Source organism: Sorex fumeus, unplaced genomic scaffold (assembly GCF_029834395.1).
Source record: "Sorex fumeus unplaced genomic scaffold, SorFum_2.1 ptg000044l, whole genome shotgun sequence".
Taxonomy (NCBI): domain Eukaryota; kingdom Metazoa; phylum Chordata; class Mammalia; order Eulipotyphla; family Soricidae; genus Sorex; species Sorex fumeus.
In genome coordinates, this window is record NW_026606101.1 from 13,765,403 (window position 1) to 13,835,271 (window position 69,869).

General features: G+C 53.2%; 2 protein-coding genes across 2 annotated transcripts in view; both read right to left on the reverse strand.

The window, feature by feature from the left end:
• The window catches only part of CCM2L (CCM2 like scaffold protein), a 19,616-nt gene extending 885 nt beyond the window's left edge, over positions 1-18,731 (reverse strand). Inside the window, exons 1-9 of the mRNA XM_056121881.1 lie at positions 18,674-18,731; positions 13,495-13,662; positions 10,542-10,625; positions 10,252-10,435; positions 8,711-9,174; positions 4,669-4,804; positions 3,008-3,071; positions 1,422-1,551; positions 810-948 (exon numbers count right to left, since the gene is read on the reverse strand). Of these exons, the coding sequence (XP_055977856.1) occupies positions 810-948; positions 1,422-1,551; positions 3,008-3,071; positions 4,669-4,804; positions 8,711-9,174; positions 10,252-10,435; positions 10,542-10,625; positions 13,495-13,662; positions 18,674-18,703 (1,399 nt within the window). The 5' untranslated portion in view covers positions 18,704-18,731. The remainder of the gene's footprint in view (positions 1-809; positions 949-1,421; positions 1,552-3,007; positions 3,072-4,668; positions 4,805-8,710; positions 9,175-10,251; positions 10,436-10,541; positions 10,626-13,494; positions 13,663-18,673) is intronic.
• Positions 18,732-29,857: 11,126 nt separating this feature from the next.
• On the reverse strand, positions 29,858-57,089 carry XKR7 (XK related 7). The gene is made up of 3 exons (XM_056121872.1): positions 56,482-57,089; positions 31,910-32,112; positions 29,858-30,921 (listed from the first exon to the last, which is right to left on the reverse strand). The coding sequence occupies exons 1-3, from the start codon at positions 57,087-57,089 to the stop codon at positions 29,966-29,968; spliced, it is 1,767 nt and encodes a 588-aa protein (XP_055977847.1). The 3' UTR covers positions 29,858-29,965.
• Between the last annotated feature and the right edge of the window lie 12,780 nt (positions 57,090-69,869).

A 69,869-nucleotide genomic window follows, 5' to 3' on the forward strand; every position in this document is an offset into this window, starting at 1 on the left:
AATCATACTTTCTACTTCCCAGAAAGGAGGGCTTTCAATGAGATGGTGCTTGGCACACGGTACTTGCCACATGCCCTGTTGGCTTATTAATATTAGCCCCCCTGTAGCTGTTGCTGTTCACCCTTCTTACTCGTTGTGTGACCTGAAACTACTTCCTGAACCCCCTTGAGCTGGATGGAGCTCCGTCTTGGGTTCAGAAGGGAAGAAACATTCCCAGACTTGCTGTGAAGAGGAAGTGGGTGTATACCAGTGCCCTGTTCTTCTTTATGGGAACTGGACCACACATTGTGGTGCTTGGGGGCTAGTCCAAAGGCTCGCACCCCAGCTTCCAACATGTGAAGTGAATTGAGCACTCTCTGTCTATCTCTGTCAGTCTGTCTGTACGTCTGTCTGTCTCTCTCTCTGGTCCAGCAATGCTGATCTTTCCAGCTCCATGGTTCTAGGCAAGTCCATTACCCCCCCTTTTTTTTTGTTTTTTGGGTCACACCCGGCAATGCACAGGGCTTCCTCCTGGCTCATGCACTCAGGAATCACTCCTGGCAGTGCTCAGGGGACCTTATGGGATACTGGAAATTGAACCCGGGTCGGCCGTGTGCAAGGCAAATGCCCTACCTGCTATGCTATAGAGTCCATCCCCCTTTTGCTCCTCTCCTCTTAAGCCCCTGGAATCTCAATGCCTCACCTTACGGAGGGACAGGGAATAAATCACCACACTCATCCCAGAGTCCAATTCAGACTTTCAGAACCCTTAAGAGGCTTGGGCTTGACCTGGGAGAGGCGCTAGGGTACAGGGGGATGCAGAGGCTCACCGAGGAGGAGGAACTTCCGCCGGTCCCCGTAGAGCTTCAGCAGGCCTGCGCAGTAGTCCTGGATGGGCAGTCCCAGCCGGTATTCCCGCAGCAGCAGCGCAAACTGCTGGATCTCAGGGGGCCCCAGCTTACTCCTCAGCTGGGGGGACATACTGGACATCAGCGGCAGGGAACAACCCCTGGCCCCAAGTGCTGTGGAAGAAAAGTCCCCCAGCCCTCTCCGAGGGCCTGTTTGGCCAGGGGTCCACTCCAAACATTGCCCTGGCCTACTAGAGCGCGTGCAGACCACTGGAGATGCATCTAATAATACTGGAAGACCCTAATCCTGGAACACCAGAGCGGGTTCTCTGGTTCAGACATTAAAGAGGCAGGAATCTCTTAACAGGTACCAGCCTCTGGGGCGTTCCCTGCAGCAGTGTTATAAGGCAGTTCCAAACGGAAAGACACAATGAAGTAAAAGGGGTTTTTTTGTTGTTGATGTTGAAGTTTTTGGATAGATCCTTGAGTTGGATAGGCCTTGTGCATCACAGATGGACAGGGCCATCATGAGTTCAGGACCCCTTCCTGTCACTCCAGCCTCTCAGCCCCAGGGCCTGCACCCTCCCAGCTTACCGTGACCATGTAATCCTGCAGCTGCTCAAGGCTCAGGCCGCTGTGGTCGCTGCCGCTGCAGTGGGAACCGTGGAACGAGGGCGTGGACGTGCCACTGTAACAGGCTTCGAATGTGTCCTGGGAGCCATTGCTGGAGGCACAATGGGGGTAAGGGGGCCTTTAGATCCTCTCCTAGTGGTGGGCTACAGGGGGAGGCTCGGTCATGCCTCCCAGGACTGTGGGCTCTGGGTCCCGACAGCCCTGAAGCTGGTCTCCCTCTGCGCTCAGGCCGGGTCGCTCGGCCTTCTCTCTGCCCTCACGCTTCACCTCTGGCCTTTGCACATGCTTTGCCTCTGCCTGGACTAGTCCCCACTTCCACCTTTCACTCAGATCCTGGTTACTCATCATCAGATCCTGACTGTCACTTCCCCAGTGAACTTCCCCTGACCCTCCAAGACGGGAGTCACAAACGAGCCAGAGATAACTCAAAGGGCTGGCGTGCAGGCTGGGTAGGAGGCAGGCCCGGGTTCCATCTCTGGCACCGCACGGCTCCCCAAGCACCACCAGGAGTGACCCCAAGCAAGATGGGAGTAGCCCTGGATGGACTAGATGTTGCCCTCCAAATCAAAATGGGGTCCGCAGAGATAGTGCAGTGGGTAGAGCACTTGCCTTGCATGTGGTCAACCTGGGTTCAATCCCCAGCACCACATAGGGTCCCCCAAGTCCCTCCAGGAGTGATCTCTGAGTGCTGAGCCAGGAGTAAGCCCTGAGCACAGACAGGTGTGATCCCAAAACCAAAACCCAAACAAAATAAAACCAGAACACGTGGTCACCGGGTCTGCAGAGTTCACCCGGTCTACACCAGGGCTTCTGTGTCCCTCCATGTCCCCTCCCCACTTCCTTCCACCCTCTCCAAGGGCCCCTGGCTACTGCTCAGACCCGGAACGCCGCCACCCTTATGCTCCCGCCGCTCAGTGTCCTCCCCTTCAGTCTCCACGTCCCTGTTCAAGGGTCACTACTTCCAAGGAGCCCTCCTGTCTCCCCAGAAGGGCTCAGATGTCCCTCTCTCGGCTGCCAGCTGTTCTGCTTAGTGCTTCTCAGCCCTGCTACTCGTGCCCATGGAATAATGGCTCCACTCTGCCCTGCACTGGACTATCGGCCAGCCCGAGCAAGAACCAGGTCTCTCTGCCCAGTGCCCATTTACCCGAGTCCTTGACTTCCTGCCCACGCATCCCTAGCACATGCGCAGTGCGGGCCCAGGGGAGGCTCTGGACAAACAGCGCTTCAGTCCAACATCAACCTCAGGCTTCTGTTTCCCGGGGTGAATGTCCCAACACCATCTTCCATTCTTACTAACAGGGCAGCAGTATCGCTGGATGGCGAGGACAGTGGACTCCAGAGCCGGCCTGCTCGGGTCCTTCCCAGGTGTGGGACTTTCTAGCAGCCTGACCTCGCGCCCACAGTGGGTCCCCACAACCCCACATGAAGGTAGGATCACTTTCCCACTCTGCTTCTCAGGGGTCTTGGGAACGCTGTGTGTGCACGCTTGCACGCGGGGTGGGGGACGGGTGGGCAAGGACGGCGTTCCCAGCACGAGCAGTACCCACAAGGAGCTGCAGCAGCTGAAGTCGGCGTCGTAAGCGTAGGTCCCGTCTGTGCGGCAGCTCTCACCTGGGGCCGGCAGACAGAGGGATAGATGTCAAGGCAGGGACCAGCGCCCCAGCTGTGCTCCTGGAGGCCCCAACCTCCAGGCCCTGGGCTCTGCTCCCTTGGGACTGGGGTGGAGACTGGGGCATGGTAGGGGAAGAGAGGAATGAGGGAGGATGCAATTCTGAGGGTCTCAGCTTTCACTGTGAGCTAAAGGGGCAGCCAGGGGCTGCAGCGATAGTACAGCGGGTGGGCATTTGCCTTGCATGTGGCCGATCCAAGTTCGATTCCCAGCATCCCCTATGTTCCCCTGAGCACCACCAGGAATAATTCTTGAGTGAAAATTCAGGAATAACATCTGAGCATTGCTGGGGTTATCCGCAATAAATAAACAAACAAATAAATAAATAAATAAATAGGCAATCACAGAAGTTACTGACCTGCCCCCACCCCCACCAAAATATTGATTCCTACTTCCCCCCAATATCCAGGAATATCTGTTGAAGACATGAACAGCTTGAAATACGTATTGAGTGGGCATCTTTGTTTGACCATTATCCCCATGGGCTGGATTATTCGTTTTCCCAGTTCCCAGGACGGGTGAGCCTCCAAAAGACTGTCAGCTCCCCAAGGCTGGCGACCTTGAAGAGGAAGGCTCCCTCGGGGGCCCTGCAGGTGCCGTAGGGAATGAGGCTGTTTTGGAGCAAAGCTACACAATCAGGTACACCACGTCTGAATGCTCAGTCTGCCCTTGACCAGCTGTATGACCTTAAGCAATTACTGGTCACACTGAGCCATAGTGTTCTCAACTGTAAAATTAGACTCAGACGGTCTAACAGCATTCTTTCATCCATAAAAAAAAAAAGAAAGAAAAAAGAAACAACAACAATAACTACAAAAACACCTTACTGGGGGCTGGAGCAATAGCACAGCAGGTAGGGCGTTTGCCTTGCACGCGGCCATCCTGGGTTCGATTCCCAGCATCCCATATGGTCCCCTGAGCACCGCCAGGAGTGATTCCTGAGTGCAGAGCCAGGAGTAACCCCTGAGCATGGGCTGGGTGTCGCCCAAAAAGCAAAAAAAAAAAAAAAACTAAACTAAACAAACAAACAAAAAACCACCTTACTACTTGAGTATCTGCACTGCTCCTGGTCTCCAGAAGGAACAGCAGATACAGTAGGAAGCAGGACAGACACTGGTGCAGGGAGGATAAAGGAAGACTTGGCACATCATAGTTGATGCTGAATAATAACTCCTACCGACTCATCTCAGCCCTTGACTGCATACAGGGACCAAAACCTCTGGTTTTGATCTAGTGGGGTAAAATAGATCAGTGAGCAGACAGGGCATGTGGTTAGGACCCTCCACAGGGCACCAAACACAGAAGAAGGAGACAAAGTTCCACTCCCAGGACCTTTGTCTGAATCTGGGCATGGGGACATCTAATGAAGAAGCTGTTTGAAGCCATCATGAAAACTGACACTTGATTGGAACTCCAGAAGAGACTGTAATTGCCATGAAGATCAAAACCCCTAAGAAGTTTTCTTGGACTCTGGTTCTTGGGGCACTCCCTTGCCCTTCCAGGCAATCTCATAGGGCAGGGGGGAGATAGATCACTCACTGCGGCTGCAGAGCCACGGTCGCTCGGGAGTGGACGTGTAGTGGTAGCCAGCCCGGTCCACGCACTCGATGCTCTGGTCCCCATAGATGATCTGGAAGACCTGACAGATGAGGGCACAGGACTCCTCGGCAGCATCCTGATTCAGGTGGGGACAGTGAGCTCAGGTCCTCCCCGGTGACCAGACAACCCATTTTCTAAAACATCTTGGGAGGCAGTTCACGGGGTACACACACACACACACACACACACACACACACACACACACACACACCTTTAAGTTCAATCTGAGACCATCAAAATTATTTCCCATCCCAGGCAACTTGTTGGATCTTCAGTGCATTTATAGAAGCCAGTGACAATTCTAACTCTTCTGCTTTGAAAATATATAAATACCCCAAATTCCGGGAAATTCTTGGACTCTTCTGATACTCATTCTAAAATAAGCCCTCATTTAGTCTAGTTTTCAGGGAGGACACTAAGGCCTGGAGAAATAAAGTAATTAGCCAAGGCTAGAGCCCAAATCTCCATGTCTAAGAAGTAGAGGAATAATTAAACGTGTGAACATTTTAGCTTTAATACAGTTCCTATTACTGAATGCCATATTTAGATCTGAGCTTCCTGGTAGCCACAGAGAAACTGTAAGCAGAAAAAAACCCACAAATTTCAGCCTCTGATAGGAGAAAGGAATTGGTGGGGGAAGGGAGATGGGTTAGGAGCTCAGGGATCACTCTTGGTGGTGCTCAGAAGACCATAAACAGTACTAGGGATCAAACTTCAGTCAGCCGCCTGCAGACAGTGTCTTTTTTTTTTCTTTTTGGGTCATGCCTGGAAATGCTCAGGGGTTACTCCTGTCTCTGCATTCAGGAATTACTCCTGGTGGTGCTCAGGGGACCATATGGGATGCTGGAAATCGAACCCGGGTTAGCCATGTGCAAGGCAAACGCCCTACCTGCTGTACTATCACTCCAGCCCCATGTGCCTTAACCCCTTTACTATCCCTCTGACCCAGATGAAAGAAATTTTTTAAGTTCTTGAGCGAAACTTTCTTGAAAGAAAAAAAAAGGTCCTGGGTATAAATGAAAAGGTAACTGAGGGCTAGCATTTTAGGACGGAGAAGTGGATTGTCATCAGACAGAGGTTGATCCTTGCAAAGCACCTAAAAACAGGGAAGGGTACATACTTCCTGCAGATAGACTCTGGAACTCACGGTGGGGGTGGGGGAAGAGGGAAGTTGTGACAGTGCTGTCCTCACAGAAGGTTTCATGCCACTGGTGAATCCTGGGCTTGCTATTGCTACGAAATCATTTTTTTTTAGGGGGGGATGCCGGAATAATAGTACAGCAGGTAGGGCATTGACGGGATACGGCCCCAGATGAGATAGTGAAAGTGTGGAGAAGTAGATGCATTTTCATTGTTTCCAAAATACAGTCCCCTGATTTGTAGACAGAGTGGCTGTGGGGCATAAGGATGAGGAGCCAAGAGTCCCTGCAGGGTCTGGAACTGAGTAGCAACAGGCCATGAGAGGGGTCAGCAGCTAATGTGCGGGCCCTGCAAGTGTGAGGTGATGAGTGCCAGCCCTGATGCCAATGCCTGTGCCAAGCCTGATCCTGGCAGCTCTGCTATCTATGATCCTTGGCACTATAGTCATTTCTTTTCTTCTTTTTATTTATTTTTGTTTTGTTTTGGGGTCACACCCATCCTTGCTCAGGGCTTACTCCTGGCTCTGCACTCAGGATCATTCCTAGTGCACCTGAGGAACCATATCTGTCAGGTGCTGGGGGAACACACCCAAGTCGGCGGCATGCCGGGCAAATGCCCTACCAGCTGGCTGGCCCTTGCAGTCATGTCTGCCAGCACCTTAGCCAGGTGTGTGGAAGCACTGCAATCAGAATGTGAACCCCCATGAGTACTGTGGTCGAGCATGGGAGCACCACCACCAAGTATGGAGAAGGAGTCCTAGTCATTACAACCTCAACAGAGGGAAGGAAGGTATTAAAACAAAACAAAACAAAACAAAAAATAGAAGATTGGTCCCCTGAGCATGCCAGGAGTGATCCCTGAGCACAGAGCCAGGAGTGAGCCCGGGCGTGACTTAAACCTACTTCCAAAAATTAGAAGGCCAGGCGGCTGGAGCGATAGCACAGCGGGTAGGGAGTTTGCCTTGCACGTGGCCGACCCAGGTTTGATTCCCAGCATCCCATATGGTCCCCTGAGCACCACCAGGGGTAATTCCTGAGTGCAGAGCCAGGAATAACCCCTGTGCATGGCCAGGTGTGACCCAAAAAGCAAAAAAAAAAAAAAAATTAGAAGGCCAGAGAGAGAGTACAGTATGTATCCAGTACTGGCCTTGCATATGACTGACCCCAGCACCATAGATGATTCTCTAAGCACTTCTAGGAGTGATTCCTGAACACAGAGCGAGAAGCTGAGCACTGCCAGTTGAGGCCCAAAACTAAAACCAAAAAAGACTGACCAAAGGAAGAAGAGAGTGGCCATTCATCAAGACAATTCCCTGCGCCCAGGGAAGAGCAGGTTTGAGGGAGAAAACTGGGAGCTCAGCTTTGGGCTGGCTAGTCTAGAGGCTCATCTGGAGATTGGACGGGAAGAGATCAGACCTGGGGAGTTCTGTGTTTTAAACTAGGTACAGTACAGGACACTTGCCTTGCATGTGGCCCTACTGGTTGGAATCCCTGGCACTACATAGAGTCCCCGAAGCACCACCAGGGGTCATTCCTGAGCACAGAGACTAAAAAAAAAAAAAAAAAAAAAAAAAAAAAGCCCCGAGCACCACTGGGTGTGGCCTGAAAAACAAAACCCAAACAATCAAAAGTCACTGGACCAGGGATCACAGAGGATGGGTGTTTGGAGGAAAGCGGCTCCAGCCCCACCCCGCCATGTCTATCTTGTTTCCACGGTTCACAGACAGAGGAGACGACTGGGAGGCCCTGCTCAGAGGAAATGCTCAAAGCGCTCAGGCCTTGAAACTGTTTGCTAGACCCTGGGCTCCCTAAGGGAAGGTTCCAAATACGTTTCATGTTTCATCCCTGAATCCAGAGCACTGAGCTCCATGCCTGCCTTGAAGCTGGCAATAAGTGAAGAGAGCCAAATAAAAAGCAAGGCAGGTGGGCTTGCTCTACAAGCCCGTGTTCTCCCATGACACGCATCTCACTTGCTTTTCTCTACGTTTGCTTGCTTGTGTGCCTATTTGTGCTTTCAAACTCCTGTTCTCTCTTGAGCCCATATTTCTTTCCTTTTCCTCTGCCCCTCGCCCCTTTCATCCAATAAAAACTGTCCTGCTTTACTGAAAAAAAGCAAAGTAAAGCAAAGCAAAGGAGAGAGGGCCAGCACCCAGAGTACAGGCGCCGAGTTTCTGGTTTCCAATGTTGAAACCATCCCCTGTGCTTCCTGTGTGACTTTGCACAAACCCTTGAGTCCCTGAGCCAGCGTCTTCTCCATAGAGGGGACAGAGGCATTGTCTGCTCTAGGAGACAACGTGGCAATGAACTGAGTTAGTGCTGGTTCTGTGTCTGGTATTGGGGGTGCACTGGTTAGCATCTTTATGATTTCTTATTGTGAGCAGGACAATGGCATCATTGGAGAAGGAGCACAGCTAGACTGGAGGAGAGGGTTGGATTAAATCTGTTTTGATTTGTTTTTATCCTCCTGAGACAGCAGGGGGAGGTGTCTTTTTTTTTTCTTTTTGGGTCACACCTGGCGATGCACAGGGCTTACTCTTGGCTCTGCACTCAGGAATTACTCCTGGCGGTCCTCAGGGGACCATAAGGGATGCTGGGATTCGAACCCGGGTTGGCCGCGTGCAAGGCAAACGCCCTACCAGCTCCAGCCCCAGGGGGAGGTGTCCTGAGGGTGCCCGGGGCTTAAAGGCCTCTTGGAGTCTGGCACCGAAGTCCTTGTAGGGTCAAAAGCGGCGTGGTCCCCAGAGCCTCGCGAATGGGACTGCGTGGAGGGTTGGGGCAGAGTCCTCCCAGCCCGAGGCGCCGGCCAGGCGGGGCGCACTGGCGCAAGGTGTCCTGGGGCTCACCCTGTTGGCCACGGCCAGGATGACCAGGTTGCAGTAGGCGTCAGGGCTGGGGTCCTGCGGGTCGAGCGGGTTGGAGCCCGGGTGCCGCCGCTCCCAGCTGCCGCCGCCGCCCGCCTGCCTCCGCTCCCAGCTGCCGCCCGGCTTGCCCGCGCCGCCGCCGCCGCCGCCGTGTCGCCGCTCCCAGCTGCCGCTGAACGTCTGTCGCCGCTCCCAGCTCCCGGACGCCCGCGCCCCCGCGCGCTGCCGCTCCAGGCTGCCGCCGCCGCCGCCGCCGCCCGCCGCCCGGCTCTCGGAGCCCGCGCCCCCGCCCCACGCCATCCTCCAGTCCAGGCTGCAGATGGTGTGGCGCCGCTCCGTGGTGCCCACCCGCCGCTTCTCGGGCGCCGCGCCCGGCGGGCCGGGGTCGCGCGCCGAGCCGCCGGGGCTGGCGTCCACACCCGCCGGCACCGGGTCCACGCCCAGACCTAGGAGCGGCGGGGTGGCCGTCAGCCTCTGGCGATCGGGGCTCAGCGGCCCCTCCAGACGCTGGGGGCACCTCCCCCGCCGCTCGGGGTCCTGCGGCGTCTGTCCACGCCCCTGACTGCTGGTCCCACCCTTGCCCAGCCCCTGGACGCAGGCCCCACCTCCGTCCTCGTCCCTGACCTCAGACCCCCACTCTTTCCCTGCCACTGACCTCAGGCCTCACCCCCTGGCCCCTGCCCTGACCTCAGATCCCCCTCGGTCCCTGCCCCTGGCCGCAGGTCCACCTTTTTCCTGCCCCTGACCCCAGAACCCCACTGTCCCCGCCCCTGATCTCAGGCCCCACCACTTTCCCCGCCCCTGACCTCAGACCCTCCCCCCCATGCCCTCGTTCCATCCCTAACTTCAAAGAGTTGGAGCAGGACCCACCGCACTCCAGTTTTTTCGGGTCCTGCCATCAGCCTCAGGCTTTGCCCTGGCTTTATCCCATATCCCTCCCGCTCTACCCCACCTCGGAGCCCCAGAACTGAAGGCAACCGCCTGCTTCCACCCTCTAGTCTCAGGACTGGATGCCAGTCCTGGGTTCCAGGATTTCGGGACCTACTCCTTGCTTTCGGCTTCCCCCGCCCCGCCCCCAGACTCAGTCCCTCCCCTTTGGGCGTGGTCTGATGCCTCTCCCCAATCACGAGCTCCTCCCCTGGCGCATGGCCCGCCCCCAGGACCGACTTCTTCCCCTCGCCTGGGCCGTCCTAGCCTCACAGTACGCTGGCCACGCCCCCCTCGCCACGCCCTTTAACTTCGCGCCCTGTCCTAGCAGGATTTTACTTCTCTTATCAGGTTTGGCCAGCATCTCCCTCCTGATAGTGTCAGGCCACTTCGTCCTCCTCCGGGTTCCGTCTTTTTACATAACCATATGCAAGCAGGTTATGCAAACGACCTACTCTAGCCTCGTGGTAACCGGGCTTAGTCCTTTTTCATCACCCCATCATCATCCAGCCTCAGGTCCTGCCCACGGTCACTACCCTCGCGAAGGCAAGACCCACCTCCTGGCCCTGCCCCAGCTCTCGCCCCACCCTTTGTACCGGTTTTAAGCACTAGCAGGTGCAGTGCGTCGTCCTGCAGGTAGGAGGCGGCGGCGATCTCGTGCGTGGGGATGCGTAGGATCAGCTCCTCGTTGTCCCGCCAGGTGAGCAGCAGGCAGCGGGCGGACAGGCTCAGGATGCTGTCCTGCTCCGCCGTGGTCTTCAACGGTAGCTCTTTCAGCTGCTGCATGGATAGGCCGGGGAATCTTTTGAGTTCTCGGGGAGGGAGCCATGGGGAAGAGGAAAGGGAGCAAGACCCTGCTCCTCCCCTAGAATCCCCCAAGCCTCACCCTGGCTGTGTCCAGCAGTTGCAGGAGCTCGTCCCGGCTGGAGGGATTCAGTGAAGATGTCACCCAGGTGAGGTGGCCCAGGAACTGGATGGAAATGGAGGAGATTGGTGGGCGATGGGCAGATAAAAATTACTCTGAAACCTTAGAAGTCCTGACACTGTGCCTCTAGACTGAGATTAGAACTAATGAATTATTAATAGCCTGGTAATTGCTATCATTAAAGGGGTTGTAAGAAGGCAGACAGTCCTGAGAGTCGTGTGTACGCTCATTCATATTCTCTTTAAAGATGAGAAGCAAAGACACAACGAAGCTAAATCATATGCTGGATATTTTATAGCTAGAAGAGACAAAACTGACCTCCACCCCCACCCCTACCCCCACCCCCGCCCCATCGCACTGCTAGCTTAGATTGCTCAAACACAAACTTCTGTAGCTAGGAGAGAAGCACAAGTCATTCTAGTGGCCTAAAGGAACCACCCATGAATTCCTGCTTGGCTGGAGGGCCCTGCCACCCCAACACACTGCTGTCAGCTGATTGTACAAAGTCCCTTGGCCCCTGAGATCCTGTCACCGAAGTCAGAGGGAAAGGAAAGATTTGCTGTATTAAGTCAGTATGGAAAGTTGTCAAGAAAAGGAGGCCCCCCAACTAACAACCCAATTCTTCATCCTCAGGTTTAGTTTAATGTTGTCACCTAAATGTTATTCAATCTGAGACTTTTATTTTCAGTTTTAGTTTTCTAGGTGAATTCCACCACTTTATCTTTATTTCCTAGGAAGTGTCTCCTAGAAAATATAAGATACTAAATTTAAAGTCCATGTGAACAACTACTTTCAAAAAAAAGTTTTAGAAAAAGTATTTTTAGTTCCATGCAATTTTTTTTTGTGGGGAGGTTTTGGCCATACCTGGCAGTGCCCAGGGCATACTCCTGGCTCTGTGCTCAGAGATCACTCCTGGCAGTCACCAAGACAAGTGCCCTGCCTGCCCCCTCCCCCCTTTCCTGGCCCCTCTATGCAATATTTGCAACATATAAATACTAAAAAAAAAAAAAAGTAAATCATGGAGCGATAGCACAGCGGTAGGGCGTTCGCCTTACAAGCGGCCAGCATGGGTGACCTGAGTTCGATTCCTCTGCCCCTCTCGGAGAGCCCGGCAAGCTACCGAGAGTATTTGATATGCCAAACACAGTAACAACAAAGTCTCCAATGGAGACGTTACTGGGCCCGCTCGAGCAAATCGACGATCAACGGGAGGGCCTTTACCTTTACCTTTACCTTACATTGCTCATCAGAAATTCAAATGTAGGGGTCATAAAGATAATACAGTGGGTAAGGCACTTGCCTTGTATGTGCCTGACCCGGGTTTGATCCCTGGATACCTTATAGTCCCTTGAGCACTGCCAGAAATGATTCCTGAGTGCAGAGCCAAGAGTAAATACTGGGTACTGCTAGATGTGCCTCCTCAAAAAAAAAAAAAAAATCAAATGTAAATGAACTCCTGTCTTTCCTAAATCTGCCATACCTACCCCACTCCTTCATGGCGTCCCTAAGCTAGGAGCACCCTGGCATGACCTGAACTGTTAGGGGTTGCAGCCCTGGATTCCTATAACCTGGACACTGTGTGGGTTGCAACAACATACAGGCCCCCAAACCCCCCAGGAAGGTGTGGCGGTTCCATGCGCAGAGCACTTTCCGGTCTGTGCTCCCCAGAAGAATCCCCCAACCTCTGCAGAGATGGGAACGCTGAGACCAGGGAGTGGAGGGCCTGGCAGAAGGGTTATGCCAGGGTTCACAGCAGAAGGCAGAGGCGCACCCAGCCCGGGCTGCCCTGTGCCCCACAGGGATTGAGGCTGGTGTGGGGGAGAGCAGAGGCTGGCCCCGTCACATTCCCGACACACCATCCTGCTTAGTGATGCCTGCCGCTGAAGGAGCCTGCCAGCAGGGCGGAAGCGGGAAGGTCACTCCGACCTCCCCCCTCCCTTTGCCTTTCTTCACTGAAAGCAGGGATAAATCTTCTCCCGGGGGACTGAAGACCTCCCTATCACCAATACAGGGAATTTAGGGCTGAGATAAATCTTCTTTCACTGGGTGTTACCCTCCCAGCTCAAATCCTTCTGCCTTGACAAAGCTTCCTGAATATTTCTTTGTTTAAAAGGAATAAAGACTTCCTTCTCCTGGTCACTTCTTGGGGGTTTTGTGAAGGATCTCAAATTGTAGGTGTAAACATTTTTGAGACACACAAAAGAATTTCGGAACCAAGCAGCTCGCTGCAGAGATGCCTCTGGGCCCTGTGCCAGGCCGATTTCACCGGGTGTCTCAGAGGGGAGCAGGTGTTGTCCCTCCACCTGTTCCCTTGGAATCTCAGTGGCTGCCAACTTCCAGAACTCAGTCAAAAGCCCAAGGACGCGGGACCAGTGACTGCAAACTCCAGGTCTCAAGGGACAGGGGATGGGCCAGTCCTTCCCATCTCCCCACCCCTATGGGACCCTGAAGGTCACGCCCACGAACTGCCTTTGGCTGCTACTTAAGCTTATTAACAGCCGTGATCCAGAGACACACAAAAGAATCTCAGAACCGAGCAGCTCGCTGTAGAGATTTCTCCAGACCCTAACGATCTAAAATTTTAGAATTCAAGGAGGCTGCGCAACATCTTATGCTGTTCATAACAAGCAATACAAAATAAATTATCTAGCATCTGACTGTTCAGCAGGTTTGAGTGGTGGTGGGAAAATTCAAAATAATGGTGGTGGGAAGGTATAATGGTGGTGGGACTGGTGTCAAAATATTGAATGTAATCCATTATTGTGAACAACTTTATGAAAATAAAATTTAAAAATATTTTAATGTGTCCTCTCCCAGGCCTGTCTTTGTCAGTTTCACTCACAGCCCCTCCCCGCTGCACTCCTCACCTAAATGTCTTCTCCCCACCACCCCCGGGTCCTCACCCTGCACATACCTTAACCTCTTTCTCCAGGTAGTCGCACAGCAGAATCTGGGGGTCGATGAGGTAGTCGGGGGGGTAGAGGGGCATCGAGTGCAGAGGCCTGCGGCTCACATTGCTCCGACAGGCTGCCCGGCGTGCTGCCTTGGGGAACACCAGTCGACGGATGGGTGATACAAAGCCCTGGGGGAGGAGGAAAGTGGGGCAAACATAATAAAGTCGGCAATGAGCCCTGATTTGTGTGAATGGGGGCACACCAGCAGGTGCTCAGGGCTTACTCCTGGCCCTGTGCTCAGGAATCACTCCGGTGGTGCTCAGAGAACCATCTACAGTGCCGGGAATCACAGTGAGCTTGGCTACATGACAAAGCAAGTGACTTAAACCCTGTTCTATCTCTCTGGCCACACCTTCCCTGGTTTAATTCTCACAAAATTTTTGTGAACAGGAATACCTCTGTAATCCCCATTTTAGAGAAGAGAAATGAAGCCTCAGAGAGGGAACAAGCTGACCTCAGTAGTTAGTTAGTGCTGAATAGTCTGGTTCTAGGGTCTCCCCCCCTTTTTTTTTGCTCTTTGGGATCACACCCGGCGATACTCAGGGGGTCCTCCTGGCTCTGCACTCAGGAGTTACTCCTGGCGGTGCTCGGGGTACTATATGGGATGCTGAGGATCGAACCCAGGTTAGCCACGTGCTAGACAAGTGCCCTCCCCACTTCACTATTCCTCCAGCCCCATAGGGCCTCCCTTCTAAACTCCCAGCTGAGTGGGGAGGTCCCGCTCGGGCGCAGGATCATACTGAAGGAATGAACCCAGGCTTCAGCAAGACAGGAAAAGGTTGAAATTTTACTTGTATAGGGTCCACAAGCATTTGTTAAGCTGTTTTCTTGCTTTGCCAATTATTAGACATAATAAATATATTAGTGGACTAGAGATATAATATACGGTTTATGGCACTTGCCTGGCTTGTGGCTAAAGCTATTATCCTGGTTAGAGTCCCAATATTACATATAGTTTGGTTCTCCAAGCACCATTACCAGGCATAACCGGAACCAGGAATAGCTCCCAAGCACCACTGGGTGTAGCCCATTTACACTAGCAAATTAATAAGTTCGCAGTGGGAACTTGCATAAAGTGAGCTGGAGAAAACTGCACTGCACTGTAGCACTGTACTGTCCTCCCGTTTATCGATTTGCTCGAGCGGGCAAACGCCTTGCCAGCTGTGCTGAAACTAATAGTGCAAATTCCAGGCCCTTTGTCCGGACTTTGACATCAAGATCTCAAAAGGAAGTTGGAGGGTTGGGAGTGTGAGCAAGTGCAGTGTCACACGTTATGTGTGTGAGGTCCTGGTTTCAGTCCCTGGAACTATGTGACTTCCAATCACTTTAGCAACAGCGAAGGAAATTGGAGCTCTACTCTAGCGCAGGGCTTCTTAACACCCAACCCCCTTTCACCCAAGAAATGCAACACGGGCCCACATTGCCAGAAACAACTGATTCCTGTAAAATGAATTACATTTTAGTTGTTGCACACTCAGAAACCTTTTAAGGGACAATTTCTCCCCGCCTTGCAACCCCCGCATTCAATTATGCAATCCCCTATTCGGTCATTACCTACAGTTTAAGAAGTTAGGCTGGGTCCAGAGGGTTGGGGCAAAGTTTTGCATGCGGGAGGCCTGGGTTCAATCCCCAGCATCACCTGGAACACTGAGCACCACTGCAAGCAACCCCAGAGCTCTGTGCGAGCAGCCCCTGTACACTGTTGGGTGCGGCCCCCAAACTGGCTAACAAAGACCGAAAACACTCGCCTGGAAGCAGAGGGGTGCTAAAGCGGCAGCTCTCCTGAGGGGCTCTTGGATCCACAGCGGCAGGGCCCCTGGGATTTTGAGAGGCAGGCTCCTCTCTGTAGAGGCATGCACGTTCCCTGCAGATGTATTCAATCAGAACTTGGGGGGAAAAAAACGAACTTGGGTCTGAAACCCTGTGATCTGTATTTTCTTGATCACAGCAGGTGATTTTGATGCATGCCCAGCTCAAACTGTGAACCTCCTCCAATGGTGTCCAAATGAAGTGCCTGAGAGCTCTGAGAACAAAGCATCTGGGGTACAGCTTCCCAAGCAGAGGGCACAGCATATGCACAGGCCCGGGGCCTCCAAAGCTGATGAACACCAGCATGAAGCTGAGCTGGAGGAGGTGATGTAGTCGGCTGGAGACGAGGCCTCTCCACAACTTTATCACTTGGGCGTGTGGATAATTTTCAGCTAAGATCAGCCAAGGCTCTGGCAGGCTCAAGAGACTTTTTTTAAGTACTCCTGTAACTGCCTAGAAGCTTCCACTTTGTGGATATTCCCCAGATTTAATTTAGCCCCAGAAATAATCTATCTAAGCAAACTTTTTATTTATTTGTTTGCTTGGGGGCCACACTGGGCATGCTCACAACTTACTCCTGGCTCTGTGCCCAGGTGTCATTCCTGGTAGGGCTCTGGAAACAATTTGGGGTGCCAGGGATCAAACCAGGTCAGTCATGTGCAAGTGCCCTACTCTGGCCCTGGAAAAGATGAAAAACTATCTTGGCCAGGAAAAAGGTAGTCTGGGGTCCTTTCTTCATGCAAGTCCTCGTCCTCTCTCCTTGAAACCCAAGCCCCTAATTTTATTCCTTACCTCTGGTTTTAAAAAACAAAAGCAAAGCTTGTTTTGAGCTCCTTTATATTAGAATTTACATTCAGATAGCTTCTCCAGATTTACCTCATTCAAAAAAGTGTTGCCTCCCACTAAGTGGCCTGCTGTTAGTTTGCTAGCTCAACAACCCTCGAGCCCAGATGGGTAGGGGAGATTTTCTCTCTGCCTCTCCACTGACGTTGGGGTTGACTGCAGAAAAAGTCATATGCAGAACTCTTGAATGCCAGAATGGGACTGGGACTATTCTGCTTGTGTGAGCATGTGCGCATGCGTGAGTGGCATGCAGAGGTACCTATTTTGTCTGTAGCCCCAAGTATTCCAGCTCTACCCAATACTCTGCAGGTCAATCTCTTTGACCCCCCCCCCCCCACAATGCCTGCACCTCATTCCAAATACAAGAAAGGCCCTTTACAATTATCATTCGCTACATCCTTTATTACCACCACAGGGCATTGGCACATGCTGTTTCTCTACCTGAAATATGTTTCCTGTCTCCCTTTCTTTCCAGCGTCAGAGCTGAGGCTCAAGTTGACCTACCTGGGGATAGATCTCCTGCTATTTCATCTCCCAGATTTTTAGGCAACTTTATATTTACTGACATTGGGCAAGGTTTGGGACCATATCTGGCAGTGCTCAAGAACCATTCACAGCTTTTTCTCCAGGGGTCAAACCTGGGGACAAGGCATAAAACCTGGGCTTCCTAAATGCAAACCCTGGGCTTAGTCCGCTGCCCTACCTCTTCTGTCTCACCTTGATAATCCTTGTTGGGTTTTTTTGGCCACTCCTGGTGGGGCTCAGGGGTCACACTAGACAGTGCTAGGGAACCTTATGGGGTGCCAGGATTCCAACCAGGTCACGGCTGCAGCTGCAGGCTAGTTCAAGAACCTTAACCTTTGTACTATCTTATGTTCATTTTGATTTTTTTTTCTTTTTTGGGCCACAGCCAGCGATGTTCAGGGGTTACTCCGGATTCTGCTCTCAGGAATTACTCCTGGAGGTGCTTGGGGATTCCGGAGGTCAAACCCGAGTCGGCCATGTGGAAGGCATGTGTGAAAGGCAAACACCCTTTCTGCTGTACTGTCTCTCTGGCCCCTGGTCCATTTTGATTAAAAAGAAGAATTGTTTTGATCATTGTATAATCGAAACCCAAGCACAAAAATGTGTAAGTCTACAACTGTACCTCATGGCGTCTCACTAATAAAAATTAAAAGAAGAAGAAGAAGAAGAAGAAGAAGAAGAAGAAGAAGAAGAAGAAGAAGAAGAAGAAGAAGAAGAAGAAGAAAAAGAAGAGGAAGAGGAAGAGGAAGAGGAAGAAGAAGAAGAAGAAGAAGAAGAAGAAGAAGAAGAAGAAGAAGAAGAAGAAGGAGAAGAATTGTTGCCTTCTTGCTAGACAAAGGGTAAAGGGTCCCTGGGGGTGGGCAGGGAGCTCATCTGAGTTTGCTCACCCTGTGCTCACTCCAGGCGTAGTGCTGGCCCTCAGTTGGTGCCCCACAGGTGTCTACAGAAAGAATAACTCAAGAGAGAACCATAGCCACTATGATTCCAGCCCCTCAGAGCCCTCTGGATTTCCCTGGGAGCCTGGCCAGGCTTCCTTAGGGGAGCTGGGGGAGAAAACTCCATGGGCGTGGGAAGGGGGACCTTAAGGGCTAGCTGAGAACAAAGACAACCAAGGGAGATACACAGAGAAACAGACTAGAAAGCTTGGGGTGGGTCATACCCTTTGGTACTCAGGGCCTACTCCTGGCTCCTGACATGGAGGACTGGGGAATAAGGACCAGGTCAGTTGCATGCAAGGCAAGCATCTTTTTATTTATTTTTCTGTTTGTTTGTTTTTTGGGTCACACCCAGTGATGCTCAGGGGTTACTCCTGGCTCATGCACTTAAAAATTACTCCTGGCGGTGCTCAGGGAACCATATGGAATGCTGGGAATTAAATCCAGGTCAGTCGCGTGCGAGGCAAACGCCCTGCCCGCTATGCTATCACTCCCAAGGTAAGCGTCTTGACCCTGTACTGTACCTCTAGGATCAGGGTAGAAAACCTGTGAGTCAGGAAGGGGTGAAGAGCAGACTTTGGGGCCCAGGGCGGTGCGCTAGATTGGAAGCCCTCTGAGCGGAGACTTTGGAATGAGGGCCTCAGCTTCTCAGCACAGCATCGCCTTGATGAGGTCCTGACCAGGAAGAGGAGTCAGTCTGTCTCTCCGTCTCAGAAGGGGCAGGAGGGAGGCACTAGGAACCCTGGAGAAGCCGGTGGGGTGCCCTCCCAATGACTCTATGTTTCCCGGTTTCTCTAGAAGATTCTCTGGTCATTCCAGGCAGGCACTGAGAGTGGAGACACCGGTGAGGGGCTTTGGAGCCCAAATATCTGACTTTTCAGGAGTAAGGGGAAAGCACCCTCCAATGGAGAAGAAAGTCCCTCCTGAAGCAGCTCATTATCCATCAGCCCCCTGCCCCTCTGCACCGCCCCCCACCCAGCTTTCGCTCCCCCAGCTCCGAGGACACCTCTTCTCGTCTCCCACCTACCTTTTTCCCTTTCTTGACTTCATATTCCATGGTGCAGCGTTCCCTGTGCGGCCACTGTCCCGGCACCCCCTCCGCCTCTCCCCACAATCCCTTTGTTCTTTTTCCTGCCTGGTCGGAAACTCCACCAGCCTCGCAGTTCCTGCCCCTCCTGTCTGACAGTGAGGGGGGCTGGGACATACTGCAGGACTCAGCCTGGGGACCCAGTGGCTGGCCGAGGAGTGGCCCTTGGCCAGGAGGCAGTTTTGGGAGCTTGGGAACTGAGAAAGGTAGGGAAGCGATCTCCCAAATTCCGCTCCCACTTCTGCCACTGAGCTGACGTTGCCCTGACGTTGGCAAGGTTGACCAGTTTCCCTCCTCTCAGCCTCAATTTCCTCTCCATGATTGGGGAATCAACACTGCCTCCCTCTCCGGGCTGTTGGGCTGAGAAATAAACGCGAGTGGGCAGGAGAAGCACCTTGAATGATCAGGCCTTGTATCCTAGAAAGCAAAGATTTTGAAAATTAATCATCTTAATGGAGGGGGGTGCACAGTGGAGGCAGACTGGCTGGGTTCCAACTCTAGCTCTGCCATCTACAGGGGTTATGATTTTGGGCAGGACCCTTTATTCTTTTGGCTTTTTGGGTCACACTGGCGTCACTCAGGGGTTACTCCTGAGACTATCCTCAGGAATTAACTCCTGGTGGTTCTTGGGGGAACATATGGGACACTGGGGATTGAACCAAGGCCAGCCAGATGTAAGGTCCTACCTGCTGTATTATCACTCTAGACCCACTGGGCTGGACTCTTAATCTCTTGGGTTTGCATCTGCGAAATGAGCCCTACTTTGAGTCTGGCCTCACAGTGACTGTAAAATTAAGTGCATGACGGGGCTGGAGCGATAGCACAGTGGGTAAGGCATTTGCCTTGCACGAGGCTGACCCAGGTTTGATTCCCAGCATCCCATATGGTCCCTTGAACGCCGCCAGGAGTAATACCTGAGTGCATGAACCAGGGGTAACTACTGTGCATCGCCGGGTGTGAGCCAAAAAGCAAAACAAGAATAGCAACAACAACAACAACAAATTAAGTGCATGATGACGTCTCCTGGCATATTAAAAGCACTAGATAAGTATGAAGTGGGACTGGAGAAATAGAGATAGTGGGTAAGGGAATTGCCTTGCACACAGCTGACCTGGGTTTCATCCCCAGCACCTGATATGGTCTCCCGAGCACCAGTAGGAGTAATTCCTGAGCACTGAGCCAGGACTAAGCCCCGAGCACTTCCAGGTGTGGCCCACAAACAGAAACAAAAGTATGAAGCATACGAAAGTCTAGGAGTTTCTGTTTTTAAACAACAACAACAACAAAATAATTAATTTTCCTGTCTAGGGTTTCTGTTCTAAGCTGTTTGGGCTTCTTTAAATGGGGTCTTTCCTGACAAGGCTGGCCTGATGGTCCAGGGCTCAAGGCCACTGTTTAACTGTCCCTTGGGAGAATATTAGAGAGAGAAGCCCACTTTGTGGCTCATTACTGGGTCCCAACTTAATGACTTTCATCTCACTTACTCCTCATAACCCCAGGGTACCAGTTTATGGGATGAATGAGAATCATTATCAGACAGAATTTTAAAAACAGGTGAGATTATTCCAATGGTAGATGCCCTGAGTACAACCCCCTGCAGATCATGACCCCTCCCAGCACCCACCTCACCCCTGCGCTAATGGATGTGGCTCTACGATAATAAAACCAGGTGGAACTGCAGAAATTGCTTTACAGAGATCACATCGTGAATGAGAGAGGTGGTCCTGGGATTTCTGCCTCTTCTGGAGCTGATGGCTTGTTCCGGGTATCGAGGCTCAAAGCACACTGTACGCCCATTTGCACCTTGCCAAGATGCCTGGGTTCTGGAGACCCCAGCTTTGGAGTTTATTGACGGTATGACTCCAGGCAGGATGCTTATTGTAGCTTTCTTTTTTCTTTTTTTCCTCTTTTGGCGATGCACAGGGGTTCCTCCTGGCTCTGCACTCAGGAATTACTCCTGGCGGTGCTCAGGAGACCAAATGGGATGATGGAATCGAACCCAGGTTGGCTGCACGCAAGGCAAACTTCCTACCTACTGTGCTATCACTCCAGCCCCTATTGTAGCTTTCTTAAAGCCTTGGCCTGCAGTGGGAGGTGTAGCAGAGACACATCAGGCCAGGACGAGAAAAATGGATAGAATAGTGCAGGAGACAAAGCACAAGAGAGCTCTGTTTGTTCTGAAAGCATGGACATGCCAGCTCAGTGGCGAGGGGAGCAAGGGTCAGAGCTTCCTCTGGGCGCTCCCAACCACCAGCCTTTCCCCTTTCCTCTCTCCTTTGGGAGTAGGGCAAGGGGCCAGGCTAGCACAGAGAGCTAGCACAGAGAGCCCTCCCTCCAGACCCCTGCTTCACTTCTCAAAGGCAGGAAGTAAGATTTTAATTCACCCGCTGGGCCAGCCAGAAGAAGCCTGAAGTGCAACCTAATCCCTGCATCCGCTCCTTGAGTTTCCTTGACTCAGTTCCAAATGCCCCCATCAGAGTGGTAGCAGGGAAAGGAAAGTGATCTCTTGCTCCCTAGCAGCTTTTTTACAAGCCTCTCTCAATTTATTTATTTTTAAACTTTTATTTATTTATTTTTGCTTTTTGGGCCATACCTGGCGATGCTCAGGGGTTACTCCTGGTTCTGCACTCAGGAATTACTCCTGGCGGTGCTCAGGGGGCCATATGGGATGCTGGGAAATGAGCCCGGGTCAGCCGTGTGCAAAGCAAATGCCCTGCCCGCTGTGCTATTGCTCCAGCCCCCACTAGCCTCTCTCAAGCTCCTTCTATAAAACGAGGAGTTTGGGGGCTGGAGTGATAGCACAGTGGGTAGGGCACTTGGCCTTGTGGCCAACCTGTGTTCGATTCCCAGCATCCCATATGGTCCCCTGAGCACCACCAGGAGTAATTCCTGAGTGCATGAGCCAGGAGTAACCACTGAGCATCGTGGGGTGTGACCCAAAAAGCAAAAAAAAAAAAAAAAAGAGGAGTTTGGTTATTCCTCGACTAACCCCAAATACTGCTGAACTACTTGGGAGAGAAAGAGTACAGCCGGAGTTCCAAAAGCCATTATAAGAAGCCCACACTCTGTGTTCCCTGCAGACCCAGCCCAGAGTCACCGAGAGAGCAGAGGAAATGCCAGCGGGTGTGGGTGGAGGCAGGACTGAGAACAAATGTCTCATCTCTCGGAGACCCCATCTTCACTTGTCAGCAGCAGGATAATGGTGGCGCTTGAATCAGAAGGCGGCTGCAGGAATTAAATGGGAACATGAAGGATAGTGGAGAACGGATGATTAAAATTAACTTGTGAATGAAGAAAGCCTTGAGTGAAAAAGCATGCCTCTGCTCTCAACTTAAGAGTTGTGGCAAATGTCATTTGTCTCTCTGGAGCCACTGTCAGTCGATGGACGGCGGCTCCCTGGAGCTCTGTGTAGAGGATTATAAAAGATGGTGTGAGAAGGGGGATTGATGATCAATGCCCACCGTGAGACAGGACGGGGGCAGGTGGCAGCCAGATGTACAATCCTTATGCTGACCCAGATCGGGTTAGAGAGGAGGGCACCCGAGCAAACAACTCTGATCCGGACATGGATGATTTGGGAACAGGCAGAACCAGGACCCGGTCGCCCGCACTGGGTACTGGAGCCAAACCTTGCGGGGTGTCTGGGCAGAGGATGCAGTTCGATTGAAGACACGGTATCTAAGCTGTTTTGGTGAGCTGCCCAGGGTGGCTCAGACAAGAACAGAAATTTGTTCTCTCTCAAGACTGGAAGGCTGGTGGGAAGTGCTTTCAGGGCTGCTTTATCTGAGCTGCTCAAAATGGCAACTTCCTTATATTTTGGACTGGAGTTAAATACAGCCATAGGCCTTATGAGTGTCCCCGCTTCCTGTCCTGGGGCCCTAATCCTCAGTATCTTGGTGTGTGGCTGGAGGGAAGGTTTAAGTGAAAACGAGGCTGTAGAGTGGATGCTAACCTAACTTGTGTCCCTATTTATAAGAAAAAGTAATTTGAAGCCCCCAGAGGGATACTGGAGGTACACTCAGAGGAATGACAGAGAGAGATGCAGACGACATTAATCTGCTGAGGCAGTGATTTTGGCTTTCTAGCCTCCAGAACTTTAAAAATCAATTTCTTTTTCCTTTTTTTTTTTTTGGTGGGGGAGGGGGACACATCTGGTGATGCTCAGGGTGACTCCGGGCAGGCTAGGGGGCCAATATGTAGTGCCAGGGATCAAACTGGTCAGCTGCATGCAAGGTAAGGGCTCTACCCACTGTATTCTCTCTCCAGCCTCTCTCCCCCAAATATTAATTTCTCATAAAATACAGGTTGGGGCTTAGAGAGCTACTACTGGGGTTGAATTTGCCTGCATGCAGCCAACTCTGATTCAATCCCTGTCACCACACAGTCCCTCATGTGGCCTTAGGGTCCCCTAGCACCACTACTGGGGGGGACCTGGGTAACCCTTGTGTGAGGGCTCTCACCCCCATCACTCCAATTCTGTTGCTGCTGGTCTCAGGACATATTGAACCTTCTCTGACTGCTTACGAGCATCCCTATCTGAGGCCATTTGTGACTTGCCTCCTGGGGCCAGGTTGGAGCTACAGGACCTAGAACTTGGGAGGGGGGCTCTTGGGGATGGGGCCCTCTCTGCATGAAACAAAAGTGGGAAAAGTTTTTAGAGGGCCTCTGGGAAACAGAGTAGCTAGTTTGGAGGGCCTGTGGATGGAGTGTTGGTGTTGGGAGGTGAGGCACAAGGGCGTTTGGGGCTGTAATAAGTCAGTACCAGGCAGAAGAGATACTGATCTTTAGGGACCCTGGGGAGGTTCTTTAGCAAGAAATGTTATGCTCAGATTGGGGTGTGTGTGTGTGTGTGTGTGTGTGTGTGTGTGTGTGTGTGTGTGCGCGCGCGCGCTTGTATATGTGAGTGTGGTCCTCAAAGTGAGATCCTCAGACTCTTTGTTATCAGAATCTTCTAGAGAAAAAATTTTAAGGGATAGTTCCCAAGTATGTGCGTTCTACCTTCTGGCTTGGATGCTAGAAATTTGCATTTAAAACAAACCCCTTCTCCCCCAAGTAGTTTTTGCTTTCTTTTGTGGTCATACTCAGTGGTATTCAGGGTGTGCTCTTGTCTGTGCTCAGGGATCACGCCTGGCAGTGTTCAGGGGAACATATGGGATGCCAGGGGGCAAACCATGTGCAAAGTAAATGCTCCAACTCACTTCACTATTGCTCTGGCCCTTCCTCCAGGTGATTTTGAAGTGTATTGAAGTTTGCTAATCAAATGGAGGCAGTTAGGCCCTTAGGGGCAAATAGACCTTCTAGATTGTTGAGATTTTCCTCTTGACCGTGCTTAGGAGAGTGTCTGCCACGCACTTGGCACTCACTACATGCGTTTTTTAGTGGGTTCTGTGTGTGTAACTTCGGTCTGGGTTCTGATTGGGTGGGGAACTTATTCTATGACCTCTAGCAAGTTGGTTCTCACTCTATATGGCCCCCCTCCCCACCCCTTTTCTATAAAAATAAAGAACTTGGAGTGATTGCTTTGACATTTGAAATTCTGGTTGCTTGACAGAGCACAGCACTCTGCAGTCAACAGGGAGCTTTGTATAAACTTATATTCCCCCAGCCCCCCCCTCTGAAAGGACCCACAGAGCTGAGGGCCAAGGACACCCTTCCTCTCTACTTCCCTTCCTCTGGCCCGCAACAGCCAAACAATAGTACACAAACAGCACGTACTGAAATGACTTTTAATATCTCATGTCGCAGCAAAATTAAAAATATACAAAAAGTTTGTGGTGTACAAAAGAGTCTCAGTACAGAAGCCCCAGTGTTGGGTGGGTGGGGGGGTCCCTTCCCCATCCCAGGGGGAAGAGCTGAGGGGTGGTGGGGTCGGGGACCGAGGATGGCACAGATGTAGTCAACACCAGGAGGGGAGTGGGGTTATGAGGCTGAAAGGGGCAGGGGTGGGGGCTGACAGGGAGGGGACAATCACCCGGAGGTTGGCCGCTCAGGCATGGCTAGTGGTTCCTGAAGTCAAAGGAGAGGGCACCCATGTGGGGGTATTCTGGTGGGACCCCGAGGGGCTTAGGTTCTGGTTCCACCTGCCACCCACTTTTCCTGTGACCTTGGGTTGGCATCCTCTCAATAAAACAGGACACAGGGGAATTAAACCACCAGTTCCCAGCCTGGGGTCCCTTGGAAGGCAGGAATGGGGGACCCATGAGGAGTCTTGGGAACCGAGTATTAATCACTCGGCAAGAATCCGGCTTACCCCGGACTTCCGGGTCCTAGAAGTTAACTGGAAGTCGTGGCCGCGTTTAACTGCAATCAGAAACTCAGTCTGAGTGAATTTAATGTGAGTCAATTATTCTTCCAAAGTGAGGCTTGTTTAGGAGCAAGATCTCCGAAATCCTAGGGTGCTCAGGGCTGAAAATCAAGAGGGGACTCTCTGAGCACTGTTGGGGGTCCCTTCCAGCCCTTCTGAGCTGTGCTTCCACGAGGCCTTCCGGGTTTGGCAGTGTGGCCCAGGCCTGCTTTGCAGACAGGCCTGGTTTGCATCCTGGGGTTGGGGGAGAGGGAAGAGGAGGAATATTCTTTTCCTTGCCGAGGCCTTTCTCAGCCCCTTTGCGTCTCGGCCACCTTCCGCTCTGGGATTATTGCAGGTTCCCCTCGGCCCAGGCGCTGGGCCTGGCCTGGGGGTGCCCTTCTAGCTTTTGTGCATAGAATAAAGGCCAGGATTGCTGAGGAGTGGGCAGCTCCTTCCTGGCTGGAAGAAGAGGGTGGAGGAGGTGAGGGCCAAGGGAGGGACTCTTGAGCCCCCGGGAAGTTCTGCCTCCAGCAGCCAACCGGCCCAGACTGGCCTTACTGTCTCAGTTCACATTTTTCTCCTCTTCCTTCTCTCTGACTGCAACAACCAAGCACCAGGTGAGGCCCAGATGCCACACCCCCGTCTGAATGGTGCCAGAGTCCCATTTCCCCTTGCCCAGGGGCTTGGGTCCCATTCCCACTGCTGCCCAGGGGCTTGGCACTCACGCAGTCCCTTTTGCTTGATGTCACAACACACGCGAGTCAACAAGTGGGTGACCTGGATACCCACATGGGCCGAGTGGCTGGCACAGGGTCAAGCCCTGGCCCTGGCCTTTCCAGATTTCATCCCACTTGGACTCTCCCCACCCCTCACCCCCATCCAATGCAGGGTCCTACTCTCCGGGGGTCCCCAAACTGGAGAAGACCCCAGCACTGGAGTCCTCGTCAGATGATTGTCCCAGGGACGCCCAGGACTTCCTCCCCTCTTCAGCTGAGACAGCGGTGGGGTCAGCTCTGGGCAAGCAGTGGAGAGTTAAGGGCTGGTCTAGAAAAGTCCCAGACAGAACCAAGCACTCTCTCCTTGATTTCCCCAGAGAGGCTTCCTGACTCTGCAGGGCTTTCCAGAAACTTTTGGTTGGTGGCCCATGGGACCCCATGTGAGCCAGGTTTGGAGGGTACGTGTTTTTCCCACGATGGCAATTGAGAGTCTACAGGCAAGATTTGTGCTCCCTTATTTGTCAGACTCCTCCCCTCCCCCACGGTCTAACACCTCTACTTCTCATATCCATGAAGGCATTTGAATTTAAACCCCTTGTGCCCCTGTTCCAGAAAACCTTCTCCCCCTGCCTGAAGGTTCTGTGAACACCAAGTTCAAGTCCTGGCGAGGCCTCTGGGGCTGCCAGGTAAGACCTTTCCTCACCTTTCCTCGCCCTGAGGGCCAGCCCCACCCTCTCTGACCTTTGCCGTTCCCCACTCTCTGCATGATGGCGCTGGGGGACCTGACTAGGGCTAATAAGGCAGACCCAAGATTGAGGGAGAGAGGGAAGGGAACCTAGAAACCTTTTCTTATGGGGTTGGGGGGGCAGCCCTCTGTTGGGGAGGGTTGCTGTCCGACTGGGGTGATGCTTACAAGGCACGTGGTACGTCAGTGCTTGGAAGTGAGGTGAGGGCTGTGTGGTGCCTGGAGGTCGGGGGAGCAATCAGCACCCTGGGGATAGTCGAAGAAAACGGGGTGAGCTGTCTGCCCTGGGAACGGGGAGCATGGCCTGCCGAGGGAGAGATCCTGAAGGCAGGGCAGGGCCAGGGCTGGAGTTCTGAGCCCAGAAAGAGCCTGGCTCTGCCAGTGACTTGCACTGGGAGCTTGGACTAGTCCCTGCCCACTCTGGGCGTCCATTCTCCTTTAGAGTAGCTGTGGGAAACTCCAAGTCTCAGTCTCTTTGGACTGTGGTTCTAGAGCCTTCTGTCACTGCAAGGGCCCTGTTGGAATTCTGAAAAGGACTGAGCAGCCAGACTGGGGTGGGCACAGAGAGCAGGAGGCAGGGGCCAGGGGACTCACTTCCAGTGGGGAAGAGAAAGATGCACTGAGGTAGACTGTGTCATAGGAAGGAGAATCGACAGTTCTGATGGCAGAGCCCTCTCTGCCAGCTCCTTGGTCACAGTGAGGCGGGGCAGGGGGTGAAGACCTGGGAAGGATGGGGTCCTGGGCTCCCAGGAGGGGTTCTCTCGGGGGGGAGAAGCAGAGGGTGCTACAGCCGGCTCCTCTGACCATGTGGCTGCGACGATTTCCAATAGAGGCAGTGGTGGGAGGGAAGATTTTGTGGGAGCAGAGTGGTGTGTGTGTGTGTGTGTGTGTGTGTGTGTGTGTGTGTGTGTGTTCCAAAGCGGGGGGGTAGGCTGAGGTCAGGGAGATACCTCAAAGGGCTGGAGCGCAGGCTTTGCATGCAGGAGGTCTGGACTTGAAGCCCGGCATAGAATGGTCTCCTGAGTACTTCCCTGAGCACTAGTCTGGGAGTGTTCCCTCAGCACCACTGGGTGTCGGCCCCAAACAAACAAAATACAAAAATGTGCCTGAGAGGCTCAGCCTTAGCATGGCCTGCTCCTCTTTACTGTCCGAGTCTCCTGGGGCGCTCCTGGAGCCGTGTGGACGGTGTCTCCCAGGGAAGGGTATTTGTGAGAGTTCCAGTCAGACTGGTGGCTGTTTTCCGGGTGCCCGCCAGGAAATGGGAAGAAAATTCCTAAGATGACCCTGGTGTGAGGTCTTTGAGCCTCAGCTTCCTCCCAGGAAGATGCAGCGAAGCCTAGGCCACTGCAGATGGGAGAGTTTAAGTGAAACCCGGGTGAATGCCAGCGGGGGGGTGGGGGGGGAGTGGTCAGTGGGTCCTGGCTCCCATCTTACCAAAGGGTCTGAAGTGTGGAAACAACCGTGACTCTGAATCTCAAGATAACAGATTTGGGCAGGGGACAAAGAACATGGGAGACTCCCCAGCGGGGCTGGGTCTTCCTTAGGCTCCCATCCCCCACATCTCTCCTGAAGTTGGGGCTTCCTGGGGCCCAGGGAAGGTGAAGAAAGGAGAACATAATGCTGTGTGCATTGGGGGGAGAGGGGGCGATGTGACTGTGTCAGGTCAGGGTGTGTGTATATGCAGGTATGTGGTGGCAGTCCTGCCTTCTCTGCTTTGGGGGGGTCACCTTGCACCTCGAGGTTGCTCCTCTCCCTACATACTCTGCAAGACAGCCCAGAGTGTGGGCTTTGTGTGACTAGAAGGCCCCCTGACCTCACTCTCCCATCTGGAACCAAAGGGATGCTGAACCGGAGAGGGCTCCCTCATCCAGTGTGCCTCCACCTGCACAGTCTGTGACTCTCGTGGCCCACCCCACTGGGCCACCTTGGGTTGCGTCTGTCTTTGACATTCCCAGCAGGTCTTTGCAGGGACTGAGCCTTCCTGGAGGGGTGTGTGTGTGTGTGTGTGTGTGTGTGTGTGTGTGTGTGTGTGTCTAAGGGGGGCCAGGGCATGTCCAAGCTCTGTCCACAGAACTCTATCTCTCAGCTCTTACACCCCTGCCCACATCCAGGAGGAAACAGGGGCCCTGAGTGAGTGGGCGTGTGGATACTCCGGGATGTCCAGGCCATGAAATGGACCCCAAGTCCTCGAGACTTGTCAGATGGGAGACAAAATGCATGGGCTTCCCAGCGGCTGCCCCAAGACCCGCATCTGCAGGTTGGCAGGGAGCCAAGTTCAAGTTCCCTCCCCAGAGCTAAAGTTTACTGGCTGGAAGCCAGTTGGCAGCTGGGATGTCTTGGGGGTTCTGAGGATAATTTCCTGTTGGGATGATGGCTGTGGAGCAAAGTAGACAAGGGCACAGAATTCCTATAAAACTTAAACCTTTAGAACCGGGAACACTCATTTCTAGAACAATCCACTCACAAAGGGTTCTAATGCCATGCCCGTAGCTAGAGCAAGGTGCCAGTGCCTTGACCCCCGTTCTAGAATTTAGAGAAAAGGGTCTTCCTGGAATGCTTTATCAGCGGTGTGTTCTAGAGTTTAATGGAGACTAGCCAGTCCCTTGTTCGACAGGCTAGACCCTCATTCCTAGCGGAACCCGACCATGTGTCTTCCTAGACATTTTATCCTTTGTGTTCGAACAGTCCAGGAGCTCTGCTCCATGAAGAATATTTCAGCGGAGGTACCTGACCCCTCACAGACAGCAGAGCACGCAGCGGAGGTATCTCCTGAGGAGATCGCTTTTGGAACATTCTGGGCTCTGGAGTGGAGGCAGTCCTCCCTGCAGTCGGCTACCTGCCCCTTTGTGATCTGCCAGCCTGGACCCCTCTGGTGTGACAGGGCTCCCCCTTGGTCCATCTGTGGTACTGTCACCCCACCCCCCTGTCCCCACCCACCCCAACTCCCTCCTTTGATTTCCCCCCCCATCCAGCTGCAGACCCCCCCATCCCCACCATGGTGTCAGCCTGTCCTTCTCACCCCTCCTTCCATGGCCTCCGTCCACTTCAGACACCTCCTACCACAGAGGCGCCCCCCATTCCCAGTCCCAGGTCCCCCAGACAGTGCCCTTTCTCTGGTGGGTGACCCTGCGCAACTCCAGGTAGGGGAGAGGTTATGGGACCCCACCAGCATAAGATGCGTGTGGAGGCCTTCGGGAAAGGGGACAGATTATGAGGAGGGTAGCACCAGTTGATTCCCTGGGCCCTGGATCCGGGGAGTTTAGGAAATGGGCCACAGGACTGAAAACAGGACAGAGGGTCAGAGCACGGGCCGGAGCCCAGGCCAGGTTATCCCCCTTGGGAGAGAACCCAAACGGGGGGCCACTCCACCTGGGACCAACAGCTCCCTTCCCTCTAGCCTGGTGGCCTGGGACCTCCAGGCTCAACACTGATCTGTGTGGGTGATCGTCAGCCAAGCCTGTCCGTTTTCATGGACAGGCTGTGGCCTACACCGTGGTCTCATACTCCAGCAGCTCCTGGGAGGTCCCCATGCTCCGGTACTGCACCCGGGGCGTGGCAGGAGAGGAGTACTCCAGGGCCAGGATGGTCTTCCTGAGCCGCCGGTCAATAAAGTGAGCATCCCACGCCGGGTACTTCTTCCGGGGCAGGTCAATCCGAATGACCGGCCCCTCTGTCCGCAAGGCGCGGGTCACAGGGGTGGGAGGCAAGCCTGGTCGCACCTGGAAGACAGGTGGTGTGGGGGTCCCGGCACGTTCGCCCCCTATGGAGACCCCATCCCGCTCAGCGCCTGTAGTCCTCGGCAGGGACCTTGGGGGGCTTGTGATAGGCTCGGTTGGGGGGCCACAGGGCCCGGGGGCCTCGGGGAAGATGCAGCCCGGGGCCTGGGGACTCAGCATGGGCCCGTTGGGGTGCAGGAGGCAATAGTAGATACACATGAAGAAGATGCCCAGCGCGAAGCTGGAGGCCACCACGCACACCAGGATGAGGGAGCGGAAGTCGGTGGCGAAGTTGCGGCTGGAGTACCAGAAGCCCGTGAGCGCCGCGTTCTCCAGCAGCACGATGCAGTAGTAGAGCGTCATGCGGCGGCGGCTGCGGCCCTCCTTGACGTTGAACCAGCAGAAGATATAGATGATACCCACCACCATGTTGTAGATGATCTCCTCCCACTTGGACATGCAGAAGTCCGTCTCGCCCTGGATGACCCAGAAGGTCATGACACACCAGTGCGCCACGATGAAGATGCCGAAGTAGAGCTTGTAGACGCTCGCAAAGAGCGCAAAGGCCAGGCTGCGGGCGGCGATGGTGAAGAGGTGCCACAGCACCTGGGCCACGGCGCCCTTGTAGGACAGAGGCCGCTTGTCGTCCCGCGAGTCCCGCAGCACCTTCTGGTAGGAGGCCAGCGTCCAGGCCAGCGACACGAGGGAGGCAGAGGTGGACAGGGCTGTGGAGACAGGATGGGGGCGGGCCGGGCCGGGTTAGGGGCGGGTCTGGGTGAGGGGTTTGGGACATGGGGTGGGGGAGGGTTCTGGGTCAGGATCCGGGTGCTAAGGGAGGTATGAGCCAAGGGTCTCTGCATCGGGAGGGCGGTGGGGATGGTCTGGGTGGGTGGTCTGTAAGAGCAAGGATGGGGGTCTGAGTGAACGGTCTGGGCACTTGGGCAGTGGAGGGGGAAGGTGGGGTGAATGGGGTCGCTAGTTAGGGCAATTAGGGTTCAGAGGTCTTGGCAGGAGGATGGGAAATTGGGGTTCAGGTCTCTGAGAATGGGAAAGGAGGTAAAGAGGGGGTTATTATTAGGGCCTGGAGGAGCCAGGATGGGACAAAGTAAGAAGCTGGGGGCTGCCAGGATGGGGCTGGGGTGCGGAGAGGGATCTCCCAACTGGGCGCAGCTGAGGGCACAGGGAGAGTCTCCGGCTGGGCCCGGGATCCTGGGATCCCTGCATGGTCCCAGAAGTGCAGTCTTCGAGGATGCTGGGGGAGCTGGGCGGTGTCCAGCATGGGGCTCCGGGGTGATGGGGTTGCAGTTTCCTCTGACCTCGAAGAGTCGGCCTGCTGGACCGGCCTCAGGGAAGGGGTCAGCTGGTCTGTTTAAGGAGAGGCCCTGGGACCGGAACTAGGCCTGGAGAAGCTCCAAGGGGTGCAGAGGGGAAGATAAATATAGTTTCTCCAAGAACTGATGGTGACTGGGCAGGTCTATGAGATAGTGGGGTGCGGGGGGCTTCCCAGAGGATCTGAGACAAGGAGACCCTGGCTAGGACTTCTTGGGATTTGGCAAACGTAGGACTGATCTGCTCTGACATGGGGGATAGGAAGGGACAGAGAGGCAGGAAGTGGAGGGCCCAGGTGTCCCTTCATGGTGAGAGTGAGCGGACCATTGGGGTCCAACGCTTCTGGGGGGCGGGGCGGGGCGGGGCGGGGCGGGGCGGGCTCACCCGGCAGCAGGTCGGGCTCGCCGCCGCGGTGCACCAGCAGGCTGAGCTGCAGCACCAGCTGGGGCGCGCTGCGCAGGAAGGTCTCCAGCAGGCGCAGCATGCTCACGTCGGCGCTCTCGAACAGCATCCGCCAGTAGAAGTGGCGCCGCAGCCGCTCCCCGCGCCAGCGGCTCTGCAGCCCCAGGTAGAGCGCGCGCAGGTACCTGCAGAGGCACGGGGCACTGAGGCTCGGGGCGCGCCCCCGGGGACCGCGCGCGCAGGCACCTGCAGAGGCAAGGGGCACTGAGGCTCGGCGCCCGCGCCCCCAGGTCACCAGACTGAGTCTCCTCTCTCAGGCTGCGCGGTGCGTGTCCATCTCGCGCTGTCTCCGGGGCTCTAACATGAACGGGCTAACACTTCCTGGGCTTCCTCCTTCCTTACAGCTTCCTGGCAGGGCCAAGCGCTGCATAATCATCTTAACAGTAGAGCAGGCTGGAGCCTCTGAACTTACAGGCACCCTCCCCCATCTGGAGGGATTTATTTTGTTCTGGGGCCACACCCTGGGGTGTTCAAGGTTTCCTCCTGAATCTACTTTAGGGGTCACTCCAGGCGGTGCTCAGGGGACCTAATGTGCTGGGGATCGAACCAGGGTTGGCCCTGTGCAAGGCAGGCGCCCTACCCACTGTACTATCTGTCATCCTTGTTGTTCCCATTTTATAGGTGAGGAAACTGAGACCCAGAGAGGAGTGTCACTGCCCTAAGTCCCAGACGGAGACAGGGATGGGGGGCAGGCCCAAGCAGACAGGCATCGGGTCACCTTGTTAGGCACTGCTGCTGCCTCTGCTGTAGCCCAGAGGGTAGGGTGGCACTTCAGGACACTCTCTGGTGCCCACTTCCCGTTCTGTGGTCTGCGGCAGCTTCCTGGTCCGTTTGCACCCTCCCACCCCCTCTGGGAACCCAGTTCTCCCCAGGGAGCACAGGGAAGCCACTCCCTGGTGCTCTGCCTGGCAGGAGGCTTTGCTGCCACCTCTCCAGCGGCTTCTCCCACTCAGCGCCTGGCGCCTGTTGTCTGCACAGCCTCTGGCTCACATGTTCACATGTTCTCCCTCACTGCTGAGCTTCTGCACCTGCTGTTCCCCTGCACACCGCCCCCCCCCCCCCCGCCACACGCACGCACGCACGCATGCACACACACACCCCAGCACCAAACTCGACTCACGCTGGCTTTTCTCCCAAGGCTCCCCTAACCCCACCCTCTCAGGCTTTGGGCATTCACCCAGCACGCGTCACAGCGGGGATGCTTCTCCAGATGGTGACCTCTCTGGGGATGTGGCCAGTCTGCTGGGTGCTTTGCACACAGTGGGTGCTCCCGCTGTGTGTGCGTGACTGTGTGCTTGTCCGGTTGAATGGAGGTAACCCTGCAGGGAGGGAAGGAGGGGGGAGTTCTGAATGCAGCCCCCAACTTGGCTTCAGACCTACTCAGCCATCTTCAGCGAGACCCCTTCTGCGTCCTAGTTAATCCGATGAAACTCACATTGCAACTACAAAGAGCACTGCCCAGTGGGGTGAGCGGGCGGGTGCCTGCAGGATCTCTGGTCTGACTTGCCCTCCTTGCCAGGCAGCTCCACCCCTACTCTTGTACCACTAGAGAGCCTGAATTTCTCCCCACAATTCCCCAAATTCTCTGACTCCTGGGGCCGGTAACAGAGAGGGTTTCTCTACTGAGACGAGGAGAAACTCCCCAGATTGAATGGCCTTGCTGTCTGAATCCAATTTTAGTATATGTGTTGCTGAAGTGAGCATCTCCAAGCCTGCTTGGATTGGGGCTGGGCCTTCTCCACCCAGATCCCCCATCTTCCAGTAGATAGGCATTACACCCACCAGCTGCTGCTGGCGCCAGGTGGTCCCATCAACGGCCAAGACCCAGAGACTATAAAACCAAGCTCCCAGCGACATCTTATTATCCTGTTTTTACTTTGGAGAACCCGGCAGGCTACCGAAAGTATCCTGCCCGCACGGCAGAGTCTGGCAAACTTCCTGTGTCGTACTCAATATGCCAAATACCAGTAACAATGATAGGTCTCATTCTCCTAGCCCTGAAAGAGCATTGAAATGGCTCTTTTAAAATCTCAGGGCTAGGAAGAACGAGACATTACTGGTGCCTGCTCAAGGCAATCGTCGAACAACAGGATGATCGTGATCGTGATCGTGATTGCTGTCTGAATCCAAAAGTGGGGATTCAGGGGCCGAGCAACAGTACAGTGGGTAATAGCACGCTGACCCAGATTTGCTCCTCAGCACCCCAGAGGGTCCTCCTAGCCCACCAGGAGTGAGTGATCCCTGAGCCCCAGAGCGAGGAGTAAGCCCTGAGCACCATGAAGTGTGGCACAGAACAAAGCCAAAAGCCAAAGTAGGGACCAAGGGGTCACTCACAGATGTGAAGAGCTGGCATTTCAGCACTTGGTCTGGGAGCCAAGGGGGCAACTTTCTTCAATGGCATGGGGCCCACCCAAGGGAAGAGTCACCCTGTGCACTGGAATTTGGGAGCAGCTGATAGCCAGGGAACCCCCAAATGAGAATCCTGTCTGAGTCTCAGATTCTCCACATGTCAGCAAGGGAATGAACAGGATGAAATCTTTCCAGGGCTAATGTTCTTGGTCCCAAATGCTCCCCCTGAAATGTGGCTGGAAATGCCCCCACCGGAGGGCGCTCCTCCTCCTCTCGGAGGCTCCCAGACTGTGGTGCTGGCACACCCTCACACAGCACCGGATGGGAGACCAGGGTTGAGGCCTGTTCCATCCAAAACTGAGTCTGAAACGCTGTTTCCTATGAGTGTCCCCTCCAAATACTGGGGTTCTTCAGCACCCCACCCTCAGCAGGGCATGTTTTTCCCGTCTGCCCACACACTTCAGAGAAAGTAGGTTTTTTTTTTTTTTGACTTTTGACTTTTTGGGTCACATCCAGCGATGCTCAGGGCTCACTCCTGGATCTGCACTCAAGAATTACTCCTGGTGGTGCTTGGGGGACCATATGGGATGCTGGGGATCAAACCTGGGTTGGCTGCATGCAAGGTAGAGGCCCTACTTAGGTAGAGGCTGTGTTATCACTCCAGATCCAGAGTAATGTGTATTTTAACTAGTTGGTATTACCAGGCCCTGGGCTGGAGCGATAGCACAGCGGGTAGGGCGTTCGCCTTACAAGCGGCCAACATGGCCGACCCGAGTTCGATTCCTCCGCCCCTCTCAGAGAGCCCGGCAAGCTACCGAGAGTATTCGATATGCCAGACACAGTAACAACAAAGTCTCCAATGGAGACGTTACTGGGCCCGCTCGAGCAAATCGACGATCAACGGGAGGGCCTTTACCTTTACCTTTACCAGGCCCTGGGAACTTCAGCATCCCACAGCCCACAGGAGAGATAAGATCAGAGCAGAGACATGTGTTCTATTGTGAAGCCCAGAGAAAGAGGGGCTGCTTTGAGGGGTGGGGGAGGGGAGGAAGGGGAGGGGCAGTCAGGAAACACTTCTAGAGGGAGATGTTTCAGGTTTAAAGCTGAGCATGGGGGCCAGAGCGATAGCACAGCAGGTAGGGCATTTGCCTAGCATGCAGCTGACCAGGGTTCGATCCCTGGCATCCCATATGGTCCCCCAAGCACCGCCAGGAGTAATTACTGAGTGCAGATCCAGGAGTAACTGCTGAGCATCGCTGGGTATGACCCAAAAAGCAATAATAATAATGATAATAATAATAATAACAATAAAAGAAAGCTGGGCACGGAGGCACACAGTGGTTGGCAGGACTAGCCGAGGCCCAGGCCCAGGGGCGTGGGGGAACACGGCCTTTCAGGGAAACAGTGATTTGCTGGACCTGGTGGGGGAGGGGGTGGCAGGCAGCAGGAGTGGTTATGGTCAGCAGCCTAAAAAGGTCAGAATTGAGAAGGGCATCCAGTTTGGGGTTGAAAGGTTCCGATTTCATCCTCCATCTGAATTCTATCCCAGAATTGGGGCTGATGCGATCAGCTTCGTGACGGAGGAAGTGCATGCTGGAAGGTGGTTTGGTTCATAGTCAGGCAAGGCTGGGGCTGGGCCAGGCCTGAGAGGGGGGGGGCCTAGGAGGGGCAGTGAGCAGAGCTGATGGGGGTCAGAGGTCGCGGGGCAGGAGGGTCGGACTTGTGGCGGGGTAAAGACGGCCCACAGACCCTCAGCACACAACACCGTCCTCATCCTCTTTTTCTCCCTCCGACCCCGTTTCCTTTCCCAGTCCCAGGCTCTGGCTTTGGACAGGAAGGAGAGACCAGCTGGCCGACTGGGAAGGGGCCTGGGGAGCTGGTGGAGGATGCCACCCTGGAAGTTTCTCTCAGGCCGGAGGACCATCTGTTTCCCAGCCCAGGTCAGCATGAGGGAGGCCCCAACTCGGTGAGCATCCAGCACCCCTGCAGCGTGAGGGCTTCTGCTGCTCACGCACACAAAGGGCCCTGCAGCCTGCAAGCCCGGCCGGAGCTGGGAGGAGGGGAACAGGGGCCTTGAGCCCCAGAACGGGGGTCAGTGTGGCAAGACCACGCGGCTGGCTGGGGAGGAAAGGGCCAGCCGCTGCCTCCCTCTACCCTTTCTGGCAACGGGACAGAACCTGTGATGTCCCAGCCGGTGCGAAGTACTTGTTGCCAAAGCGTTCATGAGGTTTTCATGGGTCTCAGAAAACATTTGAGGTCTGAGGAGAAAACTGGCTTCCCAACGCAGGGAAAAACTGCAGAATCAAAAACGAATAAATGTTTAATTAAATGTCTGCAAAACAGAACATGATACCAGCCAGTCAACTGCAATTTGGCTTTTCTCTGATAATATATACTGGGTTATATATAATTTACATTTGGCGTTTGATGTTTCTGCATCTTAGTAATGGTAGATAGATGTGGGTCCACACAAAGGCCTTTCTTCGGGGGGGGGGAGGGGTGGCCTCACCTGGCGGTGCTCTGGGCTTACTCCTATCTCTGCGCTCAGGAATCAGTCCTGGCACTGCTTGGGGGACTCTATGGGATGCCGGGGATTCAAATCAGGGTCAGTCGGGTACCAGGCAAGTGCCTTAACCTCTGTACTCTCTCTGCCCCCAGCCTTTTCCCCTCTACTTACACAAAGCTTTTAAAACGGTCCATTCAAGACATACACCTCAATCTGTTGGGCCTCAGTTTCACCTTCTCTACAACAAGGCTGAGCACTCCCCATCCCATCCGTACACCGCCCCCGGGCACGATGCTGGATTCGGAGATACCAGCCCTGCCTTTGATGCTCTGTGGCCTGAGATCATCTCCATGCCTCTCCGAGCCTCACTTTCCTCCTTGTGAACCTCTGTGAATTGCAGAGAAATGTGATCTCGCCCGCACGGCAAAGCCTGGCAAGCTATCCGTGGCGTATTCGATATGCCAAACACAGTAACAAGTCTCACAATGTTACTGGGCCCACTCGAGCAAATTGATGAACAACGGGAGGACAGTGACAGTGCACACAGAGGGGGAAGCCTGGACCAGGAGAGAAACCTCTGCCGACTCCTGGTCACCTCTCTTGACACCTCCTCCAGGAAGCCGGCCCTACTGCCTTCTACTCCAAAGGAGTGGAGTGTGCTCTTTCTTCACCACAAGCCCCCCCCCCCCCCCCAGAGGGGCGCTCCTGGGAAGGAAAGGCATCCACACGCGCACATGTACTGCCCTCCAACTGCATCCCGGGGCTGTTGGGGCTGTCCATTCTCTCCCTGGCCTCCAGCCTGGTTTTGGCCACTGCCTTCCCGTCTCTTCTCTTCTCTTCTCTTCTCTTCTCTTCTCTTCTCTTCTCTTCTCTTCTCTTCTCTTCTCTGGGAGCTCTGCGGGTCCATGCCCGCCCCCACACCGCTGCCCGTCGCCACATGGCAACCAGTGGGATATTTGTAAGAGCTGTCAGATCTTGTCATTCCCCTTCTCAAAGCCTGCCCGGGGCCTCCCATCACATTTGGAATAAAACCCGAGCTTCTCCCCGCGGCTGGCAGGCCCTCGGCCATCTGGCCCTGCCTGTTTCTCTCGCCTCGTCACACCACTGTCATGGGTCCCCAGCGGACACTGGCGGTTGGCGCCATCAACACAGCCACACCCAGCCCCAAATTAGGACCCTTGTGCTCGTTCCCTGTTCCCTGAGGTCTCTGTCCTACGTCCTCCCTGGGCTGGCTCCGGGTGGGCTCGGCAGCCACCCACCCAGTCCCCTCTCTGCCCTCACCACGTCACTCCTCTCTGTCCCCTATGCTATGGCTCAGTCTCTGTTTTGTTTTGTTTTTGTTTTTTGGATCGCCCTGGGCAATGCTCAGGGGTTACTCCTGGCTCTGCACTTACTCAGGAGTTACTCCTGGCAGTGCTGGGGGACCATATGGGATGCTGGGGAGCAAACCCCGGTCAGCCGCGTGCAAGTACAGCCCTACCCGCTGCACTATTGGTCTGGTCCCTTGGTTTTGGTTTTGGGGCCACGCCTGGTGGTGCTCAGAGCTTCCTCCTGGTTCTGTGCACAGAGATCACTCCTGGTGGGGCACGGGGGAGTGAGCGGGGGTCAGCCACAAGGAGGCAAGCATCTCACCCGCTGTACTCTCCTTCGGGGTCCCATAGCCTGTCTCACTAAGGCTCACGTTTATTTTCTATTTTGCTACGCCCATGCAGGTAGGACCCTCAGCTGCCTTGGCCACCCCCGTTCCTCGCCTCAGCATATATTGTCAACACTCGCTCACTTATCTATTGGATTAATCAGCATGAGTCCGAGTGTATGTTCTTTCTGGCAGCCACAAGGCATCTCGACTTGAGTTGTGCCAGGACTCCTTGTTGGTGACTCCGGTGCCTGTGGACTCATGACGATTCCTCCTCCTCCAGGAAGCCTGCTCCTGATAGTCCTCAGCTGGGACCCAACTCAGGAAACTCCCAGAATGAAACACCCCAAGGCTGCCATGAGCCAGAGCCTAGCAGATCATTTCTGCTCACCCCCACTGTACAAGGGCACAAGGGGAGGGGACAGGAAACAGGCCCTCTGAGGTCTGTTTTGCATCCAATTTGCAAAGACTCCCTGTCTGCTGCTCAGAGCCGCATATCTGAAAGGAAGTGGGGAGTGCGCATTGTGGAGGGTGGGGCCGGGAGCCACAATAAGGGAAGAAGAAAGAGGAAGTCAGCAGTTAAGCCTGAGAAGTCTCCACGAGAAGGCCCCCCGAGCTGTCTCTTCAGGCCCCTGTGGGCCCCACATGCTGACCACAGGGTCAACACACAGCAGGAGCCTGTCCCTCCTTCCCTGGTCTGGTTGTGTTGCGAGGCAGCACTGAGCACCTTTCTGAGCAGCCCGCCAGGATGCTCCTGGGCCAGGCCCACCTCTGCCCACCTCTCTCCTGGTCTTTGCTCCTAGTCACCATGCCCTGGTGCCAGTCGGGGGCTGTGGCCTGGACAGTCCCCTGCAGGCGGTGAGACCACTGACCCATGGGGCACCCGTCAGCCTGTCTCTTGTGGCTGCCCCTTGAGAGTGGGGTCAGCTGGTGTATATTGCTCCCGTTAGGTCATTCTGTCTGTTTAGCTCTGGGGTCCTGGGTCAGTCTGTCCCTGGGCCTGTAGGTCACCTTGTCTTTCAAACACTGCGTGTTTGACGTCCAACTGTCTGTCTGTGTGATCCGGCAGTGCTGGGCCGGCATGCCTGTCCGCTCCCAGAGGCCGCAAACGTCAGTCTGTCTGTCTATCTCCTGGGGTGCCCAGTCTGCCCTTCCGTCTGAGACACTGTGCCGCTCCGCCTGCGTGGCTCCTGGGGTCCTGGCGGCCGCGTCCATCTGCTGGTCTGCTGCTCAGCTCGTGGCGCAGCGTGACTGCCGGTTTCCCGGCCGCCCTCCGCTGCCTGCTCCTCCCCGCCCCAGCTCCGGGCCTCTGTCTGTCTGCGTCTCTCACATCCTCAGCTCCTCCATCTGTCGGTCTCCGCGTTTCCGAGTGTGTGTTCTCGCCCCTCTCCACGCCCCCTCACAGCTCTGGGCCAAAAACACAGCAGCTTCCAGGGGGTGGGGGTGGGGGGCCCTGCTCAGGCTCCCGCTCCCTCCAGGAACCGCCACCCCCTCCCCCCAACCCTGGGGTGGGGACAGGATGGAGCCTCAAGGTACCCACCCTCAGCACCCTCGGGGGAAGCCCACTCCCTCTCTGGAGGGGGACAGTGCAGGAGTAAGCAGAGTCACTGGTTGAGCCCCAGCGGGTCGGAGCAGCTGTGCTCAGCCTCTTTTGATAGATGGCTCCCACAGCAGATCTTTCCCAGGGCTGCTACTATTAACCTCATTTCACAACCCAAGAAACGGAGATCCAGAACATGGAATTTGTAAAAGTCACACCACAAGGTAGTGCCAGACCCAGGATGAGACTCGGCGCCTCCGCCTTGCTCCATTCTGGCCCAGTCCCTCCGGCAGCTTGTCTGGGTGCCCAGAAGGGGGACGAGCCAGCAAGCCGGGGGAGGTGGGGGCCCTGATAGACATGGACAGACAGCCGAGCACTGCCTGGGATCACTTTGGAGAAGCCTGGGGAAGAGCTGACAGTCTTTCAGGGTCAGGAGACAGGGCTCAAGTCTTACATGGGATTTGCTGAGAAAACTAGTCCTTCTAGTCCTTCTCTGGGCCTCAGTCCTTTTCGAGAAAACAGGCCAAACACTGATTCTGACCCGCCCCCCACCACACCAAGTTTTTTTTGGAGGGAAGTGGGTTGGGCCACACCCAGTGGTGCTCAGGACTTACTCCTGGCTGCGCTCAGGGATCACTCCTGGCGGTGCTGTGAGGGGTTGGCAGGTGCAAGGCAAGTTGCCCTAAGCTCCGTACTATCAATTCCGCCTCAATGTACCCTGTTTTGTTTTGTTTTGTGGCCACACCTGGCAGTGTTCAGGGCTAACTCCTGGCTCTGTTCTCAGGAATCACTCCTGGCAGGGCTCGAGGGTCCATATTGGTGCTGGGGATTGAACCCAGGTCAGCAGTATGCAAGGCAAGCACCCTCCCCACTGTACTATTGTTCAGGTCCCTATCTTCTTTTCTTTTCTTTATTATTATTATTATTATTATTTTGCTTTTTGGATCACACCTGGAGATGCACAGGGGTTACTCCTGGCTTTGCACTCAGGAATTACTCCTGTCGGTGCTCAGGGGAGCATATGGGATGCTGGGAATCAAGCTCTGGTCGGCCACGTGCACGGCAAATGCCCTACCTGCTGTACTATCTCTCCAGCCCTTGTTTTCTTAATAGCACATATCACAGGTGAAACTGGTCTCATTAACTTGCCAATATTTTTACTCTTCATTTCTCTACATTATCCTGGACACCAAGGGCCCACACTCCTCATGCTCAATACATGCTTGTCTCTTGGATGAGAGACAAAGAGCACACGTGTACTTTCTGTGTTCTGCTTTGTAAGCTGTTCACACAAAGGCACTCAAGATGCTCGCAAAGAGCCCAAGCGCAGAGGTCAGCCAACCCGGGTGCAGATCCAGACAGACACCTGTGTGGTCTAGAGCAAGACACTTCCCTCTGTGAGCCCCTTTGGGCAGTGCCCACTATGAAATCAGCAAGTGGCGGGGGAAGGGGTGTATGTAACACTCCCAGTCCAGAGTTGGGTGCAGGGCTCTTGGGAGGCAGTAAGGAGCTGTGTGGTCAGGTGCCTGACCGGAAGACAAGACCCCGGAGTTTCTGGTAGCGCTGAGGACCCCTCCAAGGCTGGGTCTCTCTGACTGTCCCCAGGAGACAGATGGTCAGGGGAGTCTCTTCGGGGAGAGTCCATGGGGTCTTCGCCTTTCCTAGAAAACAACTTCCATTCACGGAAGACCTTCTAAATATGCTGTGCTAATATCCTCAACACAGTCCTAGGAGGTTTTATGGGCACTTTCTCTGTTTTCCAGAGAAGGAAACCGAGTCCCAGAAAAGAGTTTCACTGGACAACGAGTCACCCAGCCTCTGGGTACCCCCTGGCTTCGTGATAGACAGACACCCCCCCCCCCCCCGCCTGTCTGAAACTCGGTCTGACAGGAGCACCTAGACGGGAAGGTAAGCAGCAAGTCAGCATGGAATGAGAAGCATCTTCCAAGGGATCCAGACATTCTCCACGGGCCCCAGACACGGAGGAGGGCGGTAGTGCTGGAGAAGGGCCTGCGCCCGCCTAGCCTGGGAGCGCTTTCTGGTGCTGAGCCATGCCTGAGGAAGGGCCAGGAGGTAATAGGAAGAAGGAGGGAGCTTCTGACGGAGGAGCAAGCTAGACAAAGTCCCTGATTTAGGAGGGAGCAGGCAGGGGTGAGCGCTGCTCAGAGAAGTGAGTGGGGGAGGAGAGTGACGCGTGAGCCATGGTGCAAGACTTGATCTTCATCTTCAACTGAGGGGCCCCCAGAAAGCTTCACACGGAGGCACGATGGGCTTCGACAGCACTTGGGGATTCTTGAGGGGCTCTGGGTTCTGAGGAAGAGATTGGAGGAAGACCAGGGTGGCAGGCGGGAAACTGGTTTCCAAGGGAAGTGAGGATAATCCAGAGGGAAGGAAATATGGTGACATTTGGAAGGCTCTTTAGAGCAAAGCTTTGCCCGAGGTTATCAATCCGCCAGAAGCATCAGAGCTGCGCCGCAAGTCAGGAATGGCCAACATCGGCAGGAAGGTCCTATGGGCCCATAACATTTTGTAGGTTTTCCAGGAAGCACTGGGCCCGCGCACAACAGCGGCCTACATGTGGCCCACGGAGCTCCAGGGAGAAAGGGCCCTCGTCCTCCTCCCCACCCACCATGCAGCGTGCTTCTGCCAGAAGGCAGAGAGGGACCTTCCCGGGTGGGTAGCCAGATGACTCAGAAATGTCAGCAACGAATGTGATTTTGCACGTGTGACTCCAGTTTCGGTGACTGGGCTGGGGACTGGGCTGTCTCCCTCCTCCCTTGCAGCCCCCTGCAGCCTCACAGCACCTCTTTTTCATGCTGGGCCCCGGCCAAACAGTTCTCTGCCACTAATTTTAGGCTCTGGCTGAAAAGCTGAGACCCTCTTTCTTTCTTTCATCCCACCCACTCCCATCAGCTCCCAGCTGGGGCCATTTCTCCCCCCCCCCCCCCCACATGCTTTCCCACCAGGGAAGCAGACAGCCCTCTTTCAGAAAAGCACTTGGGACCAAATACCCATCTCACAGATCTCCTCACTCTGGCCTCACTTTTCCCATCTGCAAAATGGGTGCAGAGCAGGCTAAACCCTAGGACCTCATACTTGAACTCAAGGCTCTCTGTCCCCCTCCCCATTTTACTCTTTTCCTGATATTCCTGTGTGGAATTGTAGTATCCTGAGCCAGGGAAGGAGAGAGGACTACAGTCTAGTCTCCTATGGTGATGGAAGGAACTGGGAAATTAGGACCAGGAACAAGCCTTCCTTCTCTCTGTTCCTGATTTGGGAGAGGGACGGAGACAGTAAGAGGGGCCAGGCTAATATTATGAGGGACCCTGGGGAGTGACGGATGGGTGCCCTGTCTGAAAAGGCAGCTGCCCCTCAGCTCCAGCTGACTCCTGCCTAAAAGGAGGAGTGTGGCTACAAATTCATTTTTTCAAGGTTAGCTGGAAATTCTGGTATTCATACCGAAAGGGGAAAAAAAAACAAAAACCAGCTTATTTGGAAATGTTGGCAAGTGATTTAAAAAAATACCATGTGAGTTTTTAAGAAATTATTTTTCCTTTTTTTAGGGGGGGGGGTGTGATAACAGCATTACATAGTTGAGTTATATATTTCAGAAGTCTTCTTCGACATGTACTGGGGTATTTATGGCTACCGGGATGTCTGAGATTTGCTTCAAAACAACACAGAAGGCGGAGTCTAGCCTACGGCCTCGGCCTTGAGTGTCAGCGATGCCAATCCTGATGGTTATGGAGATTCAGACCAATTTAAAATAACTAACATTGAAGAGTTATTTCCTTGGTCTTAGTAGCCACATTTCCAAGTGCTCAGTGGGCCTGTGTGGTTCTCAGCAATGGGACTAAGCTACGCAACAGAGCCCTCTGTCCTCACACAACCTTCCACTGGTGGCGCCGTCTGTGAGGAAGAAGGTTGGCCCAGAACTGATCCTTACTGAAGCAGAGAAATGACATTTGGAGGCTCAGTATCCTGTTCTCTCTCTCTCTCTCTCTCTCTCTCTCTCTCTCTCTCTCTCTCTCTCTCTCTTTCCCTCTCTCTGTCTCCCTCCCTCTCTCTATCTCCCCCCTCTCTTCCTCTCTCTGTCTCTCTATGTATGTGTATGTGTATGTGTATGTGTGTGTGTATATGTGTGTCTCTCTATCTGTCTGTCTGTCTCTCTCTCCCCTTCTGTTTCTGGCCCACACCTGGTGGTACTCAGAGCTTACTCCTGGCTCATAAATCATTCTTGGTGGGGGTCGGGGAACCATATGGAATTCGAGGGATCAAATCCGGGTCAGTGATCCACAAGGCAGGTGCCCTCCCTGCTGGGCTACCTCTCTACTCCTATTTCTGTATATTTTCCATAATAATATTTTTCATTAAAAACTAGAGGGAGTGGCTGGAGCAATAGTACAGCAGGTAGGGCATTTGCACGAGGTCGACCCGGGTTCGATTCCCAGCATCCCCTAAGCACTGCCAGGAGTAATTCCTGAGTGCAAATCTAGGAGTAATCCCTGTGTATCGCCGGGTGTGACCCAAAAAGCCAAAAAAAAAAAAAAAAAAAGCCTAGAGGGAAAAAATATTGCAGGTCAAACAAACAGGTCCTCTGGCAGGATTTGTCTGTGGTCACTGATATCAACATTTGGCCTGGAGGTCATGGCAGCGCCCTTGTGTCAGATTCAAGGACTAACAGCAGTGATGGGCTTCAGGAACCATCTCCTGTACCAGCGAAACTGACAAAAGGCCCCGTGACAGCTTCCCGATAGAGGACCTCTTCCATGGGCATGTGTGGTGACGCGGAGTGGATGTCCTTGGGGAGAACTGGCCCAGGAAAGCTCCACTGTGGGCTGTTCTCGCTTTGATTCAAACCGATCCTGTGGTCTTCTGTCCTCACACAGAAGCCTCTGCATTCTCGGGCGCCAAAAAACAAGTCTCCTTCCTCAACTCAGAGCCAGTGGGTGGAGCTTAGTCTGATCAGGACCCCCCCCTCCATTCCCCTCCCGACCCCTGTTGCTAACCAAGCAGGATGGGCTGCTGCTTGGGCCAATGACAACCATGAGGATAAAAAATGTTTTCTGAGGGCTGGAGAAACAGCGCAGGGGATAAGGCACTTGACTCACATGCCTTGGTTCAATCTCCAGCACTGTATAGGGCCCCCCCAAGTCTGCCAGGAGTGATCCCTGAGCACAGAGCCAGGAATAAGCTCTAAGCATTGTCGGATGTGGGGCTGAAGTGATAGCACAGCGGGTAGGGCGTTTGTCTTGTACGTGACTGACCCGGGTTTGATTCCCAGCAACCCATATGGTCCCCTGAGCACCGCCAGGAGTAGTTCCTGAGTGCATGAGCCAGGAGTAACCCCTGTGCATTGCTGGGTCTGACCCAAAATCAAAAAAAAAAAAAAGCTCCAAGGATTGCCAGGTGTGGTCCCTCATTAAAGTTTTCTGAGTCTATAGTATGTGACAAGCCTCATGCATTTCTACCTCCTTAAGACATCTTTACAAGAGCACCTTGGGAGATGATCTCTGTCACTATCTTGATTTCACAGATGAGATGGATCAAGGCAGTCGGCCGTGCCCGTGTCTCTGGGGTAACAGCTCCAGTTGTCCCTTCTGCGTCTCTGCATTTATCCACTGGCAGTCTGGAAGGCTGCAAATGCAGGTCTAGTAGACCTCGGTGAGGACCCACAGCTACGAAAGGCTCCCATCCTGCCTCGGCTTCCCCACCTCCACCCTCTAATCAGCCAGAGGAGCAAAGCTGCTTCAACAGACCGGCTGGGTACAAGGCCACCAACAGCAGCCGAGGGTCTGCTCTGGGCGGGTCACAGTGAGGGTGGGGGAAGAGAGAAGTGACAAATCTTTATTTCCCTGGAGTCTTGTTATCTGGTAGGAAACCCAGCCGGGTGGGCAGACAATCACAACAGAATATGATCAGGGCTGAAGAAGCATGAGTAATTGTGCCTAGGGGGGAAAGTCAGAGCAGAAGCACCCAGGATGTTAATAGTGGAAATTTTATGTTAAAGTAAAGATTTCGAACTGCCTTTCTGACTGCTTCCCTGCTTCACAAAGAAATACATGATTGATTGTTTTGTAAGGAGCCACTTGACTGAGAAGGTAGTGGTACTTGGTGGTCACTTGTGTGGGCCTGGGAGTCTGACTTCGGGGCCTCAAAACCTAACTACTAACCAGGAGGAGACTGTTACTGCCCTGTGCCTCAGTATCCACCTCTGTACCACGGGTCAGTATGCCAGCTGATGCTAACTGAACACTTACCATGTGCTAATTACAGTGGACAGCGTGTTCCATCTATAAGGGTCATTCGTAGAAAGATATTATTTGTTTGTTTGGGGCCACACCCAGCTGTGCTCTGGACTTATTCCTGGCTCTGTGCTCAGGGATCACTCCTGACAGGGCTCGGGGGACCTTATGTGGTGCCAGGGATTGAACCTGGGTCAGCTGCATACAAGGCAAGTGCCTTATCTGCTAGATTATTGCTCCAACCTTGAGGGATGTAATTATTCCTTGATGAAATAAAGGCTAAGTGACTTGCCCAAAGCCACTGAGATCCTGTGTGTCAAAGCCAGAGTCTAGGCTCCAGGGTCTCCGTCTCACCACAGACCCCAGGATTGTTTGAAGAGGAATAATGTAATATAAAGCTGTATAAGTAGCAACTGCTTTTCAGTAATATCCAATTTCAATAAAAAAAAGATGAAAGTGTACATGTATTTCTTATTTAATTAAAAGCCAGGGTAAAGGGGCTGGAGAGATAGTACATCAGATAAAGTACTTGCTTTGCAAATAGCCAACCTGGGTTCGATCCCTGGCACGACATATGGTCCCCTGAGCACCACCAGGAATGATCCCTGAGCACAAAGCCAGGAGTAAGCCCTGAACACTGCAGGTATGGCCCCAAACCAAAACCAAAATGACAAAAAACTAGAGCAAAGGGCCAAAGAGACAGTACAGGTGCTGAGGTGCCTGTCTTGCATGAGGCCAACTTCAGCTGGATCCAGGGACCCCCAGCACCACCAGGAGTGGCCCCTCTGCAGAACTAGGAATAGGCTCTCAGCAACACAGGTTGTGGCCCAATCCCGGGCCCTCTAAAAAAAGAAAATCAAGCAAACAAAAGCAAGAGTCACTGTCACTGTCCTCCTGTTGTTCATCGATTAGCTCGAGCGGGCCCAGTAACATCTCCATTGTGAGACTTGTTACTGTGTTTGGCATATCGAATACGTCATGGGTAGCTTGCCAGGCTTTGCCGTGTGGGTGAGATACTCTCAGTAGCTTGCCAGGCTCTCTGAGAGGGGCAGAGGAATCGTGCAGGCGAGATACTCTCGGTAGCTTGCCAGGCTCTCTGAGAGGGGCAGAGGAATCGAACTCGGGTCGGCCGTTTCAGCCGCATGCAAGGCAAACGCCCTACCCACTGTGCTATTGCTCCAGCCCAAAAGCAAGAGTAAGGTAAAGGTAAAGGTAAAGGCCCTCCCGTTGATCGTCGATTTGCTCGAGCGGGCCCAGTAACGTCTCCATTGGAGACTTTGTTGTTACTGTGTCTGGCATATCAAATACTCTCGGTAGCTTGCCGGGCTCTCCGAGAGGGGCGGAGGAATTGAACTCGGGTTGGCCATGTTGGCCGCATGTAAGGCGAACGCCCTACCCGCTGTGCTATTGCTCCAGCAAGAGTAAAATCTTCAAATGTACAGGAACTATTCTCTGCCCCCAGAGCTAGTGGGGAGGGGACTGAACTCTCCCTTCCACCTTTTCTGGACTGCCTGAGGCTTCAATAGGGGCCTAGGACTTGTAACAAAAGATGAAACAATCAAGCAATGTCAGTCCCTGATTGTGTGGTTTTGGGGGGATAGGGGGTGGGAGGGCACAGGGTGCCCTGTGTTGGGACTCATCAGGGAGGTCTTCTCAGAAGAGGGGACATCTGAGCCTGGCCTGGGAGGAAGGGAGCGCTGGGGAAGGGCAGGGCTGGAGGACTGGAAGGGTGGGGGCCTCAAGCAGTAAGGAAAGAGATCTGTGGGAGCAAGAGGGGCTTCAGTAAGGAGAGGGGAAGTCGTGGGAGCAGAGACGACTCAAGCAGGAAGGAAAGAGGGCATCTGTGGGAGCAGAGAGGGACCTTCTTGGCCCAAAGTGACCCAAGCAGAGCCGGGCTCCAGGCTTCAGGATTTCCTTCGGCTGCAGGTGGAGGCAGGGATTGGGGGGCAGGGGGCACAGAGAAGAGTGGAGGCTGGAGGCTGCCGGCTTTCCCAGGGGAGGAATTCCAGAGCCCTAACAAAGGCGGGGTGGTGAAAAGAGAGGCCAGTACCTCCTAACCCATCCTCCTTCCTCTCCCCGGGGACTGGCCGCAGCTGCTGGGGTTCAAAGCCATTTCCTGGCAGCTCTCCCCCCTGCCCCCGGGGCTTCTCCTGTGTGGTCTTTATAGATCAAACAGGGGACTCTGGGCCGCACTGCCGCCACTGTGTCTGTTAGGAGCAGCTCTAATGGCCTGTTGCTGTCTGGTGGGCTAGAGGAGGAGGGCAGGGGGGTGGGGGTTGCAGAGCATCCCGGAGGGGGTCTCCGGGAGGTGGGTGGTGGGGCTGGACCAGACCAGCCCTCAGCCCTGAGCCTCGCTGCTGATTAAACATGTTTCAGCTGCGGAACCACCAAAACCAGGTCCTTGACATGTGGTTCCACAGTTCACATATGGAAACAGAGACTCTGAGATACATGGGTTGAGATGGTAACGAGAGGCCATGGAGCACTGCCTGAAGAGTGTGATGTGATCTAGCCCCTGCCCTGCTCTAGAGATAAGGATGCGAGTGGTGGTGGCCAATGAGGCACTTCCTGTGTTCCAGGCACTGCACTAAACTCTATACATACACTACTTCATTGGCCACTCACCCCAGGCACATGAACAGGTACAGATACTTAAAATATATCTGTAGCACTGTAGCACTGTCCTCCCATTGTTCATCAATTTGCTCGAGCGGGCACCAGTAACTTCTCCATTGTGAGACTTGTTGTTACTGCCTTTGGCATATCGAATATGCCACGGGGAGCTTGCCAGGCTCTGCCATGTGGGCAAAATACTCTCAGTAGCTTGCTGGGCTCTCCGCAAGGACGGAGGAATCAAAAAAATATATCAGTACTTATGAGAAATACTTTTTGTTTTGCAGATGAAAACATCGAGGCAGAAACAGTTACTCATGTGCCAAATCACAGACAGTGGCAGACACCAGATAAGGTAAATACCAAGCATGTGAAAAGCATGTGAAGTTTTTTCTTTCTTTTTGGGTCACACCCGATGATGCTCAGGGGTTACTGCTGGTTCTGCACTCAGGAATCACTCCTGGCGGTGCTTGGGGGACCATGTGGGTTGCCGGGGATTGAACCCGGGTCAGCTGTGTGCAAGGCAAACACCCTCCCCGCTGTACTATCATGCTGGCTCCAAGAACGTGAATTCACCATGAGCATCCTGGCCCTAGTGGGGAAATAAGCCAGGGAAGGAAAGTAGCCCTTATCCACCTTTATCTGAGGCCAACCCAAGCCTGATGCCACCACCTCGGTCCAGTCTCTCCTCCCCTCTCCTCCCCCACCACCTCTCCCCATAAATCTCTTGGATCTTTCAGTTTTACACTGAACTCCCTTTCGTTGACTTCCCACCAAACAGCCAGAATCCACATGGTAAAACATACGCCAAATCCCACTCCTCCTCTGCTCATTCCCCTGGGCTCCTCCACTTCCTGCGGAGTGAAAGCCCACGGCTTTGCACCGGCCTATCAGCAGCCTCTGTGTGGTCTGACTCCAGCCAACCTGCCGCCATCCTCGGCCCCTTTCCCTTGCTCTGCGGCCGCCTCTTGCGCATCTTCCTTTGACCTGGGCCACCCTTCCTTCCCCACACTCCACACAGCTTGCTCTCACCTTATTTTGCCTCTGCTGGCAGGCCGGCACCTCCTTCTTATAGAGATCCATTCTGACCTGATCTTGAAAAGCCTCGCCCTCCTCCCTGGCACTCGGTACCCACCCACCCACCCACCCACCCACAACCACCTGCCCGCTTTGCCTTTCCCATGGCACTTGCCAGCAGACCTACTCTCGGGTTACTGTATGTATCATTATGTTTTACTGGTTCATTGGCTCCTCCCAGGAGACTGTGGAAAGCACCAGACTTTCCTCTGTCCATCATCCCATTCCCAGCAATTTGCACCACTCTCGATGTCTCGCAGGTGCTCCCGAGAGCTGCAAAATGGATGGCTTAGATGGACCTCACAGCTGCTCCAGCCCTGCGGCTATAGGGGCCCCTGTGGCCTTCTTGCCCTTCTGCCCCCTCCCTGGCCACCTGCTCGCTGAACAAATCTTCCATAAGGAACAAAATCCTGGCTGATCTCTCAAATCACTGCCAACAGCTTGGCAAGAAAGGGCTAAGTCCTTGGTTAAATCCTAGGTCTCATTAAACCTCCAAATAACTCACAAATGATCCTGATTTTGCAAGGGACATGGTTTGGGCACGGAGATTAGACAACTTGCCAAGATCACATCTAGGAGGTGGCAGGGTCAGGATTTGACTTGAGGTCATTTGGATACAGAATGCATGTCTCGGGGCTGGAGAGAGTAGAGGAGTAGGATGCTTGCCTTCTATGTGGCTAACAGGGTTCCATCCCCTGAGCTCTGCCAGGAATGACCCCTGAGTACAGAGCCAGGAGTAAGCCCTGTGCACCACCGGTGTAGCCCCCAAACAAAGCAAAACAAAAATCAGAATGTGTGCCTATTTTTTTTTCTTTTTGGGAAACACCCGGTGATGCACAGGGGTTACTCCTGGCTCATGCACTCAGGAATTACTCCTGGCGGTGCTCGGGGGACCATATGGGATGCTGGGAATTGAACCCAGTTTGACCGTGTACAAGGCAAATACCCTACCCACTGTGCTATCACTCCAGTCCCTAGAATGTGTGTCTTGACCATGATGCCAAGAATTTCACTTCCAGAGGGACCCCAAGAGTCCAACTTCATACAGTCACTAATCCACGTTAGGATTGTTACTGAATGCAGGGGTTATGAGAAGACAAGAGGGAGCAGTTGGGGGGGAGTGGGGGGTTGGGGCTACGCAGAGAGATGGGTCTTGGGAAGTGAGCCTCAGATCCATCTCCCTCTCTCCCTGTTATGGAGTCCCAAATTCTGACGGTCTAGAAAGAATCCCATGGCAGATCAGTTCCCATTAATTGGCTTAGCAAACCAAGCTTATCTGGGCAAAGCCGGGCCTGGAGAGTTCAGGATTAGAAGTGGGCTTCGTGGCTCACTGCTCTGCTGCCCACAGGGTCAGAGGGGACAGGGTTAGGAACTTTAATTGGCTTAACAGTCCTGAGTGGCTTAAGAGCTCAGAGGGTTGGGGCGGAAAGAAAACACAAGTTGGTATCAACCGGCTTCCTGTCAAGCACATGTGCTCTTCCCGGGGGTCTAGCCAGGCTGTCTCTGCAGGGCTCTGGGATCCACCAACGTCACCAGCAGGTTATACCAGAGATGGAGCTGGGGCGTAGGAATTGGAAAAAGCTGGCTTGGTCCCTCTTCTCTTTCCCACTTCCTCAATAGTGTAAATCACCTTACCCAATTTCTCTGAACGTCACTTTCTAGTCTGATGCTACTGATGAGTACACCAGTTGCCCCCACTGAGAAGGGTCAGGGTAAAATGAGATCATGTGTCTGGAGCACTTCAAATGGGGTCTTTCCCGCCACTCCCTCCTCAGAGCCTTAATGTGTGTTTAAAATAATTACAAATAATTGGACCAGATGATAGTGCAGTGAATAGGGTACGTGCCTTGCATGTGGCTGACCTGGTTTGACCCCCAGCACTCAATATGGTCTCCCGAGCCCTGCCAGGAGTGATCTTTGAGGGCAGAGCCAGAAGAAAGCCCTGAGCACTACTCAGTGTGGCCCCCAAACCAAAAACTAAAACAAAAGACAATAATTACCACATCAGCTCTTTATCAGGGGTTTGGAAACAGAATAAGATGACATGTGTGAAATGACCTTATGACCGTGAAGAGTTAGTCCAGAGGTGTACAAAAGAGACAGACCCTCGAATATGTTTCCTTGGGTCGACATTATTTTACTTTTTCCTTTCCTTTTTTTCTTTTTATTTTGGTTGACGTTATTTTAAGAAATTTTCATCGGAGCCATGAGTGGTAGGACAAAGTTAAAGCACTTGCCTTGCATGTAGCTATGGCCACAAACCTGGTTCTAATCCTGGCACCCCATATGGTCCCCCTGAGCCATGCGTGGTCCCACAACAACAATAACATCTTAATTAGTAGTTAAAAATGGGGAGATTCCACATAAACAACACAGTTTTCCACTTCTCTTGTGAAATCAGGACTTGCCAATATTGGGGGATTGGTTTCTGCAAGGCACCATCTACTAGAGGTGGACAGGTGGTCCCCCTTCTCTGGGAAACTGTATGCCCTCTGGTTTCACGCACCTATGCAAGGCAATCACACTACACACTGTACTATCTCCTCACCCCTTGACAAGGATCCTCAAGGTATCAAAGCTTTTGTTTGGATTGCACAAGGAGCTGAAAGAGTGGGGAGGGACCTTGCCTCACACCAGGCTGATCCCAGTCCCCTATATGGTCCTTGCACACCATCAGGAGTGATTCTTGAGCATAAAGCCATAGCAAGCTGTGAACAGCACTGGGGATGGCCAAAAAACAAACAAAAAAGTAGACACAAAGCAAAAAAGAAGGAAATTAAGCAGGAGAAAAGAAAGAGAGAGAGAGAGAGAGAGAGAGAAAGAAAGAAAGAAAGAAAGAAGAGAGAAAGAAAAAAGAGAAAGAAACATGGAAGGAAGAAAGAAAGAAAGAAAGAAAGAAAGAAAGAAAGAAAGAAAACCAGAGCCTTTTAGGATTCAAATAATTTTCACTTAGAACTGGAGATCGGGGATTGAAAAATGCCTTATTTTTAGCCTTGGAGTGCTCAGATATCATCTCTCAGACACGCCCCCTGGATTTCACAACTCAGAACATCTGTAGCAAGTTCTGCAACTCCACAAACCTGTTCATTGTGGGGATATTTCATGTAGTAGGCAAACATGTTGCACTAACACTGCTTGATTTCTAGGAACACCAGCCACAAATGTTATACCTCCTCTGAATCTTCCTCCCTTGAGCCACATGCTCAGCCATTTAAAAATCTGATCAAACTTTTGTTGCTGTTGTTGTTCATTTTTGGACCACACTTGGCGGTGCTCAGGAATAACTCCTAGCTCTATGTTCAGGAATGACATCTGATGGGCCTCAGGGACCATATGGGATGCTGAGGATCAAACCCAGGTCGGTCATATGCAAGGCAAGCACCCAACCTCCTGTACTATCTCTCTGGCCCCTGATCAAACTTTTGGGATATGGGACCCTGAGATGGATAGGTTTTGTCTCTGATAACTAGACCTAGAGTCAGAATTCCAAAGGAGGGCAGCTTCTTAGAGTGATCAAATCTAATATTTTTCATATCACTTATAGGGAAATGAAGGCCCAGGGCTGGAAAGAGTGTCACTCAAGGTCACCTAACAAGCCAGTCACAAGCCTGGCTGTCAGTGTCCTTCTCCTGAGTTCCACCCCCCAGCCAGCACTTCCCCACAATCCACAGTCTCTGCATCCTTACCCACATAGTCCAACTCCCTCCCCTTCTTTCACATTCTTATCTCTGTGCAGCAGAAGCCCTGACTTTCTATCATCCTGGAATCTTGGGATCTCAGACTCATAATTCTCCGAGCTTGGAGGACACTTTAGTGGAAGAACCGCAGGTTGATAAATGGACCTGGACTCTGAAGGTAAGAGTCTTTAATTCTTGGTTTGGTTTGGGGGGCCACATCTGGTGGTGTTCAGGGCTTACTCCGGGCTCTGCATTCAGGGATCCCTTCTGGCAGGCTTGGGGGACCATATGGGGTACCAGGGATGAAAGCTGGGCCGGCCACACGAAAGGCAAGTGAGGTTCCCACTTCACCGTGGCTCCTGAAGGCAGAGTTCTGCATTCTCACCCTTCTAGTCCCAAGCTGTGCAGTGTGACCTTGGGCAAGGATGCCTGTCTCTGAGCTCCACGTCTTTATCTGATTGGCAGCAATGGTAATACTAGCCACCTGGCAGAGTCCTTAGGGCATGAGACAGCACACCAGTCAGAGGGCAACCAATAGTCACGGCACAAAGTGAGTGCTTAATAAAATAATTTTCAGAGGACTGTCGGGAAGGTCTCCGAAGACCCTGCCTGAGTGAAAGGCATCAGCTATGATTGAGAGAGTGGAATTGGACAAGATGGACCATGCCTATCTGCCTCTGTAAGCTCTTACAGCTTGATACTACTAGATTCAGGGTTTTTTTGGTTTGTTTTTTGGGTTACACCCAACAGTGCTCAGGAGTTACTCCTGGCTCTGCACTCAGAAATTACTCCTGTTGGTCCACAGGGACCATATGGGATGTTGGGGATCAAATTCAGGTCTGCCACATGCAAGGCAAATGTCCTACCCACTGTACTATCATTCTGACTCCCAATTCAGTTTTTTTTTTTCAAGAGAAGCCAGGACTCTGGCTTTTTTAACTACTATACAAGCCAAACAAAATACTCCAGCACACCAGGTTCAATTAGTTTGTCATTTCTGCAGGACCATCTCATCATTCCAGTCTTCCTTCATTTTACAAAAGAGGATGAAGAGGAAGTTTTAGTGAAGAAACTAGGCATCCGAATGAATGGTCAGCCACTCTCCTGAGACCCTGGGTCATTTATTTTATTATTTTTGGCCCTGTTAAGGGAAATTCAGTGTATATTCAAAAAAATCTTAGTTTATTGAAAGTGGAATTTGAACAAGGGGAAGATGAGGGATTGAGGTGGCTGGGAGTCGAGGGGGCAGGTGGCCCACTTCAGGGTAAGGGAAGGGGGGGTTGGGGGAAGCTTTGGCTACCGAGAATAGGAAGTCACCATTTCAGAATCTAAAAATATCCTCACCATCTGTCCACTTGGGCACAGAATGATAAATGCAGATTAATTCCTGGATGTAGACATGAATATTTCTATGTGTCAAGCTAATAATAATAACACCACCCTGTTTGGATAGCGCTCCACCCCCTTTCTTCCCCTAGGGCAAGCTAATTGGAACATACACATCATCTTTGGCAGGCCTAGAGGGGAAACTAAGGCAGAATGAGACCTGGCAACTTACCAAGGGTGACGCAGCAAGTGAGCAGCTGGGACAAACCCTGGGAGTCCTGTTTCCAACCCTCAGCCCAGAACTGAATCTTCTGAGTTAGACAGAATGTGTTAACAAGTAGCAGAACAAATATAACAACAGCAATAATCACCCCTTTCATCTCCAAAGTGACTTTGAGTTTTTTTTCTATGTTTTCCCCAAGTCTGTAATAATCACCATACTCTATTAGATTCCTTTAAAAAAACATGTTTTAGTCTACAGAGCCTTCGCGGAGATCTGGTCTCTCATTCAACCATCGCAAGCAGTACGGCAAAAGTGGTGGTAGACCCTGGGATGTGCAGAGCAGGGTTCTCTCACTTCCCAGGTAAGGAAACGAGACTTGAAGAGATGAAGACACCAGGGAGCAAGTTCTCTAGCAAGTTTGTTCTGTCAGTGCAGTTAGAACCCGAAATAGCAGAGCAATTCTGACCAGGGGAACCCTAGGAGTAGCATCCCTCCTGCTTCCCCCCATCAACTCAGCTCATCTCACAGGCACCCTCAGTCCTGGCAGAGGGAGAAGCCTGGGGGTGGGAAACTGCACAGAGCTTCAGTTTTGTCTCTCCTGGGCTTAAAGGAGATCTAGCAGCCCTCTCGTCTGAGACTCAAGATTCCTACTGGGCTGGTAGCGGGTAACTACAAAACAGAAGGAGCCCGGGAACCTCTCCGGCTACTTCCTCACCTGCCCCTCGGCACTTCCAAAGTCCAAAAACTTTGGGCAGGATATTATTCTTTCAGCTCGGATTCTGTTTCTCTGGGGGAAGAGGGGAACAAAGTGCAGATCCAAAACTGAGAACTCTCTGGGAACAGAGAAGGGCTTCTGAGATCTTCCATAAGCCTGGCTCAGCTCAGGTGGAGAGCAGAGAGAGGGTCAGGGCTGGAGGAAGCCCGGGAGTCCCTGCTCCAAACTTCACACTCACGCCCATCCGCGCCCCCCCCCCCACTACTCTTGCAGACAGACAGACAGACACACACACACACACACACACGCACATCCCTCTCAGGATCACTTTCTTCTCGCCCTGTCCCGTCTCCCCTTCAGACCCGAAAGGATGGTACCCGGGGTGGTCAGAGTTGGAGGGCAGAGGTCGGGGCGGAGCTGGTCCAGAAGGAATCCGAGCTCCACTAGGGTGGGGTAGGGTGGAGGAGGCGAAGCCCCCCGCGGGTCCCGGCGGGCCGGGGTACGGGGTGGAGGAGAGGGGGGGAGCCGCGCACCCCACCCGCACCCCCCCTTCTCCGCCCCGCTCCCTCCCGCGGCGCATCGCCTACCTCCAGACCTGGCCGAGCTGCAGGAGGTGGACGAGGGTCTGCAGCAGCCAGACGCAGAGGCGGCAGCAGCGGCGGCGGTAGGCGGCGGCCGCCGAGGAGGGCGCGGGCAGCGGCGGCGGCGGCGGCCCGGGCTCGGGGCTGCCGCCTTCTTTGGTCCGCAGGGCGGCGAGGGCACTGTCCTTGGTGCTGACGACGGCGGCGGCGGCGCTGCTGTCCTTGGTGCTGACGGCGGGTCCCGGGGCCCCCGCGGGCTCGGCGTAGTCGTAGACGAACCAGCGGAAGCTGAGCAGCTGCACGACGAGCGAGGGCAGCAGCACGAAGAGCAGCGTGAGGCCGAAGTAGGTGCGCTGGCCCTGCAGGTAGTAGGAGGCCGCCAGCCACAGGTCGGTGGCGCCGTCGGAGAAGAAGACGAGCAGCGCGCACAGCACCCAGCAGCAGTCCCGCAGCTCGTAGCGCGGCCCCGCGCCGCCGCCCGCCGCCGCCGCCGCCGCCGCCGCCGCCGCCGCCGCGTCGGCGCGTCCGCCCGGCCCGGCCCGGGCCCCGCCGGCCGCCCCCTCGGCGCCCGCCGCGCCCGCCGCGCCCGCCGCGCCATCCGACTTCGCGGCCATGTTGGCGGAGCGGGAGGCGGGAGCGACTTCCGGGCGGCGCGGGGAGGACCCTGTGCGGGCGGCGCCTCCTCCTCCCCCTCCCCCCCTCCCCCTCTCCGTCCTCCTCCTCCTCCTCCTCCTCCTCGCCGCCGGCTCAACGATCCCGGCCCGCGGCGCCGCCCCCGCCCTGCCTGGCCCCAGCCGGCCGGACCCGGGGCCGGACCCGGCGCAGGGGACCGCGCCCCCCTCGGCTGCCCCGCCCGCGCCGGGCCGCGGGACCCCGCCGCCGCTCCGCACCCGCCCTCCCCACGCCCCGGCTCCCCCTCTTCTTCTCCTTCCCTCCAGCGGGCCCCTGGGCGCGGCGGGGATGAGGGGGGCGGAACGCGCGGTGCCCAAGGACTTGGAAGTCAGGCGCCCCCCGATAACCTTCCAAGAGTCACGCCGGGCGACCCCACCCGCCTCCGATTTCCTGACTTGGCACCGTGTGGTTCAATCCCTTTTCTTTGATCTCGGAAGCTCCTTTTCCTTATTGTCTTTTTTTTTTCTTTTTTTCTTTTTTTTTGCTTTTTTTTGTTGTTGTTGTTGGCTTTGAAGCCGGGGAAAGGGCTCTGCGCGGAGAGTTGCCGCGGCCGCCCGCTGCTCCCCCGCGCTCCCCTCCCGGGACTGTCTCCACCGCCTTCATCCAGTCCTAACCTGGGAGGAGGGTCAGGGAAGGGAGCGTATGGGGGGCGGGGGGAGTGATGAGAGCTAACAGCAGGTGGAGAAAAGAGCAAGTGCTTGAGACTGAAGAGCACGTTTTTTCAAAAAAGTCGAGATGAGAGACCCCCTGAGGTGGGAAGTGGGAGAGATGGGGTTCCCAGAGTTCTGGGGGATGAGAGACCAACGTGTCTGAAGATATGCTTTATTCAGGGAGCAATTCTGTAGGGGCAGAATTTGAGCAGGGGAGTCAACGTGAGCAGGATTTGCGGGGAGGGAGACCCCCGCCCCCCAGCCGGAGGAGAGAAGGGATCAGAGGATCAGAGGGTAGCTGCCTGGGCATGGAGGGAGGGACCAGAATAGGAGCCTGAGAGATGACACCGCTTACCTGGGTCCATCCCTGGCTCCCCATGGGGTCCCCAGAGAATCACCAGGAGTGGTCCTTGAGCACAGCTGGGTGTAGCCCACCTCAACCTTCAAACAAAAAATAGGCAAAGCACAACAAAGATAGAGAGACTGGAATTTAACAGTATCATCTATCTGCCCCATCTATCCCTCCCTCCCTCGTGTGCAGATTGGCTGTACCAAGGCACTTATTTTAATAGTGCCATAGTAAGAGTCAAATTAAAACTTCTTCTGGCTTGAAAAGCTTGATGGCCTCTAAGGGGAGGAGGAGTGAAGAAAGGAAAGCTGAGGGTGTTCGGGGGACTCTGGGGGGGGGCTATGTTTCTTTTATGAACTACCATGGCACTTTAGTTGTCTCCTCCTCCTCCCCTTCCTCCTCCTCCCCTTCCCCCTCCTCCTCCTCCTCCTCCTCCTCTTCTTTTCCTCCTCCTTCTTTTCTTTCTCCTCCTCCTACTTCTCCCTTTCTCCTCCCCTGCTCCTCTTTTTTTCTCCTTCTCCTTCTCCTCTTCCTCTTCCCCCTCCTCCTTTTCTTCTTTTTTTTTTCTTTTTGGGTCACACCCAGCGATGCACAGGGGTTACTCCTGGCTCTGTGCTCAGGAATTACCCCTGGCGGTGCTCAGGGGACCATATGGGATGCTGGTAATTGAACCTGAGTTGGCCGCGTGTAAGGCAAATGCCCTACCCGCTGTGCTATTGCTTCAGCCCCCTTTTCTTCTTTCTTTCCTCTTGTATTGCTCAGGGGACAAGTTGTGATATCAGGAGTGGAACCAGAGTTGACCGCATGTAATGCCAGCACCTTATGCCCTGTAGAATCTCAGCAGTCTTGTTCTTCTTAATATGAGTATATTGGTGACTTAGCTTCCTATGTTTGCCTTTTGGGACTGCCTGGGAGCTTCCTGGGAGTTGACATGTTCATCTATGATCTTTACCAGTAAATCACCCAGTGACTAGTACTCTTCCTGACTCTACAGTCTAGGAAATCACTGAATATAGGAATGAGTGACAGGCTGGAGCGATAGTACAAGGTAAGATACTTGCCTTATATGAGACTGACCGGTTCAATTCCTGCCACTCCATATGGTCCCCTGAGCCCATCAGGAACCCTGAGCTCAAAACCAAGAACATCCCTGAATACAGCCAGGTGTGGCCCCCAGCCCTCTGAAAGAATGAATTAGTGAATGAGTGCTCAGCTCTATAAAGTGAACTCTGTTATCGTCCCATTTCATAAATAAGGTAACAGATTCAGATAAGGTCAGTGGAATGACCACACCCTCTGTAAGTCAGGAGCTGGGCTAAGAATCTTCCTGATACAACCACGTATTATCCTTATAGCAGCCAGCGTGGGGGAGAGGACACCAGGATCCTACAGTGAAGAAGCGGTAAGTTGATATTTAAGAATACAAGTGGGGGGAGAGGATGGAGTTGACACAGGAAGGTTCTGATGGTATGTTTGAAGTGACTCGTCAGTAGTATTGTAGGTGGACTGTGCACTGTGGGAGCTTGGACTGTGTGAGCTCAGAGACCAATGAGATGATCAGTCTAGGACCAATACAGGAGCCCCATGGGTGGACAGTGGGCATCATGGCACAACTGCTTGGGCAAAGGTTCTGCCATGAGACCAGGTCAGGCTGGCTAGTGTGGGGGACCACAGCAGATGAGGACTGGACAGGCCCTTTGAAATCCCACCCAGTTCCTGCGATTCTTGCTCATTTGGCAAACAGAAGCCCTGAGCCCCATTGAAAACATCTACCGCATCTAACAAGTTGTGGCAGCAAGTCTGAGTGAGAGTCTTTCCTTTGTCCGGTGTTGGAAATCACTCTCGTGAAGAGTCTCGCGTTTCCTTGTCCAATTGAGAGCCTGCCGTGTCCTCAGCATAGTCTAGATTCTAATATTCCGTTAGTGCCAGTGCAAACTCAGCATAAGAAAATGGACACAGCACTATCTATACCAGTGAGTACTAGAAACAACCCAAATGTCCCTCAGTGAGGGTTGGACATCGCAGACTTCCTGACCTTGATCTTATCTATGCATGTGGCAGTAAACGAGGTGATGTAGCTCTTTGTCTCCTCCTTACACTGAACCCCCACAGTAGGAAAAGCAAGGGCCAAAATCTAGATAAAAATGGGAGAATAATAATAATTTATACTTAAATTTATAGATGTGTAAAGAAACTCTGGAAGATTACATAAGAAAGTTAGGAAGAGATTACTGAAGGGGGCCCTGGGCAGAAGAGGAACAAGAATGTGAGACTTGATTATTATCCCATTAAAATTTGCGTGGGGGCTGGAGCAATAGCAATAGAGGGTAGGTTGTTTGCCTTGCATGCGGCCGACCTGGGTTCGATTCCCAGCACCCCATATGGTCCCCCAAGCACCGCCAGGAGTGATTCCTGAGTGCAGAGCCAGGAGTAACCCTTGAGCATCAGCTGGGTGTGACCCAAAAAGCCAAAAAATAAAATAAAATAAAATAAAATTTGGGTGGAGGGACCTTGTGGATGTATCCGTGCATTACTAAAATAAAAGGAGAGTGGAGTTCATGCCCAATTTAATCAGCTAATTAGTGGCTGAATAAATAGCAGTACTCCTACATAACAAAAAATAAATAAAATAAAATAAAAACAGAAATCGCCCAGTAACTGCTGACTCTTGCCATATGGCAAGGTGTGGTTCATATGATGAGTTTCTAATTATTCAAGAGAAATAAGGAAATTCGATTTTACTGTACAATGTAAATATATATATGTGTATATATACATATATATACATATATTTTGCTTTTGGGTCACGCCCAGCTATACTCAGGGGTTACCCCTGGCTCTGTGTGCAGGAAGTACTCCTGGCGGTACTGGGGGGACCATATGGGATGCTGGGAATCGAACCCAGGTTGGCCCCATGCAAGGCAAACTGCCTACCCACTGTACTATCACTCCAGCCCCTAATAAATTGAATTTTAAACATCAAGATGGATCTGATTTTTCTCAAATATATTTTAGGCCAAATAAATAGGTCAGTCACGGCCTGAGGCCCCCTGTCCTCCATAGTAGCCCCAGCCCTCTAAGCCCTCTGCACCCCAGGTCTGCACCCCCATGTGGACAGTGTGGGCTCAAAAGAGCTTACCCAGCTCCTCCCCCAGAACCCCTCAACAGGGGCTCCTTAGGGCAATGACATTTGGGGCTTTTAACTCAAGATCTGGAAGGCAGTTAGAGGTTGTGAACTCACAGATCATTCCCTCCCCCGGGGCCCTGGGGCTTGGAGGCCCAGCTGCTCCCTGCTGCCCACCCATCTGTCCCTGGGCAGAGGGGGCGAGAGTGAGGCTGGCAGAGCTGTGGATGGGCAGGAGTGTCCACGCAGAGCCCCAGATCACTGGGCTCTGTTCAGATCCAGGATCTGAGAGGGGAAACGGAGGGATTTTGAGAAAAGAAAAGAAGGCACCTGGGTATACTTAGTCAGTGTCTGTTCCATATTCACCAAATGACCAAATGCAACTTGGAGAAGGAACCTGGGAGAAAGCCCTGAGGGATCTTCCCATCCAATCACTTCTTTGCACACACGCAGAGGCCTCTGCTCCCATCACAGCATGCGGGAGCCTCTATCTGTCACCTCTCTCTGGAATAAAGGCTGCAACAGTCTCCTCATTAGGCTTCTAATGTTTCAGCTTGACCCTTAGCCAGAGGGGTCATTTTAGTTGGTGCTGTGGGAGCTCATCAGAGGTTGGTGGTGGGGTGGGGCCAGCTGGGATACCCCAGGCTGTGCTTGGATGGCCACTGTGGTCCTGGGGATAGACCCCAGGGTTCCTTTCTGCTAGGCATGTGCTAAAATCCTTTGGGCTTTCTTCCTGGCTAGAAGGACCATTTTTGGGGAGTATTTTTTTGTTTGTTTTTGAACCACACCCGGCGATGCTCAGGGCTTACTCTTGGCCCTGTACTCAAGGATCACTCCTGGGGGGCTCAGGGGCCGTGTGGGGTGCTACAGCTTGAACTCAGGTTGATCGCTTGCAAGGCAAGCACCTTACCCATTGTACTATCGCTTGGGCTCTTCTTCGGCCATTTTGAAACAAGTGAACCTTTTATGATGAGTTATTTGGGGAATCCCTCTCTGTGGCACAAAGAGCACACCGTTCTAGTTCATGGCATCACAGCATTGCATTGCCTGGACATACCACAACCTACTTCACGTCATGACCCTCTAAATGATGGGCAGTTCAGTCATTTTCATCCCAGTTCAACATTTCAGACGGACACACGGTACATCTGTAGATAATGGGTATATGTAGAATGAGCTTGTGGTCGGAATATTTATAACTGATAGATGCCCTCTCCAGGAAATAGACCCATCTATTCCTTCCACATCTGCCTCGAGTAAAGATGCTGGCAAAAGGTCCTTTAGAATGGACCATGACAGGGACCAGACGGATAGTATGGTAGGGCACTTGCCTTGCATGCAGCCCACCTGGGTTTGATTTTGGGCTTCCTGTATGGTCCCATTATTATGACATCTCATTCCTACTTTGACAAACTGGCAGGCTACCGAATGTAGCCTGCCCACACGGCAGAGTCTGGCAAACTCCCCGTGGCATACCCAATATGCCAAATACCAGTAACAATGATGGGTCTCATTCTCCTAAAGAGCCTTGAATATAATCTCAGGGCTAGGATGAAGGAGACGTTACTGGGGCCTGCTCGAGGCAATCGACGAATAACAGGATGATCCGTGATCTGTGATCTGTATGGTCCCATGAGCCCTCCAAGAGCGATCCCTGAGCACAGAGCCAGGAGTAAGCTCTTATTTATAAATAAAAGCAAAATTCACTGTAATAGTCCTCAAGACAGCTGGCAGATGGGCAGCACCCCATCATGCTGAGCCTGTGTCCTCCTCAGTGAGATGTTTACCTCATGGGATAGTGAAGAATGTCAGATGGGATGGTGTCCCATCGGAAAGGGCTCTGGAAAGAGCTGGACACAGTTCCCAGCACAGAGAACCTCCTTAGAGGCACAATGTTCTTCCTCTGTTTAATGCTACTGTTCCCCTCAGATGGCTCAGTCTGTGGGGTCCAGGGCCTCCCGACATGCTCACTGTTCCTAGCAATGGCATGTGTCCGATAATTATTTCCTGAATAAATGAATTTCTTCTCCAGCTTCCCTCTGCCCAGCAGACTCTTCCTTATGTCCTAACTCCTACCTACCCATTCATCCTCATCTCCTACCCCTTCAACCCACTGCTCCTTGGCATCTAGCCACACTTGGGGTAGTGGTTGCAGGGTCTGGGGGTGGGATGTGGAATGTCCTGGAGGAGCTGCTGATGGTCTGTTGTTTGATCGGAGTGCTGGTTGCCTGAATGTTTAGGGTTTGAAAGTTCACAAGCGCTTACAATCTGTGGATTTTCCTTTGGGTCTTATACCTTAAGAATTTTATACAGAAGTACATAAAGCAACAACTAGACTTTTTTGTAAGACACACAAATGTTTAAGGACACATATAAAACAGTGGAGGGGGCCTTCAGAGAGGACAGGATTAGGTGGAGGTGGAGGGAAAGGAGAACAATAGAAATGGGAGCGGGTGGGGGGCTAGGAGATCCTGCTTCAAGCTCCATCCCTATCACTGCATGTCCCACCCGGACCCTCACACCTAGGGTGCAGCTCTGGGGGCTCTCACCTCCCCATCGCTGGTCTGACCACCCAACCAAGTCAGGTATAGGAAGTTGTCCCTAGATTCTGTGAGCACAACCAGGGAGCACCCCCCCCCCCCCCCCCCCCGCCCCTTTGCACTTTAGTGCCTGAGAAAGAAATGCAAATTTTATGTATTTGCAAGAACTGGGTAAACACATGAGAATACACTACAGAATATCTGAAAGCTCGTGGAAAACAGACAGGGGATGGAAGTGCGCCAGAGATGACCCAAACCAACAGGCTGCAGAGAGACAGGGGTGCAGACCCCTCCGTCCCCCTTGTCTCCCCTGCTGCACCCAGAATCTCCCCTGGTTTGTGCTTTGGGGTCCTGGTGCTGTGTTTACCTGCAAATCTCAGTTGTACAAGGGCACGCCCAAGTGGGAATTCTGGAGGGAACTGAGCTTGGGGAAGGGTAGCCAAAAGGAACTTCTGTCATCTCTGTAGCGTTTCCGTTTTCATTAAGAAGGACCTATTTGTGGCATTCGCGATGAATGGATTTAGTATTTGAGGAGGTAAAAAAGACTGTCTCAGAGAGGCTGGGAATATTCTGGGCTAGTCCTTTCTTTGAGGTCACTTAAGATTTTTCAGGTCCAATCATGGGACCATCTGTTGCCTGATGAAATCAAGGCCTGGGGAGTCAGGAGACAGGTCCCCACCTGGTGTCCCCATCTGGTATGTGACCTCGGGAAGGTCTCATCCCCTTTCTGGGCCTCGCTGTCCCGGTCTCCCACAAGGGAATCATATTTCTGTGTTGCCCAGGGATGTAGGCGGATGAGGAGAGGGCACAGGAGAATTGCATGAATATAAGTGATTCTTCTCCGGCTCCAGGGAGGTGCGGGAGGGGAGGCTTTCCCTCCACCTGCCAAACCCACAAGGGCACAGAGGAAGCGGAGGGAGGAGCTGGGGACCACCCAGGAGAGCAAACAGGCCATCTGGAGGACAGGGGCATGTTGTCAGCAGCTGGGAGGCCTGGCGGGGCCCACTCACAGGCCACAGCGCAGGGGGCAGCCACCCAGGCTGCCTGGAGAACTGAGATAATGAGCCGCCTTCTCACAGCTCCCAGCCCCGCTTGCCACAACCCTGTTGCCTCTCCAGACCTCCATCAACTGGGTCATGCTCCCGCACACACACCAACACAAACATGGAGGATCACGTCACACTTAGCCCCTTCCCCTTTCATTCCCATCCATCCCCTCAGTCAAAGGGGGCTTTCACAAAGAAAATCACAATCACATTACTTGTTTTGCATAGATTGAGAGGACAAAGTCCAGTCCTCTTAGCTAAGCCAGAGGACTGGGTCTGCTACTCGCACTCCCCACAGCTAGCATGACATTTCAGGGCCTGATCTCAGAGAGACTCTTATCCTGGTTAGAAACTCGGACTCTGGAGTAATAGCAGGTAGGGCATTTGCCTTGCCCATGGCCAATGTAGGTTTGATCCCTGGCACCCTATACGGTCCCCTGAGGCCCTCCAGTTGTGATCCCTGAGTGCAGCGCTAGGAGTCATCCCTGAAAATGCTTGAGTTTGACTCCAAAACAAATTAACAATGACAAAAAGCAAGAGCCAAAGCAAAATCTGGCTCTTGTCTTCATTCATTCATTCATTCATTCATTCAAAACTTCTTACTGAGCATGTACTATGGGCCAAGTACTGTTCTCGGTACTGAAAAATATCAGTAAAAATGAGGCCCTGTCAACTGCAACCTCATGGAAAGGGGGGCGTTCCTGGCTTGTCCTTCTCGCCTACCAAGGTCACAAGTTTCCCCCCATGAGCAGCTCTCCGGCACAACCATGGCTCCAGAGGCACAAGGACTTAATGCAGAGCCTGGCAGCTTGCGGCAGAAAAGTGAATGGACTATGCGTTAATCCATGGTACCATGCCTCCCCGGGAGGGAAGGGGTGTTGCTCCCTTCCACCTTTTTCCCCCTGGGCAGCAAGATGGCGGCCACCTCAGAGCTTTTTGGAAAGCCAGGTATGAACCAGCGGTGATGGGGCATCTGCAACCTCATGGGAAAGGGGGGCATTTCCAGCTCATCCTTCATGCCCTACCGCACGAGTTGCCCCCCATGAGCCATGGCTCCAGAGCCACAGAAACCAATCTCGTAATTATCTTGCTCTTGGCAGAAATCCCTCCAGGCTTAATAAGTAAAATATCAGAAATCCAAAATCGCGTGGCCACTATTGTGGCCGCACGACATCATATGCTTCTCATAACCAGCTGTAGAAAACAAATTATTTCACAATGCCTTTTCAACAGTTCTGATTGTTGGTTGTAAACTCTAAACAATAATTGTGCATCTATTGTCAAAATAATGAATGTGATCAAAGTAGATAGAGAATTAAGTAGAATTCATCTGCCTCACAGGCAATGGGAAAGGTGGGAGGGGGGCATATTGGGGTTCTTGGTGGTGAAAAATAAGTACTGGTGAAGGGAAAGGTGTTTGATCATTGCATGACAGAGACTTAAACCTGAAAGCTTTGTAACTTTTCCCACAGTGTCTCAATAATAAATATTTTTAAAAAAACGAGGCCCTGTTTCAGCCTTCACGGAGCTTCTTTTCTGGTAGAGGGAGACGAACAATACATGTAAGTATGTCAGTTGCAGCAATAAAGAGAAGGGGAGTAGAATCAGGAGTATGCTTGAAGGGTAGGCACCGATTTTAAAGACTGGTTGTGTGTGTATGTGTGTGTGTGTGTGTGTGTGTGTGTGTTTGGTGGGGCCAGAAAGATGAAACTGAAACAAAACCTTGTAGGTGGACAAGAGGGGCATGTAAGCACCAGGGGGAAGTGCCAAGGTCCTGTAGAGGCATCAGGAGGCAGGAGCGAGGTGGGGGAGGTCTGACAAGGCCTTGCGGGCCTCAGTGAGGATTTTGGTTTTGCTAGTGAGCTAGGAAGATTCACTTGGAGGATTTTGATCATTTCATGGTGGGGAGGCAACACAGGGTTGAGGAGGGGCCAGACAGGGCTTGTGGGTGACCTGAGGTGACCCCTGCAGCCTGACTCGGGGAACCCTCGAGTGTAAGTCTTTGGGGAGCCGGGCAATGCCCGGTAGTGTTTGGGGGGCATTTCCAGTGGTGCTCAGGGTGTCAGGGATGGAATGTGGGGCCTCCCACACGCAAAGCGGGTGCTCCAGCCCTTTGAGCTATCTCACCCAGACTCCAGGAGTGCTTATGGTACTGCAGAACCGGTCACTCACTTCCTACCCCAGCCCAGCCCAGAAGGTGGGCTTGCATAGCCCTAATGTGATGAGCTCAAACCAGGTGGGGAAAGCAGGAACTATTTTGCAGCAGTATCCCCTGGGGAGAGAAGTGCAGAATGGCTCCTGAGCACTTGGAGGCTTGGAAAAATGGTTTTAAAAAGGGGAGGATTTCAGGGCAATAGTGGCACATCTTGCTCTAGGACCCCTCTCCTTCCTGCCCCCCCCTAACTAAATCCTTAGCAACCATGTCCCTTTAGATCTGGGCTGGGGGGTGGGGTAGAAGATGAGGGCCACACTCCAGTGTGCCCTGGAAGAGGCTTTGTAATTAGGAAAGAACCAGTAGGGACCAATCTCTGCTGTGCCCCACCTGTGGTGGGCTGGGTTGTGTTCCTTCTAGGATGGGGGGTTCATGGCCCTGGAGAGAGCTGCTCATGTGGGATCATGGAGAATGATAGAAAGTGCTACAATCAGAGCCAGAGAGATGGTACAGCAGGTAAGGCACTTGCCTGGTATGCAGCTGACCTGAATTTGTTCGCTGCCCCAAACCCCATATATTCCCTTGAATTCCACCTGGAGTGAACCCTGAACACAGAGGCAAGAGTAATCCCTGAGCACCACCAGCTGTGGTCCCCAAACTAAAAATAAATTCTCTCTCTCTTTCTCTCTCTCTCTCTCTCTCTCTCTCTCTCTCTCTCTCTCTCTCTCTCTCTCTCTCTCTCTCCACTCTCCTCCTGTTGTTCATCAATTCATCAATTTGCTTGAGCAGGCACCAGTAACGTCTCCATTGTGAGACTTGTTGTTACTGTTTTTGGCATATCGAATACGCCACGGGGAGTTTCCCAGGCTCAGTCGTGCAGGTGGGACAGTCTTGGTGGCTTTCCGGGCTCTCTGAGAGGGGTGGAGGAATCGAACCCCGGTTGGCCGCATGCAAGGCAAATGCCCTACCCACTGTGCTATCACTCCAGTCAATATAAAAAATACATAAAATAATAATAAGGCAAGTTCTACTTGCTATTGACGCTGCTGGGCTCAGAAGTTAGCTGCAGACCAGACAGACAAGGTCCTGCCCCGGGTGACGATGAGGAATGGAGATGATGAGGAACCGAGTGGGGAATGATGCCATGTGTAAGAAGGAAGCATGTCACCTCCTATGGAGAGATAGTGGAGCTGGCAGAGGACCGAATCCATAGTACAGCAGATAGGACAGTTGCCAGTTTTTTTTTCCTTTTGGGTCACACCCGACGATGCACAGGGGTTACTCCTGGCTCTGCACTCAGGAATTACCCCTGGCAGTGCTCGGGGGACCATATGGGATGCTGGGAATCGAACCCGGATTGGCCGTGTGCAAGGCAAACGCCCTACCTGCTGTGCTATTGCTCTAGCCCCACTTGCCAGATTTGATCCCAGCATCATATAAGGTCCCCTGAGCACTGTCCAGCATTGATCCCAAAGCACAGAGTCAGGAGTAAGCTGGGAGCACCACCGAGTATGGGAGAGGGAAAAAATGCTGGCAGAGGGTCTCTGAGGCAAGGACACCTGCTGCCACCTCTTCTCTGTTGAGGGGTCCTCCTGCAGATATTCCCTGGACAATATGTATTCACCCCCTGCACCCATGGGTAGGCATAGGCAGGAAGCCATGGGCCTGGGCAGCATGTTCTGCAGGCATGCCCCAGGGCCATGCCCATGGATTGGGCCACCTGTGGCTCCTTCTAGAGCTTCATGTGTTCCACACCTCCTTCCCTTTCTCACCTCCTCCCCTACATGTCTCCCTCGTGCGCTCATTCCACTTACACCGGCCTCACTGCTCTTCCAGTTGGCCGAACAAAGGCTCCCCCCAAGGCCTTTGCATCTGTTGTTCCTTTTGCCTGGAAGCACCTTCTCCAGAGAGGCATGTGCCACCCACCACCTTCTCCACGTCTCTGCTCAAATGCCACCTCTTCTGAGAAGTCCTCTGGGACCACTTTCATCTTTCTCTCTCTGCTGTGTCCTACTCTTGTTCTCCACAGCACTTAGTATATTGCCTGACATGATAATGGTGTTTTTTTTTTTATTTACCATCCTCCCACTGGATCAGAAGCTTTCTGAGCAAGACTATGTCTGGCCTTGCTCATAGCCTATGAAACAGAGCCAGGGCAGTTAGTACATATCTATAAAACAGGCAATTCAGAAATATAAGTGGCTCTAATTTAAGAGTCCTGACAGGTCAGACTGACTCCAATCCCGGGCGGTGACAACAAGTGGTGTCAGCCCTGCCTGACCCCTCGCTCACAGTGACCTTTAACTGCCTTCAGCAGCCTCTAGAGACACCACTGTGTTATGAGGGGTTCTGCAGGCGTGTCCTTGAACAGCCAGCTCAGAGACAGAGTTGATGGGGCCCCGCTTAAGGGATGGTTGGGAAAATTGGAGACAATGGTGGAGGGAAGGTGCCATGGCAGTGAGATTGGGATTGGAATATCTGTAACAAATCATGAACAACTTTGTAAACCACAGTGTTTACACAGTAAGATGTAAGGGGGAATTAAAAAAAAAAAAGCTGTTCAAATGGAAAAGAAATATATAGGAGCTTCCCTTAACCTCACCCCATTCAGGCCTCTCTGCAAAGGTCAGGGGTCAGCCTGGTCCAGCCTTCTTTGGGCCCCAAGGTAGAGGAGACCCAGTCCTGGGGGTCCAGGCTGCAGGGACGCCTGGAGAGTCTGTGTCTCCTTAGCAAACGCTCCCCTTTCCTTTCCAGGGCCCGTCTGCTTTTCTGAACCAGAAGGTGTTTACACAAAACATCCTGGGTTTGGCGACAAATTCACCCTCAATGAAGAATCCTTAATGAATCTCCTTCTTTCCCCA

What these genes read in the sequence shown, in the direction of transcription:
- XKR7 (XM_056121872.1), bottom strand. Translation starts at nt 57,089, where the DNA reads ATGGCCGCGAAGTCGGATGGCGCGGCGGGCGCGGCGGGCGCGGCGGGC. An exon ending in CAGCTCGGCCAGGTCTGGAG is followed by an intron (nt 32,113 to 56,481) that starts GTAGGCGATGCG and finishes GTGCCTCTGCAG; the next exon opens with GTACCTGCGCGCGCTCTACC. An exon ending in CGAGCCCGACCTGCTGCCGG is followed by an intron (nt 30,922 to 31,909) that starts GTGAGCCCGCCC and finishes CTGTCTCCACAG; the next exon opens with CCCTGTCCACCTCTGCCTCC.